Source organism: Artibeus jamaicensis, unplaced genomic scaffold (genome assembly GCF_021234435.1).
Source record: "Artibeus jamaicensis isolate MK-2021 breed Jamaican fruit bat unplaced genomic scaffold, CSHL_Jam_final scaffold_369, whole genome shotgun sequence".
Lineage (NCBI taxonomy): Eukaryota > Metazoa > Chordata > Mammalia > Chiroptera > Phyllostomidae > Artibeus > Artibeus jamaicensis.
Window position 1 is genome coordinate 32,512,412 of NW_026522042.1, and position 71,595 is coordinate 32,584,006.

The following is a 71,595-nucleotide window of genomic DNA, read 5'->3' on the forward strand; positions in this document are numbered from 1 at the left end:
CAGAAAGGCCTCCCCAGAGACGGTCTGGGTCTCAGATGGAAAGGGAAGCATCAAAGGCCTTTGAAAATATGTTGATACTGAGCCCAGTATTGCTCCAGAAACAACACAGTTACTATAAGCTGAGTGAATTTCAGCAGGTCCATACAAAGTCTGTCAGAGTGAGCATATCCTAGAGGCTCAGTATTTCAGGAACGAGAAGTCGTTCACATGCACTGGGAGCAAAGATGGTGTTGCCTGAGTCTGGGCCACAGTGAGGGTGAGGGTGAGTCATCATCATAATGGCATGTGGCCAGGCCAGGAGGCCCTGGGAGCCTGGGAGACCAAGAGGACGTGGATGGCAGCCACTCTGGGCCAATTCTAATTGAAAATGAAGACTACCTGACGGATCGTGCCAGAATCACAGGGGATGAAGGCTGGCCCCAGGACAGGAGGAATAGGAGGGTCCATTTGGGGCCGACGTTGAACCTGGTACAACGGGCCAAGTCCTGAACATGAAGTGGTGGCAGCCAGCTCTGATGAGACACCCAGTTCATGTCACTTCTCTCCCAGCCCTCTGCCTCTCTGATCAGTGTAGGTGTCTTCACCCTCCTACAGTCCTGTGGGATGGGCGAACACAGGGTCACATGCGTCCTTGTACAGGCTCCTGTGCTCACACTGGCCACCAGGGTCCACTGACTGCAGATCCTTTCTTCTCAACATCCCCAGACAGAGATTTGGGGGTCCTGAGAATGTTCACTTGCCCTGATGGGATTCACTCTTTGACCCTTAAATGAAGGCCTTTGTGCCTTAATGAGTCCATGAGTCTACAAATATGATACACAAAAAGTTTGGGATATGAAACTTTCCCCAGGTAAACAGAGCTGTACCCTGATAAATAGGAATTGGGGGGTCTCCGGCCTTAAACCATGGGGCTGGCAGCTATACTGACCACATTAGCAGTGCTGACCCCTCCCTCCTGATCTGTACCTCCCCCATGCCACCACAGGTACATACTCACACACACAAAAACACCACACACACATTGCATTCACTGAACTACAAGCACCGAAAACTGAAGTACCATTTAGAAAGTTCAGTGGATCTCTCACATAATAGAATAAAACTTACAGTCATGGAGGTGGATGACACCTTCTAGGATGGCCTGTGTCCATAGTCTGCACCTCACTGGCTCCCACAAAGCCTTGTAACCAGCCCGGAACCACTCAGGGATGCCCTGCTGCTGTGAGAGGAGCCACAGGAGGTTTGGGAGAGGCAAAGAAATAGGGAGGGGAGCATGCAGGACAGGATAATTGCCCTGGGTGGGAGGGAGACCTGGGGAACTGGGATGCTAGAAGGGACTACACAATTTCAGAACCATGGACACCCTGCTGCAAACGGCCATGTCCATGAAAAAGGAGTGACTTCTCCCCACAGGTAGAATATGGAAAATGACATGCTGGTCTGTCCTACTTAGGTGTAAAAATACATCATTAAGAAGAAAATAGCATTGCCTACTGATGCCAGTAAAATTACAACCAGGTTTTGAGAAGACACTGGCTTTGGGGACCAGCCCCATCCCCAGGGGTTAGTGGTGGATCTGAGGGTGATGAGGTTCACCACGGAACTGGGAGCTCTTCCACACAGAGGCATGCGTCAAGGGACAGCTTCCAAAGCAAAGGAGCCCTAACAGCTCAGACAGGCACACACAGTGCTCGGGAAGGACAGAACGAGCCAGAAGCTCTGCCTGTTCTAAGGGAAACGTTGTATTCAGGCAGCACAGAGGGTGGTGAGAAACCTGGGCTTCGAGGTGCTTCCTCACTCCAGTCTTCTCGCTCTTAAAATTCAATAACTAATAACACTGACCTCACTGCTTCATCAGAAGATTAAATCTTCTATTACATGTAAACTACAAGTTCTACCTGGCACCCCACCATTGCTCATTAAACGTCAGGAATTCTTGTTATCTTCACTCAGGTCCAAGGTAATAGTTTGTACTTGTGAGTTCTGATACCGAGTGCACTGCTGTCCCCTGTCTGCTTACGTCTGTGTACATGGCTGACGAGCACACACGGGAAGGCATCTGAAGTCATCTCCTCAAGGTTGCGCAATGGTAGCCTAGGTTTTCATTACCCATCGTCATATAAATCGCTTCTACCACAGCACTGATTTCTTGCCTACCAAAACGAGAATTATTACATCAATGAAATTCTAACCATCAGTGGAATTTCAGAGAGCATTTTCATCTATCTGAACGATGATGACCGCCGCCCTCAAACCGTAGGTCAGCAGATACTGCCATCTGCCCTGACCTCTTCCTCAAAGATTAACACGCTCCTAACACAAAAAGGGCATTTTTACAAGGTTGATGCTTCCTGAAATGCGAGAGTTAAAGACTAGCAATGTGTGACCTTAGGGTAAGGAGGCCCTGTGCCCCTGGGGAAACACGCCCTTCTGCTGCTGGTTGCTAGCCTGCTAGCAGGGACAGGGATGCAGAGAGAATTCCGAAGCCTCAGAGGCATTCCTGCACATCAAAAGCAACTCCAAATGAAGGGCTGACTCTGATAATTGTAAATAGATCAGAAACATGTGCATTGAGTCCATCCCCTTAAATTACGGCTGGGTGTGCCCAACTGCACAGCGTTTGAACACCTCAAACTTTCTAAAAATATTTGGGGTTCAAAGTAAGCCTTTTAAGGGAAATCAAAGCCACATGTCTCTGATTCATTTATACATAGCTTATCAAAATGGTGTTTGTTTTTTTAAACAGATATGTGGTGTCCAAAAAGATTTGGAGTCTTTCTTAAAGTTAAAAAACAAACAAAACAAAAACTTCTTTCTTAGAAATGGGAAGAAGTTTTTCCCCAGGGAAAATGAACTTCAGTCCCTAAATATTAGGCTAGTTTCAAAGTTTGCTAAAACATTTTTCTCTACCTTTATCTTTAAACAAGGGTGAGAGGGATTGAGGAGAGTGGGTGCAGGAAGTTAAGGAACTTTCCATTTTGGCTTCCCCCTGGGAAGGTCTTGTCCTTTGTCCTGAGTCCTTCGTTAGTCTAGCTTTGGTCAGCACTCTGCTCTCCTCCTGCACTCAGATGACATTGTGACGGTAAATTGTCACTCTTGTAACCTCAGGTGCCCTGCACAACCACTTTCGATCAGGTTGGTTGTGACTGGATAAGAAACTGTCACGCATGCATCCTTAGCTATGTCTGGGGCAACTGACATCTACGTTTTGAATTATCAACTGCATGAACAGTAAAAAGGAAAATGCTGTGCACAAGTAAAGGTTAAGTAAATGCACAAATAATCAGTGACCCTCAAATGAAGGGGAAATCCACGGGATGGACTGTCGGGGGACTGGAGGGCTCAGAGGGGCTGCTGAGTGACAAGTGTTGGACACCATGCACTTAGGCCCCCACTATTCACAGGGGCAGGTCCCACTGCATTATTTTTGAGTTTACAGTTTGGAACCAGGAAATGGCCCTACTGGCCATGAGTGCAGTGGGATGTCCAAAAAGATCTGCTGTCCTTGGGCAGCTCTGTGTAGCCACAGATGGGACACATTTGCAGTGACCAATGTGGCCCCAAAGGTCCTGCAGAGGCACAGCATTGCAGGGGGCACCCCAGAGGACTGCTTCCCTCTGACAGCATGAATAATTCTCATCCAAGATGGGTTTGTTTAGTTCTGCAACCCTTCAGAACCCTCCAGGAAATGTGACAGGCACTAGAGCCTTTTAACAGAAGCCGTTTACCACAGCTTGGGATCCACAAGGTGTTTCTCCCACTGAGGGCTCTATGCTCAGCTTCAGAATGATCACGATTTAAAATGCAGATTACTGGGCCCCATGTGCACCTGCTGAAATAAGGATTGGGGAGGGGCCTGTTGACAAATATGCATTTCTAAGAGACATCTCCCTGAGAGTCCTGCTGCACCATGCTCAGGGAGGAAAGGGGTTGAGAAGGATCTAGGAAAGCAGACAAAGGGCAGGCCACCCAGCAGAAGACATTCAGGTCTAGGCTGCTCTCTCTCCCTCTCTCCCTCTCTCCCTCACACCCAGCCCCCTGCCCAGGGCAGCATCCCAAGCTCAGCATTCAGATGCTTCTAAGTCTCCTCGAGCTTTCTGTCTGGACCTGGAGATGCAGTGCCAGTCAGGCCTCGAGGTGTATGTTCTTTGGAGAACAAGCAAGGGGTCCCACTGTGTCTCATATCTGTGTATGTGTTCCACGTGTGACTAAGCCAAATGGAAGATCTTTGTCCTGTGCTGTCCGGGCTGCTCCCAGACTCAGACAAATAAAGGAATGTGATGCCCTTCCTTCTCTCTGTCCTTTCATCAGAGCACTTGATTCCTAGATACTAGGAGCCCAGGCCTACCTGTAAGCTGAAGTAGGCCTGGCCATGAGACCACCATAACCTGCTATGCCATGGCACTGCCAGAGTCCACAAGCGTCCTCCCCTTCACAGGACATGGCAAATCCAACAGCGTCTGTTCTCACTGCTGCAGAAACACTTGATGCTTCTGTGGGTGCACATAAAGTCAGACAAGTGTGTTCTTCTGAAGACGAAACAGTTATTTTCCTAAATCAAAATGTTACCCTGTCAGCTTATTTTTCCCACACATAAGGTGTTGTCTGCTGAGTTTCCAGAGATAAAATTTATAAACTCCACCCCAACACAGAGCTAGCTGAGTGAGAAAATCAGACTGCTGACCTCCAAGGGCCTCAGAAAGGATTCAGAGAAAAAAACTCACAAAACTCCTCTAGGGAAAAATAAATATAAGGGACGTGGGGACCACACCTGAACCGTGCTGGCAGGGCTCCACATGGAGTAGCCAGCAATGACCCGCCCAGGGCCAGGAACAGAGCATGCAGTTGCAGGTGTTAATTCAGGGGCCGGTTAGTCTGAAAGTGTCCTCACCCTGTGCCCAGTTGTTGGGGCAATTCGCAACTGCATCAGAATTTGGGCATCCAGGGGCCTCATGAAAGAGCAGAGAGGAAGGACGGAGGACTCATTTACTTGTATCTGAGGTGGGAGCAGTGTGGACGGCCCAGGACAAAACCTGCCCACTCAGCTGAGTCACTCGTGGAACCCACACACACCATACACAGACATAAGAGTCCACACAAGACCTACCCACCCAAGGCCACCGGAGGCCCCACTGGCTGCATCCCAGATGAGCAGGTGGGTCTCTTTTTCTCGGTGTCCTCACATGGCTGAGAGCATCGAACCACTGACCTCAACCAGGGGACTTGATGTCAGGTGTCGGGCAGGGGGACCACCCCCTCCCCCTGGGGGCGTATTACTCTAAGTAGATCTTTCAGTCAGAAACCAACTGCAACTCCAGCCACATGTCTGCCAGGAAGTGGTTCCACTTGGAAGCAATAAATAAATAATTGCATGCACATATAAACAAATAAAAAAGAACTGTGTGAAACAGGACAGGAAGGAAAAGGTCTCACCAGAAACTTGGACTTTCCCTGCCCAGCCTCCTCAGAAACCCCATGTTTTCAATTATGCCAGACTGAATCTATATTGATGCTAATGTGTTTGCATTGCTGGCTTTCATTTTATTTTTTTTACAACTCACCACAGGATAGCAAAGTCAAAAATATACCATTCTGATCAACAGGACACATCTGTGGTGAATCCACACAGAAGCAATTAATTTCCTGGTGGCATTTTTACACTGGGGGCCTGATGCAGGTCCCCATTATACAAACAAAAACTCCAGACAGCTCCTGCGGCCTGATAAAAAGTCAATCAGATTGCGGAGGGCCGTTTGGCCTAGGACTGCTACAGGCTATGACTTGTAATGAGGCATCCCGACACTAATTATGAAGCTTATTAAAGAGAATTGTCCAACTTGTAGCCAAGTGCATGCTGTAATCATGTTAGAGGAGGCAGGCCTCCAGAGCCAGAGTGGACAGAGGGTGCGGATCGAATCCCAAGAACAGTGAGACTGTGTTCCGCAAATTGGACGGGATAAATCTGATGGAGGGGCAGGTGAGAATGACAACCTCTGGGCTGTGATCCGCATATCAGGCCTCTGGAACATCTGCCTGGGAGGGGCCAAGAGGCCTCCAAAGCAAACATCCACAGCACAGCGTTTTATTTACTATCACCCTTCTGAATTTTCTCTAAGGTTGCAAAAGCAATATTTCAACACAGTGTTTCAGGAGGGTGGGGGGAAGATTAATAAAGATGTTAAGAGGCTGAACTGCTGTGAGATTTGTTTAATTATTCCCCACAGGACTGCCCCAGCAATCTGCTGACATTTAGTCCCGACCTTGCAAATCCTCAGTAAATATTAATATATCAACTCAAACAGGGACGGTGATTCTGTTGGTGCTCGGAGCTCGGAGATCCGCCACGGCCGTGAGGAAGAACGCATGGGCTGCGGACGCGGGCGCTTTGATTCACCTTCTGCTGCGCACATGAGCCGGGAGGCCGACAAAACGGCAATGCTGCTCCTCCGCCACAGCTGCCGAGCGACACTTCAGATGCCTGCGCGTCCCTTTGTACAGCCTGCTGGAACCATCCCAAAACCGCAGTGGCAAGAGATTAGAGAGGAGGGAGAGCGAAGACCGGAGAGGAAGAATCGCACTTTATTATCTGGAAGACTGGAAATGTTAATAATGCCGAAGGTCCGCCCTCCAATATGAGTGGCTTTGCCAGAAGCTCGGCCCAGAAGGAGGACCCCGGAGGCCTCACTGCGGGGACCCTGGGGCTGTGCTTTGCCTTCCAGGTCACCTTCTGCTGCCCTCCGTGACCGGGTCCACACCATCCCACCGGCACTTCTGACCATGTAAATGGCCTGTTTTAATTGAGGGTTTGCTTTAAAAAATGACATTTAAAAAAATGTTGCTGTGTATGGGCTGTAGGTGTTTTTGGAGATTTTGTTTTCCTTGCCTCAGTTTAGCTATCTATTCCTGGTTGCCCCCTCATAAAGATTCCGAAGCTGCCAGTGGCTGGGTGTCTGCTGAGGGCCAAGGCTGCCTCCGAAGTCCGTGGGTGTAAGAAAGGGGCTGCCTTTCAAAGGTGCTGGCTGCAGTTAATGCGTGATTAATTTTATTCATAAAAATGTTAATCACTTTATTGTAGGATCTTTTTAACATTCTGTGCAGCAAGCACCTTTTTAATTTCTCTTGCCCACCGTCTCCTAGATGTATTTAATATTTTCAGTCATTGCTGGAGCTAACCCAGGACCTGGCAACTAAGCATACGTTTAAAATTCAGTAACAAGCAAAGCTCCAGCACGGACAGACAAGCAGACAGAAGAAGACAGGCCAGGACTGCAGGTTACCAGCTGGGCTGTGGCCACTGGGGTCCTTTGCCTGAGCAGCCCAGGAGCCCCTCCCCAGAGCACCTGAGCTCAAACCACAAACACACAGGGGAGAAATGCAGGGAGCTCTTTCCCTGGTCCACAGGGCAGCCTGAAGTAGAAGGAATAAATAAACGCCTTTCAGTGTCAAAGATTTAAACAGTAGGTGTGATTCCCACCCCCCTGGTCTGCCACTGAGCCAGAGCCTGGACCCCGGTGAGGCCAGTGGGGCCTGCGGGGCTGGTGGGGAAGGCGGGGATATTGGGGATGGGGGCAACTGGGGTAGAGAGACCTAGGCCAGGGCTTGATGGGTGCAGCACTTTCCTCTATGTGACCTGATGGGGCACAGGCCACTGCAGCCCCCACGTTCTCCTGGAAAGCTCAGGACGCTTGATAAAGGGATTAAGGGATCAGAGACACCCAAGGCATCTGCAGAAGCCAAACAGCAGAGGAGCAGAAAGGGCTGCCACTTGCGCCCCGCCCACCAGAGGGAGGTAGGGGGTTGCTGGGCCTCTCCTCTGGCTAGGCCACTGCCTTTTGCATGCCTCTCAGGCCAGGGAGTACTGGTCTTTCCTGCCCGGGGGGGACGACACAGGGGCCTGGGGCAGAGGGATATGTTGACTCCAGCCATGTGCTCCCCCAGAGCCTGTTCAGGCCAACAGTTTGGGAGGTCCCAAGACTTGGCTGTAGTGCCATGGGTCCCTGCAACCTGAATGTGAGATGGTGAGGTCATCCCGGCACTTGGGGCCCCTCTCAGGTTCAGGACCACCTGATTCTCTGACTTCCCATTGAAGGCAATTCCAGGACATTAAGGCCTTGAGGTCTCCTCTGGGTGGCAGGCCTCTTCCTCCATTGTAAAAAATAAATGTCACGACCGTGTTGGTATAAAAATGAATATATTGATATTATATATTAACAAATAGTCTTCCACCTAAAAGTTCTTTTTTTTCTGTTTCAAAAGAAATTAAAGCATTTTTGTGGGCCTCTAGCAGTTCTGTGGGCCTCAGGCCCAGTGCTCGCTGACCTGACAAGTCAGCTGGCCTCAGAGGGCCCATCTCAGACGTCCTTAGTGGGAGGAAGGGGACTCTCTATCCAGCTTCAGAAGGAGGGGCACAAAAGGCCACCAGCAGTCCCCACAGGATGACCTTCTGAGGCCTTTCAGCTCCAAAGCTATAATTAGAACCTTGGCCCCACAGGCTGGAGAAGACTTGTGAAGCTCTCCCTCCCCCGCTGAGCGGGCATCAGATCCCTGGGGAGTTTTCCCTTGGAGACCATTTATCAGATGTCCTGGGGTGGCTGCCAGAGCCCAGGAAACGTTGGGGGGTGACGTTACTCTCCATAAAGGCTCAGGGACCCCTCCAGGCAGCTAGGAACTGCTACCACTCCCAAAACACACAGGCCCCCATCTCCTAGCTTGGTTTCCTGGCCAACCACCTGGGACTGTAGACTCAGGGCCACACCTTCCCCTGTCTGCCCTCTATACCTGGAACCCAGCCCCAGACAGCTAGTCCTGGCAAGGCTTTCCCCCGGGACCCCCCCAGCCTGTTGAGTTGCTGGGCCGTAATGCCCAAGCGCAGTATAGGGTAGCCCTAGGGTCCCTTTGGGGGTCCCAGGAGCCTGAGTGCCCAGCAGACTCATATCACAATGCTGGGTCCTGCGACGTGGCTTATGCAGCATAGGGGGCGACAGGGGGTGGGCAGAGACTGCCAAATCCCCAAGACCCAGTACCTCAAACCTTTGAGGAGTCACCAACCCCTCCCCCACCACACCCAGCAACCCTCCTTGGGCTGGGCTTCCTTCCCTCCTTTCAGACCCCCCAACTTTTTGACCCTAGGGTCAAAACCATATTCTTGTTGGCAAACTGAGCCCCATCACTTTTCAGAGAGCATTCAGGGCTCCAATCTCCCCAAATCCATGTCCATAAATCCATGATCTCCCCCTGGCAGCCCCAGGCCCACCATGACCCTGCCTGGGGCAGTCAGGAAGCCACTAGTCCTTGTGGGACCATCTGGAGGGACAGGAAACACAGAGGTTGGAGAGGACCGGGATGGAAGTGCCCAGGTGAGGAGAAGGGTTCTTGCAAAGGGTCCAGGGTTCCCAAACCCCCATGTAGGGCCAAGGGCACCCTGTGAACCAGAGTCCAACCTGCCTTTTGTCTCTCCTTCCCTTTCCCCCTTCCTCCCTCTTCCCTCCCCCTTTACTCTCCCCCCTCCCCTCCCCCCCACCGCCCTGGCTTCCTAGTTCTCTGCTAGAGTCCCATCTACAAGGACGTCTGAAACTTTATAGGGCATGATTCATCGGGTGGCGCGCCCCTCGGAGCCACGGCGAGTATGACATTAATCAGTGTCAGAACACTAAAACCGAGATATGAATATGAATTCTCCATATTGCAGGCGAGATAAATGTGCTGGGGGATATAATTGATCAGAGGGGGAGAGAAGAGGATGGGATAGTGGGAGCAGAGGTTTCAGAGACTCCTGCAGGTCAGCATTTGGGGTAGGCCTGAGCCCACTCCAGAAGTCCCAAGGCCAGGAATTAGGGGAGACAGATGTAGAATGACTTTGCCCTGATGATCCTGTCACCTAGGCACCAGCCTGGGCTGGAGCAGAAAGAGGGGGGTCTCCAGACAGGATTTCTTACCTTCCCCCACCAGAAAAGACAGAAACCCTCTGTCCTGAACACAGGGTGTCCTCTCTTGGTGTGGAGGATGGTGCACCAAGGTGCAAACGTTAATCCTGTGGGTATTGCTCACCTCGACTCCTTTTGGGGCTCAGGCTTCTCCTTGCAGGTCACAGAACTACTGCAAAGCCCCGAAAGTGTCCCTGAGCAGAGATGGAGTGGGACAGCACTTTTGCATGTACAGAAAGCTGCAGAAAAACTTCTACTTTAGCTTTAGGGGAAAGAGAGAGAGAGAGAGGGCTTCTATGTCTACTCCCAGATATTTTAGGACCTGAAGCACTGCGCACAGGTACCCCTAGGTAGGTATGAGGTTGGGAAAGATGTAAACAAATAGCAAAGAACAAAAAATGCTCTTTAATACTTAATTTAAAAATTACCTCGAGCTTTTATTTCAAGAAAAATAATTCTGAGGCTGGCAACCTGACTTCTTTGCACGGAAAGCAACTCCAGTCCACAGGACAGGGCACAGAACTCCACACTTCTAGGCCATTGGACTCTGAGGCCTGGAGCTGGTGAGCACCTACTGGCCCGGCCACCACCGAAGCAACAGAACTGAGGGATCCCAAATGTATTGGATTTTTAAGAAATGGATTTATAGGGCAAGCAGCAGATGCCTGCATGGACAATCCTCCCTGATTCTGGAAAATACGAGAGTGGAAGCCAGCCAGGGAAGAGGACCCTACGGCCCACCTAAATCCCCCTCGCTGATTCCAACCGTCACCCAGAAGGAGGAGTCTCCGGGTACACTGGATGCCAGAGTAGCGTGTGCTGGGGCCGAGAACCCGATTCCTCCTCAGATGCGCAGGGCACAGCTGGTCAGAGATCTCAATATGCTCACTGTCACCAAAACCTCTGAAATAGGAAGTCCAGGGCTGTGACCCCCGCAGCCCCAGCACGCAGGCCAAACGAGGAATTCCTCTCTAAATTCGAAAGCCCCACCAGAGACAATGAAAACGACCTGCGCGGACCCTGGCTTCCACTCCCTCCCTCCAAATGTCAGCAGCCTACCCAGCAGGCTGGGAACCTCACCCCCAACATTCAAACAAGTGAGCGACGCCCGAGAATACATCCAAAAAAGCCGCAAATCGAGGCTAGCGCCCACGACATCCCCAAGGCCCAGCACCCCCAGATTCTGCGCCACGCCCCAGGAGCGAGATCCGAGCGGCGTCAGGGCCACATTCCGTTTCCTGCCCATAGAGGGCGCCTCGAGCACGTCCGTTTGGACTGGGAGCGCCGGCTCCGCCGCCCAGTCGGCGGTCCACTCGGCTCAGCGCGCGGTTCCTCCCCGGCTCCGCCCGCCGCGCACCCCCACCTGCCAGGCCCCCAAGCTGGCCCTCGCGGCGTCCTACGCGCCTCCTCCCTGGGGCAGGGAGGGGACCCTTCTTCCAAAAGGACGTGGCGAGGCAGGGGATGGCTGGAAAAAGACGCAAGCACCAGAGTGGAGTGCAGACCCCACGCCTTTAGAGCGAGCCTCCCCCTTTCCTTAGCCGTGGGAGCTGCAAAGAGCCGAGCCTCTCGCCGCCACTCGCAGCCCCAGGCAGCGAGTCCTGCAGGGGCTCGAGGGCAAACAGAAGATCGGGGAGCGGGTGTGGAAGGGGGCCGCCTCTTCAGCGCCGGGCAGGTTGCCCCGCAGCCCACCCGGTTCACTGCCCGTTTTGGCGGCGTCTGCCTTCTTGCTTTTCGCAAACTCAACACAAAGTCGTCTGTGTCCTGCTCGAAGTGCTGCTGGCTGCTTCGGCGCGTCCCTCTATCTCCTAGCCCGCCGAGGCCCCTGAGCCCCCGGGACCCCTGCCCTCCCGCGTGCAGGCGAAGCCGGAGCCGGCCGGCACAGTCGCGTCTCACTCCCCACGGCCCGCAGGCGCGGCTGGGACCCTCGGGGCGATTTGCTCCAGGGTTCGATCACTCGGGGCGCCCAGTCGGAGGAGCAGCGGTTTAATGGGGGCGTCCCTGGGAGACTAAAGCTTCCTCCCCTCTTTGTACCAACTCCCCCTACGGAGCCCTCGGCGCCTAAGCCCAGGGAGCACCCCCGCCCTCCATCCGGACAGTTGTTAAAAGCCTCCCAATTTCTCCACGTTTGAGTTCAACAAATAACTAAAAAAAAAAAAGCATTCAAAGCAAAATTTCATACTTCATTACATCCCCATTCTTCCCGCGAACAGCCTGACGCCACGATGCACTGTTGAGACAACTAGATAGAAATCGATTTAAAATTCGAAGTTCTCCTTGGGGGACACGATTGGAAATTTTTTCCCCTCCTCATTGTTGCCCACTTTAAGAAATCGTTTTATAAACTGCCTAAAATCGAACTAATTTATGTCCTGAGAAACGCATATCCCAAATATACGTATAAAAGTTGCTAAGAATGAAAATGCCAACAAGAAACTGTCCTGGTGTCAACATCGCAAATTCGACCACCAGACGGCTGCGAAACAGCCACCTCCCGGCGGGAACGGCGACGGGCCTCTCCGCCCCGAGCCGCAGGCCCCGGCGGCCAGAATTCCAGGGCCCGGGACTGCGGCGGCCACACACAGCAGCGGGAGCGGTGGCACCATTTCATTTAGTTTATTAGACAAAAATATATGATTTAGACAAGTTCGCTGACGCGCTATTTACAATCTGAAATCACTCTATATACAGAAAGGAAAATAAAGAGAGACACAAGCACGTGAGGGCATTTACCGAGCCGATAATCGCCCAGAGCACCGTGACAGCCACGGTGGCCGGGCCGGCCTCCGGGGAGGCCAGCTGCCGGGACGCCAGCTCGGTCGGGACGAACCCCTTTCTGCAGAAAGCGATGGATGGGAGTCGTTGACGTTGTTGCCATGTTTGTCCTTTGTACCAGTCTGAAATATTTGTCTTAATTCCTGCTTCATCCCCTCCCCTCCCGAACTCCTCCCCCCTCCCCCCGCAAAAGTAAAATAAGACCCTGAATCAAGCAGACGGGAGGGCTGCTAGGATCCGCGGCGTTCCCTCCTGCGGGGCCAGCGAGCTGCAGGGAAAACACAGCAAGACAGGAAGGCAAAGGGACTGTCAAAAGATGGACGCTGGGACCGCACCCGGAGTCGCCGGTTCAGCCAGCCGAGCACGGAAGCGGGGAGGGGTTGCCCGCCCCGCCCGCTCCCGGCTGGGGAGAAACGGGGGTAGACCCGGCTGGCCCTGCACGCAGGGCTGGCGGGCAGCATCCCACCTCCAACCGGCCCTGCTCCCTCCCCTGCCCGGTGGTAAAAGCAAACAGCACTCACTTGTCGCGCACTGGCTGGAAGGGCGACTTTAACTGCTGTGGCGGCGAGTCTGGCCTGGGGACAATGTCTCTCTCTGTGAGGGAGAGGAAGAGGGAAAGTTAGACTGGGAGACCTGTAGGGGGTAGGATGGGGGCAGAGGCGCGCAGGCCTTCTCCTTCTCCCCACTCCCTCCTACCACTGAAGCAGGGTCTCCCGAGAGGAACACCCTTCCTCCGCCTGGCAGACAAGCTGCGGAGCAAGCTCTCTCGGGAGAGTCCGGGGGCCTCAGTTTGGCTCCCCTAATCCAGTCAAAGGTTACAGCTGGCGGGGGGGCTCCTTGGCTAGTGCCTCTCACTCCCGGGCCGGTGTCCCCCAGACCCCATACTCCGCCCAGGCTCTGGATTCCTGGCCCAGGACAGTAAGGACGCTCCTGGTGCCATACCTGGGAGCGTGGGGCTGCTGCGGGCCGAGGCCTTGTCGCCGTGGACCATCCCGGGGGCAACGGCCACGGGTGGCTGCGGTGGAGGCGGCGGCGCGGGCAGGTGTGGGCCGTGGGGCGCGGCGTGGGGCGTGCCAACGCCCAGAAAGGAGCGCATGTTGAGCAGTGAGCCCTGTGCCAGGAAAGCGCCGTTGGTCCAGTTGGAGAACTTGCCGATGTGGCAGGTGTACAGTCCGTGGCTGGGCAGGAAAGCGGGGTGTTGCAGCGGCGCGCCCGCAGGGGGCCCATGCGCGCCAGGATGGCTGGCAGGCGGCGGCGAGGCCTTGGGCGCGCCGTCCGGGCTGGTGGCCGTCTCGGCCAGTGACCAGATCTTGGGCTTGCTGTGCGGCGCTCCCTGCAGGCCACCCGCTGCCGCGCCCGGACTCAGCAGGCGCGTGCCGCCGGGTTCTTGGGCCTCTTTAACCAAGCCTAGAGGAGAGTCTTGGGTTTTGAGAGCGTCAGCGGCCGCCAGTGGCGATCCTTGATCCCGGGCGAGGGCTGTGGGCACTGCGGGCGCTCGCGGCGCCTCAGCCTTGTCCTCGTCGTCCTCGTTGCTCTGGTCGCCGTCGTGCTCGTCGATCTTGTCGATGTCGATGCTTTCCAGATCGATCTCCTCGTCGTCCTCGGCCTTTTCCGGATCACCCTCCGTGTCACTTCCGAAGAGGGCGCCGTCCTCCTGGTCCTTGCTGCGTGCGCCCCACGTCACCTTGTTCTCCTTCTTGAGGCGCCGGCGCGCGTTGGCGAACCAGGTGGAGACCTGCGTGAGGGTCATCTTGGTGATGATGGCCAGCATGATCTTCTCCCCCTTGGTGGGGTAGGGGTTCTTGCGGTGCTCGTTCAGCCAGGCCTTGAGCGTGCTGGTGCTCTCGCGCGTGGCGTTCTTGGGCCGCCCGGGATCCCCGTACTGGAACTGGCCGTAGGGATAGTAGGCCGGGGCTGTGTGAGCAGCGAAGGTGGCGGGGTGCACCCCGGGGTTGTCCTTGAGTTCATACTGCGAGCCCTGCGGCCACAGGGCCCACGAAAGAGGAGATGGCAGGGGTGGAGAGAGAGAAAGAAAGAGAAAGATGAGTTCCCAGAACTCGAGGGAAAGTCAGGGGCAGCTGCTCCTGTCTGCTGGAAAGCAAAAGGCCCCAATTCACCGACCGAGGTCGAAGTGGGGAGAGGGGTTAGACAAAGAGCTGCCCCCAGGAACTGCACTTCCACCGATCTTGGCTTTTCTGTCACTCAAGAAACATTCTAGAATCCTTGCCTCGGTGGAAGGCCACAGCGGGAGCCGGGGCTGCTTCGATATCCCCAGGCCACTCTCTTGTCCCCCCCACCCCACCCCCACAACCACTCCAGAAGCCTGATATCTAAGTTTACCTCACACTAGCTGCAGGGGAAAACCTTTTAACTAGGCGAATAAAACAGCCTCTCCAAAAGGGAAGAACCCAGAACCCTTGCCCCCACCCTCAGACCCTGAGGGGGTCAAACAAAATAAGCCGGATTTTCTCCAGGCCCAAAACAGCCAGCAATTTAAAATGAAAGCACAGCTCCTCTTAGTTTCCAGATTAATCTGCATACAATGTCTCACCCACACTTAAAGGTATAGAGGGGTGACAGGTAATTTAAAATTTTAATCCTGGTCATCAGGGACAACAATAACAAAACCAACATTTGTTTTTTTAAAAAACACAAAAGGAGGGTTTATCCGGTAAAATATTAACGCCAGGGCCGAAGTGACTGAGAAGAGGTGCAGAACCGGTTTCCTGGGCTCTACTCCTACTTAGTCTCCGAAGTTTGTCTTTGATCTGCAGGAAGCAGCACAAACTGTGCGCAGGCTTTTAGGGGCTCTGATTTATTTGCAATCAATATTCTTTTTATCATCGGTAGTAAAACACAGCGAGTCAAATTATCCCATCAGGTTTTTTGGTAAATAACATTTTATCTTTCTAACAACCTCATTAGGCCTCATTATTACCATAAATTGCCCAGACAGATACTCACTTCACAATTTTATCTTTTGACTTCCAAACCCTCAGTCCTAACAACTTGGGAATCTGGGCCTAGCGTCGGAGTTTGGGATTAGACTTCCTTTCCGAGAACCCTTAGGAGACCACAGGAAACATATCCACACCTGCGTGTGTTGGGGGGGCGGATTTCTCTACAGCAGACCCTTATTAAAAAACCAAGCCTCTGCCTTCCCCCATGGCACTGCATTTGGAGCAGGTTCTCACCATAGAGCCCCCTTCCTTCCCCCAAAACACGAGGGGGTGTCAAATGGCACCCATCTGCATTAAAAATTCTGTAAAAAACCGTAATTGTTCACGTAGAATCATCCAGTTTCTACTGGCAGAAGAGGGTTCTGGACTATGAGAAAGTTGCGAAAAACAGAATATTTCTTTGAGTAAGTAGTTTGGTGGTCCACACCACAGAGAAAAGATGTCCTTGGCCAGATTTCGTTTTTGCCTAATCTTTACAAAATGTACTTTTAACTTTTTCTAATGATTTGGCTTGTGACTGAAAAGAAGACGCTGAGCCCTCCTCTCCGCGGGGAATTCTTTTTGAAAGGATACCTTGTAAATCTCTCACCGCTCGCTTGGCATCCCAGCCGCCAGAACAAAATGGGAGCCGATGATCTTTTCCGACAGCAAGCGACCTGAGAGGCAGCTGGGCTGCTGGCAAAGAAACGGGCTTTCTTTCCACACAAGAAAAAGTTACAGGAAAACCCACCGGCCGCTCTGCACGCCGAAGGTTGGCGGGTATTTATTTTCTGTCTCTTCTTTGAGAAGTGGGGAGAGGCTGGGGGAACCTGAAAACCGCGTTATCCCGCCGGCAGCAGCGCCAAGAGGAGAGGCTGCTTCGCGGGTCCCCGCGCCCTGCACCAGATCGTCAGCAGCCCAAGTTTCAGCCCAGACTTGCGCCAGATCAAGGAAAATATATCGTTCTGCATCGACAGCTTGGCCCGTGCCCGGAAGAGCCCCCACCCCACATCTGACACCCACTGGGACTTAAGACTTGAGAGGACACCATTTATTTCCAGCCCAGGGACACTGTTTTCTTTAATCCTCCATTATGTAACCAGGGAAGAAAAGTGCTTTCTTTCCGTGCAAATGAAATGAAAACTTTGGCAACTTACGAAAGTCAAAGCAAACAGCATTTTAGACGCCAAAAAATATTTCAACTTAATTTTCCCCGGCATCTCAATTTGACACACACACACACACTGTTAAGAGACCCCTACGGCCAGTCCGTTCGCCTTTGTTACCTTGATTTTGACAGCATGAACCAGGCTTTAAAGTCGGATATGACTGTGTGAGCTGTGCCAAAGATGGATAAACCTCGTCTCCCCCGCCCAGCCCACAGCCGCGGAGGTCGTGAGAGAGGGCCGGAGGGGACTCCCGGAAAATCGGGCCCAGATACCGGAGCCCCGCCTTCTCCAACCGGCCAGGGCACCGGACGAGCTGGGCCCTGGCCTCCAGCGTGGGCCGCGCGCCCCTGGCCTGCTCCTGCGGCCTCGTGACTCCCGCCGAGACCCCCCTTCTCAGCCGGGCCTCCTGCCTGCCCGGCGGAGATGGCGAGGCCGTTGCCCGCTGGCCCCTGCGAGCTTCCCAGACCCCCGCCGCCACGGACCCCTGCGCAGGGAAGCTCGCGCTCTCTGTCCCGGCCCGCTCTGCCCGCCCTCCGCTCTCCCTCCCGCGCGCCGAGCCGCCCGACACCCCGTGCCCGGAGCGCCGGGGCCGCAGGGGAGAGGCCAACCCCGCAAGAAAGGCGCGCAGCGGCGAGGCGCACTCACCATCTGGGAGAAGAGGCTGAGATCCGCGGCGTAGGGCAGGAAGGCGCTGTAGTTGGGCGCGCCCGCGTAAGGTCCGGCCGCCGCGTACATGCCCAACACCGAGGTGACCGCTGCCGCGCCCGCGCCCGCGCCCAGCTCCGCGGCCCCTGGCCGGCCCGAGGAGGCAGCGGCGGCAGCCGCAGCTGCGGCAGCCAACACCCCCGGGCGCTCTCCGCCGTAGGCGCCGGGCCCCGCGGCGCTCAGGTACTGCGGGTAGCCCAGCTGCGGGAAGGACATGTCCGCGGACTCGGCGGCAACGGCGGCGGGCAAGTGTTAAAGTGGCCAGGGAGGGAGGCGGGGGGCTGGGGGAAGGCGCGGCGGTGGAGAGCGGGCGGCGGGCCGGGCGCGCTCGGGCCGGCCCGGAGGCGGGGGCCCAGGGCTGCTCCTCGGCCCGTTGCTCGCTGGCGCCCGGCTCCCGGCTGCGCCCGGATCCGCGATCCCGAGCCGACTGTGCCGGCCGCCCTCCGCTCGGCGGCGGGGCTTTCAGACACAATTTGAAGTTGATGCTTTGATTGGCATCCCCTTGAGCGCTGGCCCCGCCCCCGGCTCCGCTCTCGTCCTCCTCCCAGACTCCAGCCCGCCCTCTCCGGCCTCTCCCGCCCCTCCCGGCGAGCACGTGGTGCCCCGCGCCGGCCGGGCCACCTCTGCCCGGGTTGCGCTCAGGAGCCTTGGGGCAGCTGGTGCGGGCCCGGCGGCCCCTGGCTTTTTCCCGACCGGCCCCCGCGGCTGTCTGACAACCTGTCGACACCGTTTTACAGCTGTCGGACACCGGGGTTTGCTGTTTTGCAGCCGAGGTGTGTCTACTGTTCCACGAAAACATATCGGCTCCTGCTTTTCCACCTTTGGAGCCGTCCGGGGCGCGGTAACAGGTCGGTGCTGCCTTTGCTTCCCTGGCTGTCTTTGGCACAAGTGCACCCAGGTGCCCTCCGTGCGCCACTAAAACCTGCGTGCGGTCGTGGCTTCCAAGGGGCCTCTACTTTGAATTAAGTCATCTGGCAATGACCGGCCTTGCTGCACTTGGAGAAGCGGGAAGTGGCCGAGTCCTGCAGGTTTTCCCTATTGTGGAAACTTTGAGAAAGGGAACCCTAGCTGAGAAGCCACTTGCTGGGGGAAGCAGATGCCGTCTGTGATAAAGGGTTTTGGAGGGGAGAGACCTTTTCTTCACAGAAAGCATGGAAGCAGCGGGAGGGAAATACTCCGATGCCCAGCCGGGCGATGGGAGAAGCCAGCATGTCCTGGGCACCTCTCGTTTGTCCCCTAGATACGCAGAGGCAGGAGATAAATGAGTGGAGCTCCGCGGCCTGAGGCGGCTCCAAGACCAGGACGGGGACAGGACGTCTCTCTTCTCTCTCCAGCCTCCGCCCCGCAGAAGGAGTGAGCCGCCGACGGTTCGGATATGGCATGGCGGGTTGGCTCCCGCTCGCAGGGGGTCTAGCCACTCTCGGGTCCTCCTCGTCTCCCTATGCCCGGACAGGTTGGCTAGGCAGCCCCCGAGCTTTGCTCTCTAGCTGGGTCCCTGTGGACCGGGTGGGGTGTGTGCCCGGGACTTTCGGGGCCACTTTGCAGCGCACCTCCCACGCGGCAGCCAGAGCACTGAGCGGACTGGACTCCCTGCTGTGGCGGGCAGGTGCTCTGGACTCTGTAGGAAATTCATCCACAGACTCCGATGCCGTACTCGGTTTGGGCCGGTTCCAAACCGCTGGATTGAGGCTGATTACTGAATCCTGTACCTAGCATGCTCTGCTGCTGGTGACCTGGGCCACCTATACCTGGACATAACTACCAGAATCACGGAAGCCCAGGGACTTCCGCAGCATCAGGAAGGGTCCTGTTTTCCCATTTGGGGGTCTGAGGGCAGACACAACCACCGACCATAAGAGTAAGGCATAAGACGTAAGAGTCATCAACATCTCTATAATGAGTTTGTTGTAACCTCTCTGCTCATAGTCAGGTTTTCTTCCTGTTCCTGGTGCTGTCCCTCCTTCCGCCCCCCTGCCCCCTCCCCCAGCCCCAGATCTCTCTAGAAACCTCCTAAAACCGTCTGGGCTCCCTTCCTGCCCTGGCAGAATCTGGGGGCAGAGGTAGGTACTTGGCACTCTTGCTCTGGGAAGTCCCTAACCACAGCTTCCTCCTGCTCCCCAGCCCACCCTCCAAGCACCCCAACTCCTTCTCTCTTACATCCAAAACAAATAAAGCTTTGGCTTCACCTCTGTCCCATTTAGCAACTTCAGTGTCACATTTCAGAGCAACAGGTAAACACAGGTGAGATGAGCCCTCTTATGTGACCCAGGGAGTGAGGCATAATGTAAGCCAGTGTCAGGGTCCAGCCACAAGGATTGACCATCTCCTTCCCACCCTGCCAGCAAACGCCCACCTGGACGTGGTCATACTGCAGCTACCAGAACCTGGTGGAGAGAAAAGTGATGGGGCAGCAGGCTTCGTCCTGACCCTCACCAACCCAGCCAGCCAGCCACCCCACCATGCCCTGCAAGTATCACCTCCATTCATGTAGGTTCCCGGAGGCATCTGGGAGGTCAGTGGGGAAAAACCCCTGGAAACCAGCCTGAGGATTAGCAAATTGTGGAGGAAATTAGAACTAGAAAGGTCTAGACTAACCCCAAAGGAGTCATGGAAAGGTGCCAGAGCCACCAATGTGGACATTCTCTGCCCAGGGCTAGAATCCTAGCAGACTCTGGGCAACTTACGTCACCTCTTTCCTTCTTTCTCCTTGTCCCTTTACCAGAAAACTTGCACATTAGAGACCCAGGAAGCATTAAGAAAACTGCCTTCAAAGTACCCTATTGGAGAGGGGGAGGGGCAAAGAAGGCTTGAGAACTCCGTGGCTAAACTTTGCCAAGGAGACTGTCCTTCTGCAAGCCCTCTACTCATTTTTAACCACCAAATGGTTAAGCACGGCAGAGAAAGGCCCAGGGTGCCTGAGCCAAGAGAGAAGCTCTTACCAGGTACCTTGGACCTGACTTGAATATCCTCTTCATGCAGGTCCAGCTCACCAGCTCAGCCCTCCAGAGTCCCGGCCCAGCCTTCTGCTGGCGGGAGAGGAGCGGGGCAACGAGGAGGGAGTATCCGGGTCCTGCGCGCCGGACGGACAGTAGGGCTGCAGCGTCCAGCCTTCGAAAACCGATGGCCTCCAGCACTGTGGCTCTGGATAAACACACCGGAAGAGACCCGCTTCCAAGACTGCCAGCCTCCGTCCCCGCCGGCACGGGAATGGCTGGGGCAGGCCCAGCCGCGCGAGTCTGGAGGGTGTTCCTAGCGGGAGCGGTTCCCTTCCCAGTCGCCACCCCGTCATCACTGAGACAGTGGCGGGGCCGCCCCGCGGTGCAAAGCCAGACCTAGGGGTCGCTGCGCGGCCTGATCGGAGCTTCGCCGGGCGTCCGGGCTCGGGTCTGGGAACCCCGGTCTTCCGTAAGGACCTCCATTCAGGGACCAGTGGCCGTAGGACCCCGTCGCCGGCGGCGCGGCCCCGCAGTTGACCGGGCACTTCTAGCAGGAAAGCCCTGACTCCGCGCGCTCCGGCTAGGACGTGGGCCTCTGGGGGCACCCGTGGGCGTGTGGGGTCCACCCAGAGTGCGGCCTCGGCTACGAGGGAGGGAGCGGCCGTGTTGGGAAGGAGAGAAAGCTCTGAGGCCGCGGCGAGTGCAGGCGGGGCGGGGCAGGGTTGGCGAACATTTCGAGTTTGAGCCACGTTGATTGTTACGTTGGTTTTCAAGCCTGGTGGACAGTTTACTTGTTATCACCATGGGGGGGGGGACAGTCTTCTCAATAAGAGGGAATTGCTACCCCAGTTCTGGAAAAGATCGCGTCCTTTTTTGTCCCCAGCCCCTCAGTTCAGTCAGTCGTCGATCCCCTCCCACCACCACCACCTATTTACATAAGAATGAAATTAAACCAAATAGCATCCTCATTTACGACTGCACTTACTATAAAATAATTTGTCACTGTTTTGAAGCTCCAGTGAAATAGGTCTGAAGAAGAGGAGAAGGCGCACCCAGGGACGGACCACTCCCTGGAGCCAACCCCAGACCTGCCTTCAACACCAAGGTTGGGGCAACCAGACCGGTCCGGTGGACACAAAGGACGGCGCTGTGGCCTCCTCACCTGCCTTTCAAAACGGCCATTCTTGGCTCTGCTGATGGGGGGTGGGGGGTGGCGGGCGGTGCTGGACACCCTGACCAAAACAAACCAGGCCCTCTGCCCGAACGAGCGCCCTGATTATAAGTCTCGTTAAATACTCATTAGGACTTTGCACCCTTTCCCAGCAGGACCAGGAAACCACCCAGCTGGGCAACAAGGAGGCGCGTTCCAGACAGTCCCTGGCAGCGGCGACCGCCTCGGGAGAGCTCAGCTGTAACCCGGTGCCCAAGGGCTCCAGGCAGGGGTGGGGTCGGACGAGCTATGACGATCTGGTGCCCGGCCACCGATCTCCTGTCACGCTGAGCCCGGGCCCACGTCCGGGGTGGGGTCCTGGAAAGGATATCAAAGACGCCTCTGGTGCCTTCTGACGGAGAGTACAGCCCAGTGGGAGCCTCGAACGTGCTGAATTACCAGGCCCCCAATGAGAGAAGGAGCGCCTGGGGGAAGGGCTAGAGCCAAGTGGGGCCTGAGAGAGGAGCTGCCTAGAGACTTCAGGAAAACACTGGAAGGAAAAGGCCCAGCAGCAAGAGACACGGATGGTCAGAATCTCAGAGCAGTGCTTGGACAGAGTGGGGGTTTGGCTCCCCGCAAGGCCGCGGGCGGGCGAAGTGCGCCTGGGAACCTGGAGCCTTCGGACCCAGGGAGCGTTCGCACCATCTCAGGGGAGAGAAATAGACCTCAGGGGACCCTGCAGGTCCAGTGTCGGAGGAAGTGAATTCTGTGCGTGTGCACACGTAAATATTTTTAAAACTTCCCCACAATTAACCAGGTCATTTCCATTATGCCTCCAATATGATCAGCAGCAACAGTGTGAGGGTTTTCGGTGTTTATAATTTGATGTCACCAGACTGTTGCTTGGGAGCAGAGGTACTATCGCCCACCGGCTGCACTCATGTTTATTTGTTTTATTTGTGTTCCTGTAGGGTTCCATTATTCAGTGTTTAATTAGTTTGTGTTTGCACTTCGCCCGTCCCAAATCAATGCCGACCCGGAGCGAGGAGTTGCAAGTGTCCGAGGTGCAGGTGTACTGCCTGTGTGTGACAAATGAAAGCCTGGCCGCGGCACAGCCCAGCCGACTGTCTGCTCTCTGCAGCCAGGAGGGGAAGATCAAAGCCAACCTGGACTTCTGCAGCCCCCACCCCCTTCCATGAGCAAAGTCGGGGCTGTGGCTCTGGGTGTCTTTGGAGGCAGCCGCTGGACCACCCGCAGGAGGGACAAATGACTTCATTTTATTCAAGTCCTGTGGCCTTTGGGCCAGCGCTGGCCTCCAGCACTTTGGGCTTGGGGCCTAGTGGGCTCCTGACAAAACCGTGCAGGGTTCCCCGCGTCTCCCATGCCGGTCCTGCTCTTGCAGATAACCTAGCAAGGAAGGTCACTGTGGGTGGCTTGCTGCCTGGTTCCACAAATCCTTTCAGTGGAACCCAGAGCACACAGCTCACACTTCTAGAATCTCCGGACGTGAGGACCCCCCCCCTGACATGTGCAGTGGCCTCTCTTTCTTCTTGAAATGACCTTTGCAGAGCATGTAAATCTATCCTTCTAGCCACCAGGGAATTCTTTTAAAGCATTCATTTTTTTTTGTCAGGAATAAGAGATTGTTCATCTATAACTAGACCACATAGAAATTATGATTCAACAGCAGTGTATATTTAATTAGAGTAATCTCACTTGAATTTAATTACCTAATGAATTATTTGTTTAAAAGGTAGAACGTCTTGTTTGCCAAGCACGGTGCAGACCTCAGATAAGAACTTGGGTTATAAGGACATTACAGTTTAAAAGTAGGCATGTATTAAGGCTTATACTTTAACTCTTTGAGTGTGTGACCGCGTTGTACTGCTGAGACAAAACCACGGTCTCCGAAGGGTGTGGGGGCAGCAGCACCAACCTGGCCACGCAGCTCGTCTGCTCCACTATGTGCACTGTCTCTTCTGGAAATTAATGACGTCTAACTTTTTGTCATTTAAGTCTAGTTTATTTTTAAACTTATTTCATTTTGCTTTCAGTAACACATTTTTTTGTAGTGCAAGATGACAGCTGTCTATTGGAAGACTTATTTTATGATTAGCGTTTGCCCTGAAGTAGGGCACCCTTCAGGAAAATTCTAATCCAGCTCATGTGGGTCCCTGAGCATCCAACTGGCAGCAGGAAGATGTTCCCGGTTATCAAACTCATGGGAATGGAAGCTACCGTGGCCCAGACTTTGACTTTCACCCTTAATTCCTAAACTGTGGAAAAATTTTTACTTCTTTTTGTTTTCTAAAAGCAAGAGCAAATAATTCCAAGCCATGCCATCCTTTCTGAGAGGTCTGAAGTTGACTGTGTCTAGGTAACCCTGACAATTGGTGCAGCTAAAGCAAAGTTCATAACCGGGCTTATTAATAGAGGAGTGCAACCTGCTGGAAATCTAAGAGGATTTCTGTATTTCCTGTGGTCAAGTTGCTGCAGAAGCAGACTGCTTCGTTTCCTCCTCTACCCCAGGTGATGGACAGAATTCTGTACCCCCACTGATGGAATTTCAGCAGAGAAATGCATGTCTGGGGGGGGGGGACAGAGGGGGTTTCACAGTCTCACTGGATGGAGAGTGGGGAGTAAGAACATCTTGGGTTCACTCGGTTAAATTCTACTATCATTTTCATTAATATTTTATTCATCAAATAATTTAATTGGAAGTTTGGTCACCCTCACACCATAAATACTAAACATTATTAATAAGGTGTTCAAGTAAGTAGGAATGGGATGAAATAAAAATTCAACACTGGTAAGAATTATTACTTTTTGTTTCTTCTTAGAATCCCTGATCTTTATCATAGCTGTGCATCTTGAAATTGATGCTCTAATAACCAGTAGTGGCTAAATTATAATGTAAACTTATTCACATTCAATTATGGTTACAGTAGCCTCCTTCTTCCAGAGAACAAGAGCTACATTCACATATATTTTAAACATATGCATTTACGTCACATATTCTTCCAAATCACAAGTGACAGTAAGAACCAGAAAGGACAAGAGATAATAGCTTAGGAACGATAACACATTTCTCAGATCTGAGCAAATGCAAGGACGATTTGCTGGTAAAAATCTCAAAGGAAATGATACGTGTGGGATGGAAGGAGGTAAAAATATTAAATGGTGTCTTTATGTTGGATACAAAACACAATAGTGTTGGATACACCATGGTGTATCTTCCAAAATTGCTTGAAATTTAGACCAAAGAGTATTCTATCTCCCATTACTTCCTATCAATCTTCAGTCACTTATATTATTAAAGATAAAGTTACCTACTAGGAACATTTTTTCTAAAATGAGTTGACAAATATTTGCCCACACAACATCATAGGTATTAAATTTTATGCCTCCAGGGTTTCTAACAGTGAGTGCACCAGAAGTCACTAAAGGGACATCAGGTCACCAAAAATGCCCTGCAGAGGACCTGTCTACAGGAGCTTCAGAAGGAAGTTCCTCAGAAGTTCTGAAGGCCCTTAGGGTCTTCCAGCATTCTAAAATACAATCCGGGGTATAAAGTGGGCCTATGGGGGGAAACTTAACACATCCCTAGGCTCAGAAGTACCCTAAACTGCTTTTTATTAAATGTCACCTTGAACTTGACTATCACCCAAGATTGTCTACAAAGCTGCTTCAGAGTTCAGGGCTCTCAACCAGGTTCTACCAGCTCCTTCTCTCCTATTCTCATGCAAGAAAAACTGCTTAGAGAGACTTGGGGCTCCTGGCCCCCAACTTCATACCAGCTTTGAGAACATGAGATGCTCATGACCAAAAAGAAGGTCATTCCAGGCAGCACCCAGGCCAGGCAACTCCTCATCTTCAGCCTCTAGGTGACCTTCCTTGCCCCCTAGTTTCAGTGCCCCTCCCAATGTCTCATGCTGACCAACGCTGCCAAGATGTGTTTTTTCAGGCCACTCATTCAATTTTCTGGGGCTCTTTCCACTCTCCGGTAGAAACCCACATGACCTGGGGTTTCCTCTGTTGGCTAAAAACTGACTGATCTCAACCCAATTCTACGTCATAATCATACCCATGATGATGGTTAATTGACAAGGATGTGTGAACGTAAAGTCTTGCACAAGGAATATTCATGTTGTAATAAGGGCCCATCAATGCATTGACCCAAATTTCCTAGAAGAGACCTACACTCTAAATGAAGGATGGTTTTGTCCCTTGACTAGATGCACCACTGCACTCCTGACATCATTCGTCACAGAAAAATGTGCAAGAGGCCAATAAGCTTCATTTCCCAAGTTTTACAAAAGAGAAAGGCTACAATAGTTAAGCCCTGTGAGTCTACCTGGATCCTTGGTCCAGGTGTAATGTATGTAACCTAGGCCTTGGCAAAGAAAGAATTGCCTTGAAAATAAAGAATTCATGTCCAACCCTGTCTTTCATCCATGGTTGCACCTCATTGCCGGCAAATGCATTATCGCCATGGCTGTGAGGTGGCAGAAAAGCATCAGTGATCCTTTTACAAGCTGCAGATTGTGTGACGTTATCTCTAGGGTTGAGTTAAGTGGTTTGTCTAAAGTCACTTAGCCAGAATGTAACAAATCCAGGATTAGAACCTAGCACCCAGTTCCACAATCTGCATTCAGGGCCAGGGGCACAGAGATCAGTTAATCTAATCCTCCTTCTCACACTCCTCCCAAACCCTTGGAGCCCTCTGCTCCCCAGGCCCCCAGGTTCCAGTGACTGGTGCAGCATTTGGTGCTGGTAGGCAGCTGCAGGAGCTCCTGATTCCTCCCTACCTCCTTTCCTTTTTTCTCTTTTTTCATTTGTGTATTCCCTTAACAAGCATTGTGGAGGGACACTACAAGAAATGGACAGTTTCTTGTTCTGAGGGAGAAGTTAAAATAAGTCAAACAGTTGTCTAAATAGCTGGAATAAGGGTCTAGGGTAAATCATGCAGTTGAGTGGAACGCATGCAAACACCTAACTGCTCTACGAGGCAGAAATAAAGCAAAGGGGGACATGCCAGTTAGCTAGCTTTTGTCTCTCAGCTTCAACTTCCTTTTCTACCTTCCACTGTGCAAGGTGGGCTCCAGCAAACATCATTTCTGCATTGCCACTCGTTAGTCTCCCTCAGTCTCTGCCAAAAAGTGGGTGCCAAAGGGAGGCTTCAGGGAGGAAGGAAGGAGGTGGCCTTGTCCTCTTGATTCCTGATCACTTCCTGTGACTCAGTATCCACCCAGTGGCATGCTTCACTCCACAGCAGCAGGTCGTCTATGGTAGTAGCTGAGTCTAGTTTGGGGGGTTTCTAGCACTCAGAGAGCTGGGGTATGGTGTGTCCTCAGAGCCTAGATCAGCCAGTAGCATCTCTGTCCAGCAATGGGGCTTCCTTCCATATCATCATTTCTATCCTCTTCGTTTTATTTCCTGGCCCTGGGGTGGCTACTCTTTTCTGTTCTTTTTTTTGCCAGGTCAATTAACCAGTTGAAAATTCTTTACACTGAATTCATTTGCTAGGGTAACTAGCAAATAACACCATACCCAGGCCAATGGCTTAAACAACAGAACTTTATCTTCTCTGTTTAGAGGCTTCAAGTCTAAGATGAAGGTGTCAGCGGGGCTGGTTCCTTCTGAAGCTGTGAGGAGAATGGGCTCCAGGCCCCTCTCCTAGCTTCCAGTAGTTTCTGGCAATCCTTGGCATTCCTTGGCTTGTAGATGCCTCACCCCAGAAGTCATTTTACATCTGGAATTTACAGATAAAAGTTTTAAGATAAATATGAACTGGAAGAATTATAACATACACAATTGTCAGGGCTTCGATTCTCTTGTCTTCAAGTGATGTGAGGATGCATAAGCGTCCATCACCTGGGAAATGTGGCATATTAACACACCTCCTTTCTCCATTCAGACTCAGTGGGCTTTGCATACATGCCCAAGATACATGGTTACAGCTCTCATGACAGCATTTTTCAGTATTTGGTTGATTCTTTATGATACATCAAATGTTAAACTAAATGGAAACCTGGAATGACAGAAATATAGGCGGAAATTCTATCAAATAAAGGCAATTGCATTATTGTTATTATTAATATAGATGAAAATAATTTATTTGCAAGCCTTTCCTTGTCATTGAGACATGGAGGTCATGACACAAAGACAGAGTTAATGGTTTCATCAGGAAGAAAGACTACTGTAGTGGTTAAAGTGAAGTAACAGTCCTCTGTGTTGAATAACAAAACTCCTGATTGACATGTGAAGGAGGAAGAGTCCAATATCTCAGGAAATAAATGATGCTTCCATCTAGTTTCCTTACTAATTCTGTAATTAAAAATATAGGTAAAACTTATCATTGATGATCATCTGTCATACAGCAAATTCAATGTCATTTAGTATGTTTTATCACCGCCCCTTGGCATCTTCCCTTGAGAATGAACTCTGTTGTGTTCCCAATGGTTAAGTTGGTTTTATTTGCACAGAGGACTGAAGGAAGCACATCACTATCACAGTTTTCTTACCAGTGGGTAGTATAAAGTGTCTTCAAGTCTGGGGTCAATTTCTAGGCAGCTCATACCTAACAGAATTATCACAGTATGTAACCAGGTTAGGTAAGATGTTAAATAAAAGAAGCTCCATCAAAACCCTGATGTGTTCCTCCAGGAAGCTTGAGAGTGTCATCAGAGGAGACATGACTCCACAGGGCACTTTGATGGTGTGGCTGTCTCTCTCTGCAGGAGGTCTCTGTCATCACACAGGGTGACAGCCTCTGCTTCTCTCCCCTCAGTTGGTGGTTAAGTTGAAACACTGAAAGTCCATAACATCTATTTATTTCAAGAATTTGCTTGCTGTTGACCTTCTGCAAGTTCCTCCTGCCCCTTGAATTACCTGTTCCTTCCAAGGAGAAATCACCTTCTTCAAGCCTTACTACCTTCTACCTGAAATGCACATCTAGGAAAGTTTTCCAAAGCCTTATCAAAATGAACATTGAATTTCATTCCTAGAAGACTCATTCTTTACTGCTGCCCTCCCCCGCCGACCCGTCTGCCCACCTCTGAGCACATTTTCTCCTTCTGTGCCTTCACTGTCTATTTTCATTCCTCTTCATGACTGCCTATGTCCATTCACTATGATCTATCAGTTTTACCTGAGAAAAGTCTTTCAGATCTAGCCTCGTCCCTCTCCAATTCAAGCCCTTGAAAGGCCTGTCTAGGTTGTTAAAGGGGCCTCCAGAGTCATCCTCCTGCCATTATTCCTTTGTTCTCTGGTGCATAAATCATTTTACCACCAGAGTTACATTCATTTTACTCCCCTGCTAAAATATCCTTGGTTCCCTCTTGACTACAAAGACTTCTATCTCTAGCATATCATATGTCAGCTTTGGTGGTTGAAACATAACCATTGAAGCTGGGAAGACTTGAGCAGCTGAGGGTCTATTCTCATCTCCCAGAAGGTATATTTTAATGCAATGCAGTGTTCTCTTTAGAGGAGAGAATGTTCTTGGTGAAATGTTGGATTTGGTATTTGTCTGGATTTATCATTTATTTCTCCTCATTGCTTCCACTTTCCAACCCACAGTTCACAGTCCAGAACTGTCTTCTCTTTTCCAAGCCCATCTTTCATTTCTTGGTTTTCAAAATCCAGTCTGAGTCCACATTATATTCTAGAATTCTAAAACTTCAGAACCCCTTGGGAAGCATGTCAAAAATTCATGGTTCTTGCCTAGAGATCTTCTGATGCATTACCTGGGGTTGGGTGCAACATTTGAATTTTAGATAAGCACAGAGGTGTTTAGACTTAGTTGAAAAAAATCGCTCCATGAACAAGACTCCTGGACACAGTTTGATCCTCAACCCTAACGAACTTCTCTGCATTCTACCTGCTCCTGTACATGGGACAAGTAGTTCCTGCCCATGTGCTGACCCACAGCCAATCTAGCTCAGGCAAGGCCTTTAGTTTCCTGTGTTGTCCTTACATGAGCTTCCAATACTTCTTCCTACTGGATGTCTTGTCTTCTGATTTTGCCTGAGAGTTATTTCCCCCTCCTTAGTCTGATAAGCTTGTCCCATTGTTCACCATTAGTCACCAGGACTTCTTTCAGTCCCCTCCCCTGACATTCTGCATGGAGATCATCATGCCCACTGCAGGTAGCCCAGAAAGACCTTACCTATTACTGTCATGTACCTACATGGGTTTTTAATTGTTAATGATAGAAGAAAGCCATAAGTATATTTTTGTCATTAAAATTTTCGTATAAAATAAAAATAACCCTCATTAAGCTCATTTCGTCCATTCTTCTGTCCAATCTCTATTCTATTCCCAGAGGTAACTGTTCTCCAGTTCATGTGATTATCCCCACTGTTGCTTATCCCTATATCACATATACTGCTATGTACACTCACAAGCAGATACATACATAAGGACATGTGTGTGTTTGCACAGTGGTAGCACCCACTTTGCAGTTGGTACACAGCTCAATTTTCCCCTCGATGACCCTTTGTGCATTTATTTTTTTGTTCACACTGGATCTTCAGCATGTTTTCAAAACTGCTGCTCAGGATCCCAGAACTATAGTTTATTTAATTAGTTCCCAATTAGAGGGCATTTGAATGGTTCCTAATTAGTTATTAGTCCTCCTGGGGCTACAGGAGCAATCTTGCCCTGGCATCTTTGTGCTTTGTTGAGAATGTCTCCAGGGTAGATGTATTAACTCCTATGTCTGTTAAGGCTTCTGTTGCAGACAGTGTCCCTGTCACCACCATGAGAGCTGGTGGGTGAGTCCCCAGGACTGACCCATTGTGTGAGAGCCACTGTCCCTGCTCAGTTTGGAACCTCAGCTGCATTCTTTGCTGGGGTTTGTTCACTCTTGATGGTGTCTGTTGCACTTAGGAAGTAGGCCTTGCAGAAGTGTGAAGGGTCCCAGGGACAGGGGACACCTCTGAATAGTCTCTTGTGCCAAAGCAAGAAGGGAACAGGCAGAGCAGGCTTGCAGGTGGGGGACAATTCTGGTGATGGCAGGATGCCTGTTGTGGCATTGGTCTCTCGGACTGGCCCACTGGGGTTGCAGCTGAACACAGAGGAGCACAGGATGCAATACATAAAGTAGGAAAATCTGAGATGCCATGAATGTGCCAGCCCGCAGGCCCATTTATACCTCTGGGGAAGGTTCAGGAGCCAATGGGAAGAATGGGTGCCAATGTGGAGAGTGACTGATCTGTCCTCAGGGCCACCAGAGGACTGGCAAATAGCAGGGCTAAGTCTATTTCATCCAGAAGAATGGATGTTGGAAGGTGGCTCTGCCCAGAAAAAAAGGGCAGCGGTCAGGTGACCAGTGCCCACCACAGGTACTCTTCCAGTATTACAGAACAAACACAGCCCCCCACCCCAAGAACAATATACTAATATTGTCTGGACCCCCTACTGGGCCCAACTGTCTGCTGCTAATTGGAAAGACGTCTCTAGATGCCAGAGATTTGTGAAAAAGAAAGGAAATGTTTATTTAATGGTATACAGACTTAAAGTAGTGACCTAACGTCTTCATTAAAATATCAAACCTACCTATGCACACAGGGCTCCCTTCTCCCCCTGCCCTACTTTAAAGTGCTGTAACTCAGGAAATGAAGCAAAAGTCCTGGATCCAGGCTCCTGCCACTGTCCACTGTGTCACTGTCCAGGCAGAATCTCTAGTTAATCCAAAGCCATGCATCACCTTCTCATGCTCTACTGGCAAGATTTCTTTGTACCCATTTTCTAAGCAAAGTCTCCCCTGCTTCCCAGGCCACATGGCCAAAGGGAGCATTTCAAAGCTGCGTGGGCCTCCTCTACCAAAGCTGCAGGGGTCTGCACTCCAGCCAAAACTGCATGGTTCTTTCCTTTCTTCACCAAAGCTGCGAAAGGGTCTGCACTCTGCCAAAAGTGTGTGGCTCTTTTCCTGGCCAAGCCAAGAGGGGGTCCTTACTCTGGCAAAGCCCTGTGGTTCTCTCTTTTTCCTCTTACATGGCTATGGAAGTCCCCAATCTGGCTAAGCTTCATGGTTCTCCCTCTTTTGGGCAAAGACAAGAGGGGGTCTGCATTCTGCTAAAAGCACATGGCTCTCTATCAATGGCTACCATGTCTGGGTTTAAATCCCCATGCCAATCTTCCTCTGTACCCCCATTTCTGACTCCTCCCACAGTTATACCTGCCAATATTCCTGTATTATTCCAAGTTTACTAGGCTTCCATCGTGAGTCTGGGCAGCTATGGCCCCTTGTCATGGAGCCAATCTTCTCCAAGATCCCACACAGGCACTGTAACTTGGGGGTTCTGCCCCCCACCCTGTTACAGCTTGCTGGGGAGTGACTTCCATCCCCCTGGTCCAAGCATGGCCACAGCTATTTCACATATCCAAGTGACCCACCAAAGGCTATAGATATATTAAATGACCAAGCCATGGATTAGCTGGAAGTCTGTGGCTGTACAAAAGAGCCCTGCATGTTCCTGCTCCATGTGTCTCTTCTTCCAACTCACAACTGTGGGGGGAAGGGGTGAGGACATCTTTTATGTCTCTCCAATATTTCCTAGACACCTTGAGTTCTGGACCCCGCTGCAAATCCCTTTTTGGGGCCCCCCTCTCGGCTGAACCCTGTATCACCTGGAGGATCCAGAGCAGGGGCAGCACCCAGGACCCTGAGAGCAGAGAGTGGCAGGGAGATCCAGCTTCCCGGGGCCTGCATCCCCGCACTAGCTCTGCATCTGCCACACCCTGAGCGTTCCGTGCGCCCCTGTGAATGAAAAGACCAAGTAAGTCCCTTTTTAGAGTAGCTCAGTCACAACCACATTATTTTTTTTAAGTCTCTTTATTATTATTACTGATTTTCAAAGAGGGCAATGCATTTCTAAAGTCTAACTCAGACTTCACAATTCTTCACAGACCTTTGTTGAGTTCTTATCTAAAATACAAGTGGCATAATCTGCATGGAGCTTCTGTCCCATCATTTTCCATTCAGTTTCTCAGAGATGTTAGACTTCCTTTGGCTTCCGTGTTTTATTCTCAAATGAGCTCATCAGCTTTTCTCTCATACATTGACTTGGGTAACTATTGGTGAAGAGTTCATTTTGGTGATGAATTCACCAAGCCACTCAGTGAGAATTCTGCTTGTGTGTTCTGGACAGACGTTTTCAACCACACATCTCTACACTGGCAGAGGGACCAGTGTATGTGAGGAGGATGGGGAAGAATTAATTGTCGTAATGAGCCATGACCACACCCTTAAAGGGCCAGTTTTGGGGCAAGACAATATCGCATCAATACAACTTTAGAAAATGTAGTTATGACTAAATAACATATAGATATTGTGGGAAATGTACCTTAATGCTAAAACCTTGAAGAAGTGAGAAATTTATTATTTTATTGCAAGTGGTTTTTTTTGACTAGCATATTGTCCTCTTAAATCTTATTTGGGAATTCGTGGAATATTCTGGAATTCTTCTCTCAGAACAGGTAGTTAGTTATTTTTTTTTCTCTGTTCACTGAATGTCAGCAGTCACTAACAAAGCACAGAAGTGAAGTGGTTTCTGTGTAGAGTTCAGTGTTTGCAATAAGGTGATCATGGAGTAAGTGGATCTGCTGAACACGTCCAATGGGGCAGCATCCCCCAACCTTGAATTTGGTGTATGAGATGGCAGGACCCAAGTGGAGGATATCCTGACCATGTTGGAAATGCAAATGGAAACCTTGTATTCTGCTGGTCATCAAAAAAAAACTAACCTGAGGCTTTAGAAAATACTTAATATGATATGAAGAATGATTTTTTAAATTACCTTTACATGTGCTGAAAACTTAAAACCTCAGTGACTTACCACTTGGATTTTTGGCCCCAATTTTATGCTTAAGGTGCCAGAGACCCACATAACTTTTTTCTTGAGTAGAGTTACATAACAGATTAAAAGCCTGCAGTTGCACAAATATTTGTTGAGCAATGATCTCACGACAAGCGTTAGTCTGGGCCATAGATTCAGTGTTCAGGAGAGTCACAGACATAAACGTTAGGTTGGAACCAGCTGTTTGAAAACACGGAGGCCCCGTGAATGCTCTGCGCTAAGATTCGGTATGCCTGGTTGCTTGCACACAGCGGTTACTCAGCCAGGGTTCTCCAAGGCCTGGCTGGTCCTGTGAGTATAGGTGGGGCCACAGCTTTCCAGAGCATTCCTGGGCAGCCTCGGTGTGGATGGTCTGTGCCTGGTCCAAACTCTGTCTCTGCCTGAGGCCCAGGAAGATGGGGTGTCTGGAGCTGAGGCCCTGGTGGGGAGCCCTGTCCTCCCCACACTCCATCCTCACCATCAAAAAAGGAGGGACCCAGAGAACAACCCAGAAGGTGCTTCTGCTCAGCCAGCCTCCCAGAGGCCCTGGATGCTGAGGGGCTCCTGTCAGCATCCTGGGGCAGCAAAAAAAAAAACACCACAAACTGTGATGTACGGCTTCTGAAATGTATTCTCCCACAGCTCTGGAGACCAAAAGTCTGAAATCAAGGTGTTGGCAGGGATGCACCATCGGAAGCTTTGGGGGAGGACATTTGGTATTTCTTCTAGCTCCTGGGAACTCTAGGTGTCCCTGGGCTTGTGGCCCCATCACTCCCACACTTTCACCTTTGTCTTCATGTGGTCTTCTTTTCTGTGTTTGTTTCTCTCCTTCTGATTTTTATAAAGACATCCATGATTGGATTTAGAGACCATCTGGATAATTCAGAATGATTTATTCATATAGCTATCCTTAAATTAATTACCTCTTCATAGACCATTTTTCAAGATGGGGTCACATTTACAGGTTCTGGGGTTAAGATATGTGTGAATGTATTTGGGGGGCTGCCATTCAACACGCTACAGAACGTGTCATCTGGTTTTTGGTGGAGGCAGTCTGGGACATACTCAGTGAATGGGCCCATGTGGACAAAAGGTTCTGATACAATCGGTGGAGACCATGGGCTGGGAGCACCGTGGGCATGGGGTGAGGAGAGGACACTTGCAGCTCTGAGTCTCTGCATGATGACATGGGGTCAGTCTGAGAGTGGCCTTACCAAAACGACAGTGGCCCCAGTCACACCTGTGCAAGGGCAGAGGAACAGGCCCACCAGCACCGCAAGCTCCGAGTGTCTGGGAGTTTGCCCCCTCTGTCACTTTCAGGTATATTCTGTCATTTCACTGCCTGGGTCACGAGTCAGCACTTCCTCTTGTAGCTCCAAATATGCTAGTCACACTGAGGATCTGCAGGAAGTCCTTTCTTAACTCTTCACTGACCTGTCATGATCTTATGCAGTTTAACAGCATCTCCTCTTTTCCTTCCTGAACTCAGAATCAACTTGTTTTTAGCTTTGCATCTCATTCTAGGCTTCGGCGCTCAGTCTGCTGAGCTAAAAAGATCAATTTTGAGAACTGACACTAGGGTTGTCTGAACTGATCAGTGAAAGAGGGTGAAACTGCCAGATTTTAATATGGTTTAATTAAACTACCCTCATTAAGGACATAAGAGGAAGTGAAGCCTTTTTAAATCTACTTCAGTTGCTGTTGCCAAGTATGGACTTCCCAACTTTTCCACAGTTAATTATGCTCCTAGTTTCTGGATCTGCTTTATCCAGGAGCTCTGAAGAGCATCTGAGGCACTTACAGCTCCGTTAAGTCAGATGCTGTTGGCTGTTCTAGACCAAAATGGCCACTGGGGGACAGAAATCTCAAGTAAGGGTGGACACGGAGCTGGACCCAGGCACATGGAACCAAGTCTGAACATGAGGTGTTCTGCCACCTTCTACCACACAGGCTTTGTTGGGTCCAGGGGTCATGCCGGGCACCTCTCTCCTCTCATCCCCCTTCTTTGCTTTCCCTTGTGTAGTTCTGTTGTCAGGAACTTATGGCCCAAACACCCAGCAGTGCCCAACTAAATAAATGAGAGCATCTTCTAAAGCCTTGGCAACAAATAACCTACCTTAACCCGCTGCTTCTCCACCCCCAGGATGTAGCTCAGGCTGGCACAGACTTAGCCGATTATCAAATGAAAGGTGAAATGAAGTGGTGTTGTCCCCTTGCAGGGATGCTGCAGCGATCATCTCATGCCAGACCCCTACTAGTTTGTCAGCATCCCTTCTCGTCAAGAGAGCGTCTCCAACAGCTCTGGTGGAATTAATTTCCCTCCATCCTCCCTTCACTGAATATTAGATCTCCTTTGCAATGCTGCTAATAGTCTACTTTGTCACTAGTCCTTTGCAGAAGTGTGATTGTATCAGTTTAGATTCATTCAGCTACATGCCACACAATACCTTCTTAGTCCTGGTTTAAGCAGAAAAGTCACTTCATTGTCTCACAGGAGAAGCCCAGTATGCCTTTCAGGGTCTGGGGTGGTGGTGGCTGCATGGTCTCATCAATGCTCAGGCTTTTAGTTTTTCCTCCTTCATCACCTGCAGCGTGTTGGTGTTGCTGCATCATTTCAATACCACTGCTGCAATCCTAGAATCACGTTCTCATACAAACATATTCAAACACATTCAAACCGGGGGAAAGAAAGTCAGAAGAAAAGGATTCAGGCCTCAGCTGGTGTAGCTCGGTGGATTGAGCATTGGGCTATGAACCAAAGAGTTATGGTTCAATTCCCTGTCAGTGCACATTCCTGGGTTTCCAGCCAGGTTCCTCATTTGGGGACTTATAAGAGGCAACCACACATTAATGTTCCTCTTCCTCTCTTTCTCCCTCCATTCCCCTCTCTCTATTTTTTAAAGAAATGGATTCACTAATATATGTAAGAATGATCATTTTCAGAAGTCCCTCAGCACAGCTTTTCATATGTCCCAAAGCCCAACCTGCATCAATGGACACCCAGACATTGAGCATTCAGCAGAGGGAATGGGTTGTTTTGAGCAGCTCAATGTCCCTGTCCTTGGACATTGAATAGCTCAGTATCCCTGGTGAATGTCCCAACATTGGACACATTCTTATGCTGGTCCTTAGGTCTGCTCACTTTCTTAGTGTCTTTCCTGGGCAAATGGTGGGTCCTTCTTCTTCATTCACTAGAGGCTGAATGTGGCTGTATCACTTCTGAAGCAGTGAAGTGTCAACAGAGGAACACATGCCATGCCTTAGAGCAGCTTAAAGGGCTGGGACATGATTCACTGAAGAAGACTTCATCAGCTTAGGGCCATGGTTAGAAGTTCAGGAAGCTCAGAGAGTCCTAAAGAAGGTGGACCCAAGGAGGAACACACCAAGGCACATCATAATTACATTACCCAAAATTAAAATGAAGGAGAGAATTCTAGAAGCAGCAAGAGATAAGGGGACAGTCACCTATAAAGGAGTTCCCACAAGACTGTCAGCTGATTTCTCAAAAGAGACCTTACAGGCAAGAAGGGGCTAGAAAGAAGTATTCCAAGTCATGAAATGCAAGGACCTACATCCAACATTGCTCTACCCAGCAAAGCTCTCATTTAGAATGAAAGGGCAGATAAAGTGCTTCTCAGATAAGGTCAAGTTCAAGGAGTTCATCATCACCACGCCCTTATTATATGAAATGTTAAAGGGACTTACCTAAGAAAAAGAAGATAAAAAATATGAACAGTGAAAGGACAACAAACTCAGTTACTAACAATCACACCTGAAACAAAGGCAAACTAAGTGGATAGCTAGATCAGGAGCAGAACCATAGAAATGGAGATCACATGGAGGGTTAGCAACAGGGGAGTGGGAGGTGGAGAAGGGGGTAGAAGATACAGAGAATAAGTAGCATAGACGGTAGGTAGAAAATAGAGAGGGGGAGAAGGCAAGAATAGTATGGGAAATGTAGAAGCCAAAGAACTTATAAGTATGACACATGAACATGGACTAAAGGGGGGGAATGGGGGAGGCATGTGCAGGGGAGAGGGAAGTGAAGGGGGGAGATGTGACAACTGTAATGGCATAATCAATAAAATATATTAAAAAAAAAGTTGTGAGCAGAGGCCCGTGTCCTCCTTGATGCACACATAGACAGAGAAAGATGCCTTTGCCTCATGAAGTTCCTGTGAGTCTTGGCTGTGGTTTACCTCGTGATTCTCCAGCATCCTTGACCTGCTACACCAGTGTGCCTTTGGTGGGGGGGGGGGGTTGCAGGCTGTGTGTGGGCATCTCAGGAGCAGCCAGGTCCCTCCATCCTGCCATCTTCTTTGTCAGAACATATCAATAGCTGCGCCTGACATTGTTTTGCATTTAATTAAGAATCACATTTTTAAAAAACTTATTTATCACTTTATCTTAAGAGGATAAAGGGAAGGTATGAAAATAGAGATGAGAAAATAGTAGAAAGGGAATTCGTAGTGACTGATGCAGCCTCTAGAACAGTTAAGCATATGGGCATGTGTTACATTCTCCAAATACGACCAAGAGTTTTCTTCTAAACGCCCCCTTACCCATTGAGTCTGTCCAGATGAGAACCTGTCGTGGGTGTGTCTGCCTCTGTAACCTAGATGTTACAATTTGAAAACAAAGGGTGTCGGTGAGTGCGTAATATAAACAAATTAATTTAAACACATTTGGAAGCTTAATATTTACATTGATATAATCAAGAATAGAGTTGAGAAAAATAAGCTATAACTTCTCAAAACATTAATACATGTGCCTAAGTAGGTTGTGCCTGTCGTCAGAATCAGAGCCAGCGACAGACGCCACTGGTCCCCAAACCACCTGCTTTCCAAACCTGGACTTTCATCTGAGATCACTTTGCCTGCAGAAAATACGTCAAAACATAAAATCTCATTCTCTGCTATGATTTTTTGTCCCTTTGTTTTCTTCTGGAGGTATCCTCTTGATGTTAAGAAATGTATTTTCTATTAGAATTTTAAAAAAAGAGGAAAATTTCAAGGAAATGTTCTTCAGGCCAACTTCACCGCTCTCCACATATGTGGGATTTAATGGATTTTTTCCAGCTTAAGATTCAGACTGCACAATGGAACCCAGTTACCATTTTTACAGAGCCTTAAATTTGGGGGCACAATGAACTTGGGTGTTGGGCTTGGCGAGCCCAACTTTGCAATAGTGCAGTTTTATGAATTCTGACATGAAATGTGTCTCCAGATATGAAGGAGCCGGCTGGGCTTGTTGCATGAGTGTGGATGGGTGACGGCAGCGATGGCTCCTAGGCTGGGGGAGCCAGGGGCTCATTTCTGATTGACAGCAAGAGATCTCGTCCATCTGTGGAATGTACCAGATGAGTCATCGTTGATTTATTTACCCTAAAAAGTAGCACCTTCATCCAGAAGTTGTTAAATAGAAGGAAAATGGAGTCTGTAATTTAAAACTTATTTCGCTAATAATTTAGACTTTGGTGGCTTTCTAAAAATAACAAGTAATGGTTGTGTCAAAACAGGAAACTCTGTGAAATTTGAGGGTCACCACTTCTTTTCAAAGTTTGTTTTCATCAATTATGGATGTGGAGGGATGTTTACTTTCTATGGGAAGGAGAGGCTGAGGGAGCAGGGAGGGAGAGTGCGACGTGACAGTGGGAGAATGCTGGGGGGGTGACAGGGGACTGGGGCACCACCTCAGCGCAGAGCCACCCTCCTTGACACCTGTCTTGGGTGGCGAGGCTCTGGCAAGACAGGCTGATGCCTGGGGCGGGATGTCAGTTGGGCATCTCCTCCCCTTCAATTATCCAGCAGCTGATAAAAAATAAAATAAAGTTTACAATTTGACATGATTCACTGAGGTAGTTAGTCATCACAAGTTTGCATAAAATTCAGTTTTGGAGCCAGTGCCTGCCCAGCCCTCCCAGAGGGAAGAAATTGGATTGTGTGCTCTCAGAAGCGCATCGATTCCCCCAGACATGGGGACTCATTTCAAGCTATGGATGACATCAGATAAGAAGGGCTGGAAGGACCCAGGTCCACATAGAATGAGCCTTTTTCTGCATTTCCCAGAGCTTCCAAATGCATGCCTTGCTGCAAGGTGTAAGTGATTATTCCTCAAAGTCCATCAACTCTCGTCATTGGGTTGTTTCGAAACTATTATAATTTGAAGTAAATGAGTGCTCCACCATGTCAAAATCTGTGCCATTTATCTCTTGGAACCAAAGAGTTTCCATGGGACACAGTGCACACCAAGGAAAGGAACAGAATATCCACCAGGGATCCACACATTAAGCCAACAGTCAATTAATTTATTCAGCTAAGAATGCACCTAAGTGGTATCCTAATGGCTTGAAACAGTATGTGCCCAGAGCTGTCTACTGAACTCCCTGGGTACCACTTACCATTTTAAGTGTGCATCTTCTGAATGACACATTGGTGGACTAAGTGAGTTAATGCCATTGATTTCTTTTTCTTTTGGTAAAGCTAATTTAGGCACATTTAGGAAAATATAGAAAATTGTAAAACAGAAATAATCTTTTCACTCAAATATGGCCCTAGGCAATATTTTTGTTCACTTTCTTTCTGTCTTTTTCATGTACACAAAACATAAATAAAATAAGGATAATATTCTATATACTGTTTTGTATCCAGATTTTTCAATTAAAATGATATCATGTACATTTCTCAATGCCATTTTAATTTTTAGAAATATGCTGTCTTATTGGATAAACTTAATTCTTTTAATCATTTCTCTATTCATGGTCCTTGAGTTGGTTTTGAAGTTTTAAAATAACTCAAAATAAAATTTTTATCTTTGTCTGAAACCTCAGATAGCTCTTCAGGATGGATTTAGAAATAAAATTCCTGGGACAAAGAATATACATGCTTCAAAATACTTTTGATAAATATTGCCAATTATATTTCCCAAACTTGTATTAAACATGTACATGTTCTCCTGGCTTATGAGACTTCCCTCTCTCATAAAATACCAACATTGAGTATTTTAATGGGGAAAAAAGCAGAACAAATACTGCAAATATATCTTAAATAAGTCTATGAAGAGTTACTGGTTTCATCAGCATTTCTTTGACTACAAAGGGTCGTTTTTCTTACTTTCAGTGCAACTGCTTATTGAAAGTTGGAAGCTGTGCTATCCAATATAGCAGCCACCTGCCACCCATGCTGTCAAATCTAAACATAAACACAATACATGCAATGTGAAAAGTAGTTCCCCAATTTCCCCAAATTTCCAGTACTTAGAAGCCACATAAGACTAATGGCCAGTGTGCTTAGCTGGGCAGGGTAGATACAGGCCAGCTCTATCCTCACAGAAGGTCCTATTAGGCAGTGTTTGAGAGTCATATCCGGAAGTGGGCTGGGAGGGGCCATCTGGATTAAATAGGCATCGGGACCGAGTCTTTTATAGGACACTGGCAACTCTTTAGCTGGCTTCTCCATGGCTGAAATATTCACCGTGAGATGTCCCTTTCCTCCAGAAGGATCTCAAATGTTTCACTTCTTTGGGGTCAGAGCTGTACAGCACCGATAAGCTAGGGAAGCTGACCTCACTCAGTAGGCTCAGCTACAGTTATATGTTTGTCTCACCTCTTGATAACTTCAGGAAATATTCTCATCTCTATTTTAAATTAAAGCACAGGCCATGGCTTTGACCAGTATGGCTCAGTTGGTTGGGCATCTTCCTGCAAAGCAAAAGGTCACTAGTTCAATTCCCAGTCAGAGCACATGCCTGGCTTGTGGGTTCTGTCCCCCACTGAGGAGATTACAAGAGGAAACTGACTGAGGTTTCTTTGCCACATTGCTGTTTCTAACCCTCTCTTTATTCACCCCTCCCCATCGCTCTAAAAATAAATAAATAAAAAACATCTTATAAAAACAGGCCATGCTAACATGATATTTAACATAGCATACCATTTTTTGAAGGGTCCTAGTACTCAGTTTCACTGAAAACAGCTTCGTTAATTGTCCTCCAGGTATTGAGACATGCCAAAATGACAATTGCTATGTATTATTATGATACGATTGTTATCAGTGCTTTACTCTTTTCCAGATTTTTTGCCTCAATTAATTAGCCATGACCACAGTGGGAGGGACATGGAATGGTGCTAGCTTAGCATGTGAGGACAGTGATGTCCCTTCTGGTCTGGGAAGTTGCTCTGCAGACATGCAGTGGGTCAAGTTGAGGTTCATGGGTCAAGCAACTGCCATGGCTGGTGTGGCTCAGTGGATTGAGCACGGGCCTGTGAAAGCAGAAGGTCACTAGTTTGGTTCCCAGTCAAGGCACATGCCTGGGTTGCGGGCCGGGTCTCTGGTAGGGGACACATGACAGGCAACCACACATTGATGTTTCTCTCCCACTCTTTCTCCTTCCCATCCCCTCTCTCTACAAATAAATAAAATATTTTTTAAAAAGAATGTTGATAAACTTTGATGTGAAGGATATTTCCTAAACAGAAACCATCAGATTTGGCTTCCAATGAGAAAATATTTTATTGAAGCTTTTGGAGATCTGATGACTTCATCTTCCAATCAGCCATTATAAAAAATATCAAGTAGATATTTATGATCTCACTCTAACTTTATAGTGCATGTTCTCAGCCCTTGCTAAGGGCTCACACCTGTGCAGCCCCAACAGAACCTGCTGTGAATGTTCCTCCCTGTCCTGAAGCCAGTGGGTCAGGAAGAGCGGCAGTCTTCCATGTTGCTCCCCGAGGAGCAGGAGGGCAGGTGCCTCTCAGAGATGCACGGCCATGAGACTCAGAGACAGCAATAAAAATCGCAGTAATTGGCATCCTGGGCTGGAGGGAAAGCAGGGCTCGGCCTGAACCTGGGGCAGCACCTCGTGCATCCTGACCTTGCACTACAACAGGACAGCACTGCCTTGAAACACACTCATCCACTTGGGCCCTTCTTCCTGCCACATCAGAAGACTAAAAAACTGCAGAAAAGGATACTTGTGAAGATAACTTTCCCCTTAGCAGTGCAGGCTCACCCGATAGAATGACTTCCTTCCTATTGCCAGGTGGAAAACTGTCTGATGCTTCTTCGGTGATACTTGATAGTGGAGTTGATGATGTGGTTAACAGGAAGGCAAGTACTGTTAATTTATTCATAAAGTTCTGTGTGGAGCAGGCACGTGTACATGAGGACCCCTTTCCCGCACACAGCCTTGTTTGTAAGTGGGTTGGAACATGAGTGTTCCAAACTTGCCCTTGCCTGCAAAAGATGTCAGGCCAGGGCTTGACAGTAAGTGCCCTTAGGTACAGGAGTTATGGTCTGAGATGCACATGGCCTCTTGGGTCCCTGTCATACATGGTCACATGGGACAAATGAACCCCAACATGTGTGAGGGTGACCAGTCCATCTAATATTCCTGAGACTTTCTGGCTTTTCCCACCAAAGGTCTCAATTCCAAAGAGCATCCTCCACCCTGAGAAAGTCGGGATTGTATATTGGTAAGTGTGATTCAAGTTCTTAAAATTTCCCTTAAAAAGTGTCTTTTTTTTCCTCTGATTATTTGCGATCTAATATTCATGAGACAATAACCTAACTTCCTGCAAATTATGGTTACTTACACAAAACTCTGGCTTTCTGTCTGAGGAGGTTTTGCAGGGTCCACTGCAAACCCTTTCCAGACAAGAGCTGAGATTCGGGTTCACTGTTGGGGAGGTGGGTAGGAGCAAGAAGAAAGGTCTTTATGAGCCGAGCCCAGGGAAATATCGTCATGTCCATCCTGGGCTCTCTGCCTGACACCGGGGACGTCTGCAAGGCTGACTTGCTAATGGGAGGTTTAAGTGCAGATTCAGCAGTAGGCCGTGGGAGGACCAGGAGGAAGGTGAGAAACTGCACAGTGTGCCCCAGAGTGAAACTCAGTAATCCTGGCCCCGGGTACATGAGTCATGCGCCAGAGCAGAGAACAGGCAGGGGGGAACCTCCTCAGTGTATTTACAAAGGGCCTGAGAACATTCTGTCTTCAAGGAAGTGCTCTCCAGATTCTTTATAGTTCATTAAAGAGTGTGGAGTATTAAATAATTTCATCTGAATTTTGAAGTGCCCAATGAGTAGGATGAAGTTTTGGCTTTATTTTTGCAGTGTTGAGAGATGTCTTTGATTTCTAGTGCTTGCTAATCTTCTCATTTTCCCGAGTACAGGTATTCTATTATAAATTAACAAGGGAAAGTAAATGAACAGTGGGGTTTTAATTGCATATAATTACTTGGTATGCCAAAGTATTTTACAATTGAGATAATTTGCCTGAAAGTGTTGGTATTTAGTGAATAGAATTTATGGTAATTCCTTGATTTTCCCCCAACTGCTTAGTAATCTTTACAACAAGAAAGTAGAAGCACAATGAGAATTCTGAACTGAAACAAAGCTACACATGAAAGTGCTTAAAATGTATCTGTTTGCCTTTGTTTCAATAGGAATCCAAAACAAAGTTAATCTGATCAACAAGGATCAATAGAAAAGTGAGTGAAGATTCGCATTTCTTTGAAGCTGGTAGAGGCAAGGAAATAATCCTTGCAAACAATGGAGGCCTTTAATTCACAGGCTCCAGCGCTGAAAGCCATTGTGAAGTGGGATTTGCTGCGTTCCAGGTTTTAATGTGAACTGTACAAGCAGGTGCAGTGGCCGAGGCAGAGCTGCACTTACGCTGTTGCCACTCCCGGCAAAGGAAATGCACCAGGAATCCGGCTTCTGTTCTGATAATGGAGCTTCTGCTGAAGCTGTCCTCCTGGTCACATGGGTTTTCTCCTTAGGAACTTCTCTCGCTTTGGGACATGGTGTCCTAAGGGAAGATCCAAGCAAGCAGAGGCAAGTTCAGCTCCAAATCTGGAAGGCAAAACCACACCTACAAAAATCTCATCTCACTGTAAAATGATGGACGGGAACATTGCAGGGCAGCTGTGGTACACCAGGCCTGTTTCCAAAGCAAAGGGCACTGACTCCATCACTAGTCACCACTCAGGGGACGCAAACTTTCGGAGCAGTGCCCCTGCCTGCTATGTCGTGAACACTGTCCCTCCTAGTCTCAGACACACTGCCCCATCTCATTCTAGACCTCTGAGTGACAGATAACTAGGTGCAGAACTTGGAGGTTCTATTAGTACCTGTGAAAATGGGTGAGACTCTCCCTCCTGCAATGTCCCCTGACAGTGGCTTGGTCAGGGACGTGTGGTAAGGTATGGGCATTCTGCACTATCACCTGCAGGAGTAGAAGAGTAGGAGAAATTGCTGTATGTAGGCTTCCTGAGTTCTGGTAATGATCTCTTCCATCAGCCTCAATTGACATTTGCTGACGCCCACCAACTATCAGACACCATGGAATCTGGGGATGCCCCAAGGGGCAGGACTTTGCTCTTCAAGTTCAGAGAACAGAACACACCACGGAACACCCATGAGGTGGGGGCGGAGGGGTGCCTCTGCTGTGGGCAGCCCTGGCTCAGCCGACTACCTCATCTGGGGCCTATCAGGAGCTGGGCTGATGAGCTAGTCAGGCTGGACTGGGAACATCAGTCATGGCAGTGACCGTGAAAAACTTTCTGGTTGGAAGGCCATGTGCAGAGGTTCGGGGGACCCAAGAAGTGAAGACAGTGTGAGGATTAACCAGGGATTCGGTCCTGGGGGGTGAACACGATACTGTGGCAATGAAGGTTCCAGATGGTGCAGGACACATGTGCCAGGCCAAGGAGTCCATCCCACAGCCACCGCAACTAGCTCAACCTGGGAGTGAAGATGACGTTGCCAGCAATCACTGAGACTGTGCCATGGATGCTGGTTCAGGACTACAGAGGGCTAGGGACAAAAGCTGTTCTGATGTGAGATGATGTAGACAACCGGACTGGAATTCTTCCTTGTCACTTTGTACCTCTGGGAGCTTGGACAGTTTACTTACATATCTGTTGAGCCATGGCGCTCTGTTGAACCCCAAGAAAAAAAACGTATACTCAGAAGGGCTCCCAGTAACTCGCTGGGCTCAAATTAAAAACAAAAACAAAAGACTATCAAATGAAAGAAGCCTAGCAGCCATTTTTACACATGCAAATTATACTTCAGAGAGAAGCCTGCATTAAACTGTCTGCCTGCACTGTGCTTCACCACCTGAGCCAGCCTTTATAAAGGAGTTCTTAGAGTCCTATTTCAACTAATAGGACTGAAGGTTTCCTCACCCAATCAGAGCTAAACAGTTATATCCCTCACCAACATCTTCACTGACCCATCAGAACAGCTCATTTCTGACCTTTAAGGACAATGCCTTTTAGACCAACCAAACTGTGAAGATTTGAAGTCCTCATTTGCATTAGGATGGGCCAATCAGGGACAAGAGGCAGGAACTTCTGTCTATATAAACTAGTTCCTTCCCTTCTGTATCACACAGGCCAGACCAGACTGGCCCGGAATGGGGCAGAGTAGAGTAGATCACAGCAGCTCAAAGAGGATTGGCTGTATCAAATTGAGCTGCTTTGCACTGAGTAGATTCCTTCCTCACCATACCCCAATCCGAAGATTCTTATTTATGTTAAATTGGCATCAGTAATTCACAGTTATGACTTTTATTTTTAAAATTAAAAAAAATAAAAATAACCTTTTCCAGTTCTGAGAAGTGAGTGAGATGTCATATGTAAACGGATTAACATACATAAATTAGGATACTCATTTAACAAAGCAGTGTCTCTTTTCTTCTATTGCTTGCTCTGACAGGTGCAAGGACCAGCACTAAGAAACATTAGCAGAAACATGAAGCTGGGTGAGTCTGAATTAACAAGGATCAACAAAATTGGATACTATCAACCACCAAAGTTCTTTTCTGTTTATTTTTTCTCAGTATAACCTAGAGGAGTGCTTTATTTTTTCCCCCTAAGTATGTTCTAGCCATTGAGCTGTGCATCCATTTGGAGGATGACCAGGGTAACACCTGAACATACCTGAGAAGAACAGTTGTTAAGAACATGACTGCAGGACACAGCTGCTTGAATGACTTTGCTGCCCACAACCACAGCTTTTCTCTGCTGTGGTGGCCACTGTGTTTGCTCTCTAGCTCCTTCCACATTAGGGGTCAATCCTTAAAGCAACCCTGGCTCCCACTTACCATTTTTCTTCCTCAAAGTCTCTGTGTGTGCCCTTCTCAGCATCAAAAGGCCTGTTCCTCCTGAGGGGCACAACCGTGTGATGTGGGAGCCACCTCTTCTGCTGGGGAGGCAGAGATGGTCACAGAGAGTGTATCTTGATAGTAGATGTACAACCTGCTCCTAAAATGATGCTAAAACAATGTCTTTACTCAACTCTCCACCCCCTCCCTGCACAGAAACAGTGCAAATCACTCCTCACAGTTTTTTCTTTTCTTGCCCACAGAACCTCGTCATATTTATCTTATCCCCCTTTAATAAGAATTTATCTTATTAAAGTCCAGGGATCTCATAGGTCATAAATAGAAAAACCAAGATTTAAAACCAAGTGGATCAATTCCAGATTCTTTGTGCTTAAACATCATATTGGCAGGGAATTCGGATCATTCAGTGAACAGTTCTGAATGGTCACTATCCCTGAAAATGGCCAGAAGGTCTCTATGTCAAAATAGAAAGAAAGTCTCATTACAGGGAGTCTGTTAAGTCAGCATTTTATCTAAAGCCTGGTATTTATTGCCAGATCTTTTTCTCGGTGTGCATTTGCTCTGGGTTACGGCATTTTTGGTCCTTTATAACTTCCTTCTTAGAGGAGCTTCACTGAGTACGTGGCCAGGACGGAAGATCTCTGTGTTCTTGTCTCTGTGGTATGGAGGCTCCTGTCTCCCAGGCTTAGCTTCTGAACTTGGGGATCCTGAACACGTAACTGTCTTGTGGTGTTGTTTGCATCTGGCTTTGCCCATGTGATTTTAAACTGTGGCCATTTGCAACTAGCAGTTTATAAATGACAAAGCAAGTTTTGGTTACACTATCACTTTTTATGAGTTTTCTCATTAATTACACCAAGATTTTAGTGAAGTGTGCCAGCTCATCAATCTTAGTATTTCCTCTGGTTTTCTGCACCTCCCATTAGCAGCTTCAACAGTTTTACATTTCCAGGTATTAAAAAAAACCCTGCAGGCCCCAAATGGCATCATTTGTGCTTTTAAAAGGCCATGATGTCAAAATTAGATTTAATACCTGGTGTAATTGCAGTTTCAGCTTCTCCCAGAAACTTAATCTCAACCAACCAGTCTAGAATGTTCTTGTCAAGCACCAGCAAGGTGATCTGTCACTTACTTGGGTCCTCCCCATCCCCCATAGAAAGAAGAGGCAATATGTATAATAAAACCTTTTCCTTTTCTCTTCCCCTTAAAAAGAGTGGTGTCTAGGCTCAAGTACAGTCCCTTCTGGTTTTTTGTTAATAGCTCCCATGCCCCACACTTCTTCCCACAAAAACCTTCCATCCTGTGCCACCCCTGGGAGAGCCCTTCTGATTGCTAGATGGGGTGTGCCCAGTTATGGATCACTTAATAAAGTCAATTAGATCTTCAATTTTACTTGGTGGAATTCATATTTTGTTTATTATTTTTTGTTTGTTTATTTTTTAATCCTCACCCAAGGATATGTTTATGAATTTTAAAGATAGAGAAAGGGAGAAAGAGAGAGGGAGAGAGAGAGAGAGAAACATCTATCAGTTGCCTCCCACATGTGCCCTGACCAGGTATCAAACCTTCAACCTAGGTATGTGTCCTGACTGAGGTTTGAACCTGCAGCCTTTGGTTATATGGGATGATGCTCCAACTAACTGAGCTACCTGGCCAGGGCTAATTTTGTTTTTAAACAAAGGTCTCACATGTTGAGAATTGAAGTAGGTGCTATTTTACTCTACTCTTGTACACCTTCAGAATGTCACCTGTTCTGGCTCACCTTGCCACCCATTCGTTTGTCGAATGACCCTAAAAATCTCTTCCACAGAGGCTCTTATCCTTGTAGTCACAACGGTCTCTTTCCCCGAGCTTGCCTCTGGAGTGAGTGACCATCACTTTATCGGAGTTCTTACCAGTTTATACCTGGTCTTTCCTTCCACAACTGCCTTTTGTGTCTGTGCCTTCTTGAGTGATTTAGAGGTCCTTAGAGTCAGTCACAAGCCATCCTTCCTGTTACACATGGAATTATCAGAATTTTTCCTTAACCGTCCCATCTCCCACTTTACAATTATCTTGGTTACTTTACATTCTCATCTGAGGCTAATGAGACACAGCGCTGTGATCTTCCTTTAAATAGGAGTCGCTTTGTGGGGCTGCACCACGGCCTGTCCTGCTCACACAGGCGGCCTTTCTTCCCTGCCCTTTAGGTTTGCCTTTCAACCTCTCTGGGCATCTCATGCAATGTTCCAGTTGCTTCTTTAGTGCCTCCAAGTGGGCTCTATATTTTCTTCAGTGTTTTTTAAAAACAACTTTCCTCCCTTACTCTGCTATTAAACATCTTGCTATTTTTAAATCTGTCTTTCTGAAATTCGTTGTTTCCATATTGTTCCCAGGGGTCCCCAAGTGCTTAAAATATCAAACTTGATTTTGCATTCGCCACTGATCTTAGTGGGACGCCAACATCCTCTCAAGCCATTTCCTGGATGGAGGGTCTGAATACCATTTGAATAGTAAGTGATGCATTAGATTCTCCTACAAGTCAGAATAATGGGTTGTTTTCTTAGTAGTCTTGTGAACACAGTGGTGGATTCTTTCCAGATTGGCTGATGATCAGCCAGGGAAATGCATGAAAAGGCTGCAGTGTGCCCTTTGCTTTCTCTCCAGAGGCACATTACCCAGCTAAATGAGCTGGAGGCCATCAGGAGAGCTGGGCTCTGTGTGGGGACCCTGGACATAGCTACCAATCCTCTGAGCTCACGCATGTAAGAAGCCAGCCTCAACAGTTGGGGGAGGGACTGTCCAACTCGGCAGGCAGCTTCGATCTGTGGTGCAGGTGTCATCCCCACAAGGGGCTGCGTGAGAGCCAGAGGCTGGAGATCACATCCGAGTCTTACCCTGGCTTCTGACCCTCATATCGGGGCTGTGGAAGTGGCCAGAAAGAGGGAGCACCTGTGTAGATTCTGAGTCACAGTTCTCTGCTGACAGTCCAGACTTTCTGTCTATTATGAATGACTTTAATCATTTCTCCCAAAACACTCCACTTTTGCAGATAAAGTCTGAACCCTTTGGAGAATATATGACTGAAGATAATTGAAATGACTAAGAAGTCCGTGCTGTTTGTCTGTGGCTGCCTGAACTGACTGAGACAGTGGACAGAGCAAGGCTTGGGTGGCTTGCAGAGTCCAGGGATTGTTTCTAGAAGAATAAAGCCAGAAGAATCTTCATATCTAATAGAAAAGCGAAGTACCTGAGATTCAGAACTGAGGACTGAGCATGCAGAGGAGAGAGGCAAAGAGAAGTCCCACAGGAAGACGCTAGATCTTGTTCCCACCCCCTTGTTTCTGTCTTTGAAGCTCAGTTTCTCCCCAGATCATGCAAATCCAAACACATCTGGGAGTAGGGGTTGGGCATCAGAGAAGGGGTGTCAGGGGTGGTCAGAGAGGAACAAGGAGCCACTGGCAGGTCCCGGCTGTGATGAAGGATGCCATCCCAGTATGGCTGCCCCTGCCACGTGCTTCCTCCCTGGACTCCTGCGCCATATCAGGAAGGACTTGCCTTCCCCTGGCAAAGCCAACCAGCCCAGAGGAGCTGCAGAATAAGCCAAACATCCTTGAACTTGTCGACACTCCACTCAAGATGGAAACCCGGATGCCCTGCCCTCCCACCTTGGTCGCTCCCTGGCACTGAAGGAGGAGCATTGCCCAGTGAGTGGTGAGTGGGTGGCCCCTGGAGTCAGGACACACTGGCTCCACTCCACGCTACCGGCTGTCTCTGCAAAACTCTCACACTCTCCCTGCTGCAGGCACCTCACCTGTGAAAGGGACTTCACACTGACTCCTGCTTGGCTGGGTTGACATGAGATGTAAGGGAGCTAACACTGCAAACAACTCAGAATGATGCCTACCCCATGGTAGTGGGGGCTCCAGAGGAGAATGGTTAGCTCTTGTTATTATACCCAATGGATATAGGCGGGTTCGGATGACTGGGGGGCAGGAGTGGTGTCTGTAAGTGTTGGCATGAATGAAAGTGCAAGATTTTCTCTGGGAAACATTAAATCAATCAGATCTATTCAAATCCAATGCGTGAGCAGAAGGGCTTTTTTGTAATGTAAGTGACAGGAGGAAATGCAAATTCAACAACATCATCAAGATGAAAACTTTGAGAGAAATGAAAGGACCCCAGGCATTAGACCCTAGGAACCCTCAGCATGGGCATTGCCCACCTGCTGTGGCTCAGTGAGGACAAGCTGGCCTTGTTCTGGGCCTGGAGTTCTGTTCTGCAGGTTTTCTCCCCAAACTACACATGCTCCTATCCTTTGCCCATTGAAGACTTGGGCAGATAAGACAAGAGAGTCCCTCAGAAAGCATTTTTCTAACACCGTCTCATGGGCTGGGTCCTTTTGTTTGTTTTCAGAAATGCAATGCCACTCTGGCAACCAGATAAATAAAAAGGATGGAGTTTTATAGGCGGACTTTGTACAATTCACTCATTCATTTTTGGCTGTACAAGTTTAATAAGCTGTTTTCTGACTGTGCTGTCAGGCTCAAAGCTTAGTAAATCATTTCTGTGTCTTTCTGTTGCTCTTTTAACTCAGCTTTGACCAACTGTTGGTTTTCAGTCTTGGACTACTAATAATTAAGTAAGTGAGAAGAGATGCAGCAATCCAGGATTTCAGATCATCCCACTGAGGAGAAAGGAGGGACTGGGAGCAGCTCTGAGGCAGGGGCTTCGGGGGCTTCCGTGACGGGAGTGTTTGGGGTGCTGTCTGTGACTGTGAAGAGCAGTAGCCCCTGCACTGCCGACTTCCTGAAGACAGACTCCGGCTGTCCGTCTCCCCAGCAGGCCCAGAGTCCCCAGCCGGCTCTTCAGGGAGACAGTCTATCAGCAGTCAGGCGGGAGGAAAGAGATAATAATGACATGGCAAAATAAAAAATGTTATTTATCACAGCTCTGGTGTCACCAACCTGTTATTTTTATTGTTCTTTAGAATAATGGGATTTATTAAGGCCATTTGTCCTCCAGTCACATGGAAATGCTACGTATGAATGATGGAGCACATGCCTGAATATCCAAAAAGCACAAGAACTAAAAATGAGTTACAGAACTCCTTTTCAAGTAGAGCCGTCTTTCAAAACTTTAAAATGCTGCCCTTTTAAGAGGGCCCAGACCATTCCTGTGATGTAGCAGTAACGGAGAAGCAGAAAATAAAACGGCTCAATTTGGGAAAATGTGAAAATTACATGACATTGGTGAAATCGCAGACACAACATAAAATGAAAACAGCTGTGGACACAAAACTCTGTAGACAGTGGAAGGCCATTTATCTTGGAAAGTCATGGACAGAATTACCTGCCATGCTGACCGGTCCTCTACTGGGGAAGGTACAGACCCAGGCACCATGCACCAGCCCTGAGTAGCTGGTCCCTTGAAATGCTGCTGATGACTGAAGCGTGAGGTGGTACCAAACCCAGAAAGCCTTTGGGGATGTTGATGAGAAGTCTGCTGCAGTGTAAGAAATAGGGGCACAAATAGCAGGTTTTACAAGTGTCTCCCGTGGGCCTCTGGCTACGGTGCCTGTGGGGCAGGATGAGCAACAATGGCTGGCATCCCAGGTAACTCGCAACGTCAGGTACCCTCACAACATGGTTAGGCTGCTGAAGTCATCAGTGACAGCTTCTTCTGCCTCTCAACCCTACCGAGGTCAGGCAGGAATTCCAAAACGCAGATCTCAACAGTGTCGAAAGGATGCAAGGACCCCTCATGTAGGTAGGTGCATCTCTATCATCCCATCCTGTTTTGAGTTCCCACTGACAAGTGGGAAGAAATTGGTGGGGACAGGGGATGCCAGGTGACCAGTGATATGACCCTGGTGGGCTGTTGCAAAACTGTGCCCACGTAGATGCCTTCCCCCTGGGGCTGCAGCACTAGGGCTGTGGGAGAACATCAGGGTCCTGCTGATAAACCTCTGGCCAAAAATGATCTCCACGGCGGGGATGGGGATTAGAGGAGACCCTCTGGATGAACCCGCAGGAGGGCCTGCATCTCCTCTTGGGAGAGCCAGCACCTGTCAGCTTGAGTGGCACCTGAGTGGCCATTCTCTGTAGCCCAAGGCATCTTGGCTGGGGGACACTCTCAAGTCCCAATTAGAAGAAAAACACTGCCTGAGAGAAAATGCAAGATAAATATAAGTTTAATTGGAAGTTGTTCTGCATCCAGGAAGCAAGAGCCAGTTTTCAGTGTGGTTCACACAGAAGCCAACCTGCCTCGGCTCAGAAGTGCCCAGACTCCTGTGCGTCCTCTCTTCCGTCTCCTTGCCAGGAGGTGCTCCAGGGAATGATCTCGGTCTCCAGGGCAGCCGTCCAGGCTGTGCAGGGGAGATCTGCCTGCAGGTCTTACCCTGCCTCCTCCCACCTGTCACCTATGAGCTAGAAGGGTGGTTCCAGGGAAGGCTGGAGTGGAGACTGTGGGTCAGGGGAGGGAGTGACAGTGATGGCCTTGAAGGTGACAAGCTGATAGAATTTATTGCTGTGTAAGACAGCAGCCTTAGAGAAAATGATTTGTTTATTTAAATTAATAAATTTATATGCATATATACCCACATACTACATTTTTTTTTGCCTGGATTGGAGGGAATGGTCATAGTTTCTTAAAATCTCAGTGGACAGCCCTGGCTGGCATAGCTCAGTGGATTGAGTGCGGGCCTGCAAACCAGAGTATCGAGGTTCGATTCCCAGTCAGGGCACATGCCTGGGTTGCAGGCCAGTTCCCAGCAGGGGATGCATGAGAGGCAACCACACATTGATATTTCTCTCCCACTCTTTCTCCTTCCCTTCCCCTCTCTCAAAAAATAAATAAATAAAATATTTTTAAAAAATCTCAGTGAACATTAAAGGTTTTCCATAGAACATTCACACAGTTGCACTGTAACCAACTCTAGAGGGTACCAGAGTATCCCAAATTCACATGGTTGGGGCAAAACACCTGTGCCATGAGACAGAGCAAGTAAGCATCCAGGGTCAGCTGGGCTAGCTGGGGGTCCATGCTGGGAGCTTCCTTGGCCACCCTTTTCATTTTCCATCCCTGGGATTGGTCCTGAACTCAGGAGAGGAGAGGTCATCCAGGCAAAGGGGTGCAGCTGGGGCCAGGCAGGGGAGCACATGAGTGTCATGGTGTGGGACCGGGGTTGTTAGGGGCTGCCTCAGGGAGGGGGCAGAGAAGGCAGAGTGGGCTGAGGTCTTGCCTCCTTGCACATGTTGCACATGCATCTCGGGTGGTCTGCTCCTTCCCTTTCCCACCACCTCCAACCACGCTTTCCAAGTGTCCCACTGTTTTGCCTGGCTGATACTGGTCCCATCGGAGCTCTCCCTGTGGTGTGGCTCTGGCACCCCATGGCCACACTCCCCTCCTCTTGTCCTCCTCAACCTTGTCACATGGCAGGTCCTCTAGGCTACTTTCTCGAGCCACACCTGATTCAGTAAAGCCAACCAAGGGCGTAGGGTCCATGGTCTACCCAGTATGTCCACAGTCTCGGAGACATATAAAACTGTAGCTTCATTTTTTTCCTTTGAAACACGGATGAACAGCTTAGCAGGCTCTTTCTCAACTGGTGTCCTAATGGGACACTTTCAAACCCACAAGGAGGCTTTGACTCTACTTTCTCTTTTTGACACATGACATTTCTAAGACAGCATTTAATAAAAAAAAAAACTGTACAATCTTTATTTAGGAATTACCCTCTTCTATGTGTGGCAGGCGGAATATTCCCTCGGCCTCCAAGAATTCCCACCACACTTCTATGGGTCCCCAGGACTCAGAATCTGATGGATTTCCCCCCATGGTTGCATTGTTACATGGACTGCAGACTTTCTAGGAGAGAGATTGTCAAGCTGGGCCTGACTTCACTTCATGAGTACTTTATAAGCCCGAGAGTTTTCTTCAGCTGCTCACAGACCAGGAAGTCAGAGATTCTGTGCTAGGGAAGGATTTGGTCGCAGGAAGTCTGCTGCTGAAGTGGAGGGGCCGAGTGGACAGGAGCTGGGAGTGGCCCCTGGGACAGTCAGCAAGGAAGTGGTGACTTCAGTTCTGCAGCCCCAGGAACTGAATTCTGCCTGAGAGAAGACTTAGCTTGGAGGTGGATTTTCCTCCAGATCCTCAGACGAGGACCCCTCTCCCTGACACCACGATTTCAGCAGAGAACCCACCCATGCTGGCTGGCGGTAAGCTACAGGGCTGTGAGCTGGTGAAGGTGATGGTAGATGCCACTTTGTTTCTGGTGATTGGTTATGCAGCCACGAAAAAGTAGCTTAGGCTGGACCCAACACAGCTGTGCTGTCCCTGGTTTCATCTGCATGGCAGCTGTGGTTTGCAAATTGGACACACCAGAGGCAACTCTCACCTCCATCTCACTGTGGCCGAGGAGCTGGGACTGGCCTGGGTATTGCGTGCCTGAGGCCCTCATGGCAAGGAGAGTGTGGTGATTGTCCTGGTCACACACACTAAATCTAGGAGTGGACCAACCTAGCAACCTGTCCTCTGTGCCTCTGTGTCCTCAGCCACAAAATGGGACAATGACAGCGTCCGTTTCCTTGTGATCCTCACAGGACTTACAGTCTGTGGAAAAGGATGTATATGCCTGATGTATAATAATCACTGTGGGACATTCTTGAGTACTCTCTGCTTTCATTCTTCTAGAAATTTAAAATCAATTTTAAAAGTATATGTAGGCATATGTGTGGGGCAGGAGGCTAAAATCTAATTTATATAAATTCATTTAAGCATCTTTCTCATGTGGAGTCTCTCATTCAGAAAAATAGATACCTCCCTAATTCCTTAGATATTCTTTATCACTTTTCATATTTCTTAACATTTTTCTGTATTTTATAATTTTATCACTATTGTAGCTAGGATCTTTAATACATTGTATTTTAAAACTGACTATTTCTGGCCTTCAGGAAAATATATATTTTAACACATACTGTATTTTTAGGACCATAAGACACACCTAGGTTTTAGAGAATGAAAATAGGAAAAAAATTGAAACAAAAAATGTGGTAAAATATTTAATAACCTGTGACTCCGCTCCATCACTGCCCCCCCACAGCAAGCCAGGTTAGGTACATTCAGACTATAAGATGCACCCCCTTTCCTCCCAAGTTTTGGGGGTGCATCTTATAGTCCAAAAGACATGGTATATTTAGGCACTGAACTTTATTTTCTTTTTTTTCAAATTCTAATCCATTTTAAAAATTGAGTTCCTTGACTTTTCTTGATAAGCTACCATAAAACCAGAAATAAATATGTTTGGCATATTTATTTCCAATATTCTACATTTGTCTCATTGCATGTCTTACATAGGGTGAGAGTATGATTTGCTATTTACATGAGGACACTTGAGAATGAAAGGGTGTGACTTACACAGGAGCAACAGCTGCCAACAGGACAGCCCCAGTGGAGTGCTTGCCTGGGTGCTCCTGCCTGGGGTGGGGGCAGTCGTGGGGGGTAGTGTTGCTGGACACATATCTGCATGACTGTGTTTGATTCATACGCAAAAGAATGCACCTATGCTGAAGCATGCTGATCATGCACACAGGTACACACACATGGATATCAAAGTAAGTACACAGATGTCGAAAGTTAAATAACTTTCTCCTAACTCACGGAGGCTTTTTAAAAAAGATTTTGGAATTTAAGAATGGATGTAGAGTCTTGTTATTGTTTTTATATGTTTTTCACCCTTAGCTCTAGTGTTTTACACTTTGCATGCCTTCAATAATCCTAACCTGGTCACAAAATATCCATCATTCTTAGGTCACTGCTAGGTTAAGTTGCTAATACTCTATGTAGAGTGTGTGTGTTGTGTTCATAAGTAAGAGTGATCTGGAGGTCAGTGTTTTTGCATGTGTGTGTGATGAGTTGTTTCCACCTAAAGCTGTTTTTCCTCCTATTTGTTGCAACAGCAGGATGCACTGAGGAGAAAGCACAGCGAGGGTTGGGGGTCAGGTCTTGAGCTGTCCACCCTGGGGCTTTGACTTTCAGTCCAGGGCATCCTCTGGAATAAACTGTGCTGAGTCTATACAGGACTTTTCTGGAATGAAGTTCAGAACAGCACCTGTTCCATGATTCCTGAAGGAGCCACATACAGAGAGGTATGCCCAACAAACGAGTGGCTTTTGCCAACACTGCCACCTGCTTGAGAATCCTTCCTACAGATTTCCTCAAGGTATACACAGTGAGGCTCCTGTTGGTTTTAGTGAAGGTAACATGAAATGTCTGCAAAGGAGAAGAGGCCGATGCTTTAACCCATCTCTCCGTGAGACTCCTCTCCACATCTGTGCCAGGTGGGCTCCAGGTGGGCCTCGAAGCATACATAGACTTAGCTTCTTCCCACCCCACTGCATGACCACACATAGATGTAACCTGCATCCGTGCTGAGTGGGTGAGTCCCCTGAGTATTTCTTGTTCTTATAACTCCAGGAGATTATTTGCTGTCTAGCCAATGCCTTGGCCTTGACTGCTGGTGACCTCTCAGCCTCCTTTGTGAGCCCATCACCCTGCTTGGGGGTTTTGCTCTGCCCTGGGAGCCGAGCACTCTCCACCATGCACTGTTGATCTTTCCAGTGGGCTGGTGTGCAGGCTGGTCTCACTCTATTGGACTCAGTCCTCTCTGAGCATAAGTGGGTCTTGAGTGATTTGATATTCCTAACTCCTAACACAGTGCCCAGAACTGGGGAGGTATAATGCCGGATGCACATTTAATGAGTGAGCAAGAGAAGGCCCACAGCTCTGCCCAAAGCTGTCCTGGGAATTCAGGGAAGAGAGGCACATGGAGGGACAATGCTAGTGTTGGTGCCACTTGCTTGGCTCCCAGTGGTGTGGGCACAACCAAATTATAGCCCAACACTTGGATCACCAAAACATCTCTGAGCTTGGAAGTATACCAAATTCCCAATACTGCTCTAAGTATTATTTTTATTAACTATGAAATGGTTATGTAAACTCATTTACATCAGCAATTTATAAATTCCAAAGATACAGCAATGCTTTAGGGATGTTGGAAAAAATGTTATTTACAAGTCATACTCCACTATAATTTATAGAGATTTACCCCCTGGGTTACTGGAATTGAATTGGAAAGTAAGAAGAGCATTTCTGGATTCATCATTTGCATATTTATTGGCATTTATCAACAGACGTGATGCTTGTCACATCTTTCATGTGTCACCTCCCTGCCCATGCTCCTTGCCGCACTCCACGGTTGTGTGATGGACACTTCCCAAACCCCTTCTATGTGCCAGGCATCAGCTAGGCCCAGATGCAGAGCTGAGGGGCCCCTATACCTGCTTTCCAGGCTTCTGAATCGTAGCGCGGGAGGCGGGCAGAGAAAGAACACTGGAGTCACCTGTGGCGAGTGTCCGTGGTTCTTCACCCGCCACCTCCATCCTCATCCTTGCTCCACGGAACACCAAAGGGAGACAGGTAACAGGCTGCCTTCAGGGCTGGGCAGAACAGTGTACCCGCAGGGGCCAGGACTGGCTGGATTTGCCTGGGTACCCTAAAAGCACCAGAAGCTTTGTTGCTAGCCATCCCACTGCTGACACCCCCTTTATTCCCATGTGGCAGGTCAGATGCCCAGGGAGCAGCTGGGTGCCTTTGCTCCTGCCTGTGCCCCAGCCTTGGAGAGCATCTTCTCCCTGCAAAGAAACGCAGTTTTCTCTTGAAGCCTGACAAGGCTTGGGACAACTCCAGTGGTCTGGGTGGCCAGTCAGTGCAGAAACCTGGGGCAAGACTTGTTTGCTCATGTCCATGAGCCCCTCATCCTGATTCCTGAGTGGAGCTCAGATCAGGTTCCTAGCACAGGAGGGGCTGCCAGCAGATGTGTGCAGAGGAGGGTAAGGAGATGAGTCAGGCCCCTTGTGCCTTCGTGCAAGCGGGGTTCCATGGCTGATGCTGCGGTCTGGTTGACTTGCCACCTTCATGGTGAGGCGGCCAGTGGGCAAAGCTCCTCTGAAGTTCTCCAGGACTCTGTCCTTAGAGACAATGTTGCATTGGCACCTAAAGCTGCTACGTGGCACCTATAAGCAGAGGGACTGTACCCAGATCAAAGAGCACAGGTGCTTAAAATCAGGGGACTGCATGGTGAAAAGTTGGGGTGAAGGAACTGAGCCTTGAGAGCCAGTGCCAGCACAGGTTCTGAGCCAAGTTGGAGGCCGGGCCCTCCCCACTGTGGCTGTGGGTGGATGCAGGACACAGGGCAGGCTGGGCCTCAGAGCGGCAGCTTCCTGTTTTATTATACAGCTAAGGGCTTTGGTAGGGACTGTAAGGAATTGCACAACTAGGCCAAAATATGTGCAGTGGGCCAAAGGGGAATTGTCTTATCCTTCTAACCTCTATCAAATAATGAGTCTTATATGATAAGAAAGATGATACAATTAAGCTGGATTCCTATGAAATGCTCCCTCCGTTCCTCAAATGCCCCTTGAACGGTGCATGAGCTTCTTCAGCACCCAATGTCTTGTATGAAGTTAACTGTGAGACTTGACTGGGAGCTCTGTCCCAACACTAATAGCCAAGCACTTTGATTCATTAGTAAGTTCAAGGGACGTCATCTGCTCTCCCTCAGGACAGGCATAGTGATGTGTAGGGGAGAAAACCCACAGGGCCACAGGCCAGCAAGTCCCTTTGAGCTGAGATCCAGGATTGGCCTTTATTTTTTTTCTGAGAAGCTGGGCAAGTCACTTGAAATGTCTCAATTTACTCACTGGTGAGAAGAGAGGTTGGGGTTCCATTAATATGAAGGTTTGTGCTCCATGAATGTGACCCTAACATTGTAGGATTCTTAGTAACACACTCTGCCTGGGTCACTGGGCAGCTCTGAGCTGTCACTGGGCCTGGGGCCATTAGGGCAGGATGGGGAGGGGGGCTTCCATGAGAAACATGGGCCATGCTGTGAGTCAGCCATTCCAGGGTGGGATCTTGAATGGAAAGATCCAGAGACCAAGGATAAAGATGGAAAGGGCTCGGTGAGTTGAGGATTTTTCTTTGCACATCACAATGCTATACACAGTCAAATACCTCAAGAGATCAGAGTTAAAATGTATTTTATATCTGATTGAGGTTTCTACTTTACTTAGAGAGAGAGAGGGAATATATGGTCACCCCAACAAGCAGCTGGTCTGCTGAAGAGGCCCCCAGCCAGACCTCCAGTTCACCCCCCAGGACACACCCCGCCCCTGCCCAGATGTTACTTATCTGCCATCTTTACCTTCTTTTAAACTCCCCAGTGCGGGCAGAGCAGGTGTTTGGGTCTCGCAAGGGAAGGGTGAGGCCAGGAGGGAAGAAAGTAATTTATCCTGACTTGGAGACCTTCCTTGTCATATATGACATTTTGTTTTGAGAGTGCTCTCAGATTACTAATGATTAAATCACTAATTTAGCCAGTTTTCTTTTTTTTCTCTGCTATAATAACAATGAATCTCTGGCTCAGTAGTCAAACCCAGCCCATGGAGAAGTATAAATTGTAGCATTGTACCCTGGGAAAAATTTCCATTGATCTTTAAAGCAGAACCAACAGCTGCGTACATTATGCTTAAACTTTCCACAAACGTTCACCCCTTGGTCAAGGTGAGCACGTGGACCCCTTGAGGCTAGTTCTTGGAAGAGATGTAAGCAAGGCAACCAGAGGAGAGCCAGGAGCACCTTGGTGGTTGGTGGTGACACTGAGTACACCAGCACCAACATTGTGGTAATAAGTTCAGCTCTTTCTGTGCTGGAGGTCTGTAAATCCTGGTGCCGGCAGCCATGGTGTCTCAGGAGAACCATGTGCAAGTAAGTTCTCAGAGTAGTACAGGCGGAGGCTGCTTCTCAACTGAAGCCTCCTTCCCTTCCAACCCCGGAGGATCCTGATGCCGGGGCTCTCATGCTGCTGACCTGCTGACTCGGGACCTCAGAGCAGAAGCCCAGGTCTAAGGCCACGCTGCTTCCAATCTGTCTTCTCCTGCTAGACATGGGCTATTTGTGTGTGGTCAGCTGCAGAGAGGGGCAGCTAGAGACTTCTTTTCTGAATTCTTCATGCCATCTTGTGAATTAGTGTACTTAGTAGAAAGTGTGGTGGACTTATTAAGATAATGGTCCTGTAATAGGAACTCAATGAGCCAAGTTGAATGTGTGAGCAGAGGCCCAGTACACCAGTCAGCCTGCAGAGCACTTGCTTGTTAGAGAATATTTCTCTCTGGAGCCCACAGTGAGAAACAGGCAGGTTTCTCGTGTTTCTCAAACAGGCAGGAGGAAGCCTGAGAAGTAAGTGGCTGGGTCGTGCAGGACCCGCGTCCAGTTTGGGCTTCTCATGGGCGGAGCACACACCCCTCTCTGGAGCCCTGACCCTGTTCCAGCCCCAGGTGGAGATGCCTTGTGAGTTGCGTGGGATGTTTTAACTACTAGCTCAGACACAGTGAGATCTCTGCATATGGATTAGAAGAAATATACATACATACATGTGTTTATTACAAATTTTAAAAACGTCATTATTTTCTGTACTCCTGTATTTTGTGTTAAGTGTCACAAAATGCACTAAGGTATGCATCTTCTTCCCTCTCACTTCCAGTTCAGAACTGGTTGGCCCATCAGTTCCTCATTTGATCTTTGCAAATTGGGTGCCCGGGCTCAGCTGTGCCTGTTTTCCCAGGATCCTGTTAGAGCAAGAGAGGGCTCTGGGTCTTTTCATCCAGATTCTTTCTCAGCTCATGAGTGTCCTCGAACCTTCAGAGAAGCCACTAGGAAAGGCCACAGTCACAGGACAGAAATCCGTGATGCTCATGGAAGCATGCATGCTCCTTCACCAAGTGGACGTGCCCCGCTGACCAGCAGGACGCACTGAAGGTGCTGAGCCCCAACCAGGAACCGAGCTCCGTCATCACACAATCACACAACCAGAAGGTAAGGCTTCGATATGACGGCTCAATTTCACTCCATCTCTGCGGTGTTGGGAAACTTGTGTTTTGAAAAACTTTGCCACTGTTTTCTTTTTGACGGAACTTCCTTTAGTTAATTTCTATCACATGCAGAATTCCACTCAGAAGGGCTGGAGCCAAGGCAGTTCAGTTTTCTTTGGAATGGAGCTCAGCCACTCTGCGCTGTGGCGCTTTGATCAAGCTGGAGATAACGCAGACCCGCCAGGGGAGGGGCTGTCACTGATTTCAAGCTCCGGAGCACTCGCTTCACAACAGAAAAACACTGGTGAGGGCTGAGACCAAAGAACTGAAACCATTTTCGCAGAAATTTGGAATAGTCTAATGAGATAATGAGATGAGGATTCATCCAATGCCCTGCTTCCCACCAGTTTTATGAAGTGTTTTTGGCTACATTTGGAGAGACTGGTCAGCGTTTTGTCTTACTGATCATGGAAACAAATAGATCCTCTCTTAGGCATCCATACTGCATCAGTTATGAGATAAATATTGTCAAATAAAATACAGATTTGCTGTAAAATAGATATAATTCTCATCCTGATCCAAGAGGGGTGTTATAGCTGTTCTTACTAAAAATAACATCGAAGGCCCGAGTGGGGAGATGGAGTGGGGATTTAAGTATGTGGTTCTTCTCCTTGGTGTGGTGGTCATCATGTTTGTAATTTAGAATTTCAAGTTCATCCATTTGGGGCTCAGCCTTGTCACTTGTAAAGTAAGAAAGTTCGGGCAGGTGATCCATCCAGCTTCTAGAAACATCGACACTATTTGGTTCCAAAGTTAGTTAGTTACCACCCTCCCCATGCCCAGCCATCCCTGGAGTTGAGGATGCCAACACGCACATCACACACTCCACCCACTGAGCAGCTGCACTGAGGGGCAGGTGCTCCTGCTCAGCGGATGGAGCTGTGAGCCCCTGGGAGTGACCAGCCACGTTGGAACGTTTGGTTGAGAATTTGTGGAACATGTGTGGATTGGAGCAGACCTCCAGGCCAGGTTTCATGGGGCAGGGAGTTTAACCCAAGCCTGGGATGAGATAGCAAATGCTCAGGGAGGGGACGGTGTTAGTATGGCAGAGCCCCTCCTGGGATCTCAGGTCTGTGCTTTGAGATTCCTCTCGTCTGTGCTTTGGGTGGGTTCCAGCTGACATCTTCCCCCAGGATTCTGCACTGAGCCGAGATGCTCTGGGAGCCTCTCTCATTTGCCTGCTGAAGAAAAAAAGCAAGCTCTCCCTAGTTCACTGGCTGCTTCAATATCTTCTTTTTCATTTCTTGCCAGTTGGAATATTTTTTGTAAGTGAACGGCAGTTGCAGACAACTGTCTTTCTATAAAACTGAGTGAGGTTATTCAGTACAAATGGAATGAACCTGCTTTTTTTCCTGATCAAAGCAAAACTCTTTTGAAGTTTAGCTATTTGATAGAAAGTGGCTTTTATAACAAGCTGATATATGAGTTAATAGGACATAAAGATATTTTATTAAATTGCAAACCATTATTAATATTGCAGTTCTGACTTGAAAGAAATATGTGGAATGACACCGGAAATTAATTAGATTATTTCATCATTCTTTTACATTACAAACTTTGATACACTTGCACAGATATATAGGTACATTGATGAAAAGACACAAAGACAAACAGAATTTTAATGAGTGGGGAGCTTTTATCTACTAACACTTTGTGACTTAATTTTTTCTGTTTATTCTGCCTATTGATTCCAGTTGAAACCTGCTGTTTTAATGTTGTTATTGATATTCTCTCTGGGTTTTCTTCTAATTCTGGCATTGATATTACCTTGATCGGATTTAGTTTATTTGAATTGCCTGTAGGTTTTGGTCTCTGGGGTTTTTCACTGCTTATAGACATGCAAAGATAAAACCTCTCTTTTTATCTAAAAATCCTTGAGAGACTCTGAAAGATACAGTCGTTTTCTGAGAACATTAAAAAGCAAGAGACAACAATCAAAAGGAATGTACTTCTCACCCAGTTTACTGGAGACTTCATTTTTCTACTCCCTCCATCTCCTGACACCCACTGACTTCTAATCTTTGCACTTCCATTGCCTTTGCAGACTCCGTGTAAAAAATGGTCTTGTCACAACCTCATGCGTGGCTCCTGCTCTGGGCCACTGACTGCCTTGGAAGTGGCTAATTCTTGCAAAAGCAGATTATGCCTCAGGGGTGGGTAATCCTTGAAAGGGTGTTTGTTCTGTTACTGGAAAAGGCATCCAAATACGTACTAATTTGAACCATGGGAAGTTGCCATGTTTTAGGGTCAGCAAGGCCAAATATAGGCTGTTTAATGTGGCTCAGCCTAATGTTAATAATTGCCTTTTCAAATGGGATATAAATAAATGCTCCATCACTTAAAAACGGGAGGCAGCATGTATTAATTGATTACAAAGAGAAGGAGTTTGGGGGAGGGTGGGGGTTAAATATAGGTGGTATGATTGAACTGTTTCCTAATTTAATTATTTTATAAATCCCTTAGGAAAAAAGGCACGGTTAACGGTGACTTTAGTGACTTTCTGGATGCTACCAGACTGACCAATGGCTCCTTGATCTTAGTGTATCGGCTGCTTCTCCTGGCTCTTCATGGGCTTTCCCTGGGCTGTGTCCGGCTCCCTCACAATTCTACATGTCTGCTTTATTTCAGAATACTCCGTCTTTTTCTATTCCCCCTACGTCTATCTTACTTATATTATTGTGGTCTTTGCCTTAAATACTATTGAAAACTGAAACACTAATTAAAACTCTCAACACTGTAAACAACAGTTATGCTGACAGAGTAGGGGTCCTTAATGATCTTCCTACACCTCCAATATCATCAATCAATTGGGTCCTCTTTTCTACAACTATCAGTGCTTTCAAATCCACTGCTCTGCCTGCCTAGAATGCACTGAAGGGGAGGGGAGAAGTAGGGGACTGCTTTGCCTGCAGGGAAGGAGTCTGGCCCAGGCACCAGAGGGAGGGGGGGACAGTGGTGAGCAGGTTATCAACATCCTCCTCTTGCCTGCACAGGTTTGTTTTCTGAGTCACCCCTGGGGACTCATCCGATCCACTGCCGCCACCTTAACTTGATGAGCCATCCCATAAACCAGTAGCTCTCATTCCAGGGACAGTCTTGCCTGGCATGGCTTTAGGTACATTAACTTCTCATTCTCCCCATCAGGGGAGGAGGAGTCCACAGATATTGTATTTTCCAGGCAAACTGTACCTTCATCTCAGTGTGAGAACATGAACAAAAAAATAAAATTCTTCCCACATTCATTAAATATTTTTATGTTTCCTTAACAACAGCAAGATTAACCTAACTTCAAATGTCTTCTGAGTCATGTGTGGTCATATGTCACTATTACTGTATCCTGCTGTGGCGAGGTGATGCTCTAAGAGCCAAGACATGCAATCTTCTTATAGGACCCTGGTAGAGGACAATATACTTACAGTATAAGTATGGAGTAGTATACTTATGGGTCAATAGTGCATTTAACATTGGTTTGTACAGTCTCTTCTCTGCCTTGTTGTCTCCAGCCAAAGAACAGTTAAGGTCAAAACCATTTCCAGTTATGCTATTATCAGCAGAGAACCCTAACATGGGTGGTACCTAATGTGAACTATACCAGGAACATGAGGCTTTCACATTAGACTCCTGGCATATTCAGATACTTGGGTAATTATGAATAATTGAATACTTAAATGTTCATGCACTTGTGACCCACATTTAATTCTCTTTTTATGCATCCCGGCCATCATTTGCATGCTGCCTTTACTTATGTTCTTATTGTATCCCCTGAACTCAGCGCCCTTGTAAAGTCTGCTTTGCTTGTGAGAAAATGTACACACAGCATCTAGGCCCTTGTTTGTGTGCTGTAACTTGGCACTGGTCATGACACTCTGAACCTGCGGTCACTACACAGTTTGCAGAACCACAGAACAGTGCTGACTTGTTCTGCAGAAAGAACATTCTTGATACAGTAGCAGGAGATGACCCCTCATACAGAGAAATTCAGAAACTTTGATGTCTGAATATGAAGTTCAATTCCTACAGCTGGGTGGAGAGGAGGTCAGTAACTGGAAGGTGATCGTAGTGACCATGAAGGTGGTACAGCAGACAGCCATCCACGTGGGTTCTACTTCCCTGTGCTGCAGAGACCTGGCCCAAACACAGCAGGCCTGTCCCTCCAGTGATCCCCCATGTGCTCCCGCACTGATGAAAAGAACACTTCTCTGTTTGTGGAAAGGACACAGTGCAGAACCAGGGTGATTTGGCATGCTTTGAGAAAAATGACTCTGCTCTAGTCTGTCAACACTCAATACAGAAGGAGTTGGACTCAAATAACTAAAAAGACCCCGACTTTGTGTCAGCTTCTTCAATTATAGAACCACTGCTACACCCTGCTCTGGGTAGTGATAAAGTGTGGATAATGTATACATTATCTTTTTAAGTCATCAGGCATCTTTTCTTAAACCAAGCAGACTATAAATATAGGCAAGTGGACTAATTATGCAATAACAGTGAAAATGGGATCTCTTTCCCCCATCCTGGAGTTGGCTGCAGGGTTTTGAGCAGACAGGATCAGTGAGATGGGTGTCCTCTTCTGAAGCCCTGAGCACTTACGGGGTCCTTGACTTGTCATTTTGGTGGTGGAGCAGGTTCACGGATGACTTTTCTATTTGTGGGGAAACTGTATTCCCCATTTCTCCCTATTATAGAACAAATATTTCATCACCATGTAAACTATATTTTAAAAAGATATGTGCTTCTTATAAAAATGTTTATTGTATGCTATCTGTTAAAATCAACACCACATGTTCAAAATGCAACAAAATCAATTATACTTACAGACTTGTGTTCTTTATTACAAATTACTGCTTCAAATACTGTTTGCTGTTTGCTGTAACCGTTCTGAAAGTGTCACTCAAAACCAGCCTTATACAAATGTACACTGCAAATGCAGGACTTAAAAAGACAAGATAAACACGAGAACCCCCATAATTGAGGCTGCAGCATCATGGACTCATGATTGCATAGGATTCCAAGGAGCTGAACACTGGCCCATCTTTTCACACATTTTACATTTCTGCATCACCTATCATTTTATATAAGTTGTATGTACCATCCTAGGTAGTAAGTGCCCTGCACCATCTATTTGTTGGCACTTATATGTGCCACCTGGTGTGTGATTGACTGATGCTGACAGGGAAGCTGTGTTCTACTTATATGGTGCCCTGAAAAAGTTGTACATACACTGCTTAACCTCATGGAATGATGTATGTGTACCTGTTTGTGTAGGATGTTCATTTTGGATATAGACTCCTATGAGATAAAAGGGCTGGCCTTAGGAACCAGCGAGGAATTTTCCAGATACTCAGGTCATGACAAACAGCCAGGTGGCAACTTGGGACCCTGTGTATAAGTGAGACTTGGCACCAGGCGAGGATCAGGGAGGACCTCAAGGGTCCTCTAAGGCGGGGGTCTGCCTTGTGGCAAATTGCACAGGCACTGTGAGCATTGGGCCAGAAAGCAGCAACTTTGGTTTGTGTCTGGGCAGATAACTCAGCTGTGCTTTAAAGAATGAATTAAGGACACTATGTGAGGTAGTGAGCCAGGATTCCAAGTGGGGTTATGGAGGAGCTGAGAGATCGTGGAGGAGTCATAGGGTTTATTCTTCTGCGTCTACACAGAGAACTCTGGGATTCTGAACATCAGGTCACAGCTATAGTTTGTGGGAAGAGTTTTAGAGAAGGAGCCATTAGCATTATTTAAAGAACTGAAAAGGAAGGAGAAGAAAGGCTTAACAAAATTTTGATGTGTGCTTGCATCCCAGAAACCTCCGCAGTACTCAACAATTTATAACTCTGTGAGGCCTAAACCACATGCTGTCTGGGGCTTCATCGGAATCACATGAGGGGATTCAGGGCAGATGATGATGTTCTAGAGTTCGTACTATGAGGAAAGGGCCCCAGACTAAATTCCTCTCAAGAATCATATTTTACCACTGAAAGATATGTCATTTTTGGTTAAAAAAGTAAATAAAGCTTTAGCTTCCAAAATTCTTATTTCAGTCTCCCATGCTTCCATATTTCCAAACATAGCTACAATGAAGAGATGGACACAATATTATCAAGTGATTTTATTATGAAGTAAAAATTATGAAACAGTGTCCAAATTTACTTGGGCAAAAAACTTGAAAATACAAACTGATATCAATGATAATGACACAACTTATTTACCTGTCACAGAAGATGGAAATCATGCAGCAGTTGGTGGCATTTGTGAAGCCCAGCCCGGTGCCTACGCTTTATCAGACAGCACTGGAGGCTGCCGTTTGGGCATGGTCCTGTGAGGTGTGGCTGTGCTCTGGGATCAGGGAAAGGCACTGACTCTCCTGCTGTTAATAGTCAGATGAGAAATCTAAGACATTAAATAGCCCCATGTAGTCAATGACATTTTACAATGGGGCAAATTAATGAGTAAAGCTTCGAGGGAGTTAATCTACCTCACATGAGTAAGTGCTTACAGCCTGGAATCGCTTGTCACCTGTGGGATCAGGTCTTTATGTTTTGCTTAATAAGATCAAGGTGAAGGTATGAGAAAGTCTCAGAGACCAGGCACATCATCTTCCATAGGCTCATGGGCCTCGCACCTGACCAAGGTCATTCTGGGCTTCTGCTAGGGGTGGAACGTGAGGAAAAAGGCGGCTGGGGATATTCAGCGGTGTACTTCCTCAGCCCATGTTCTTTTTTCTTTCACTCCAGTGGCGCTTGGTGCCCACTAATGTGACATCCGTCATGACCTACCTGGCTTAGCTGTACTGACAGTTGCTTTTGCACCACATAAGAAGATACTTTAGGATAAAAATATTGCCAGGAATGTTTCCCTGGCTGAGGGACAGATGTTCCTGGTACAGCAGCCTGGTAGTTAATGCTAAGTGTCAACTTGACTGGATCACAAGGCACCTGGATACTTGGTGAAACACCACCTCTGTGTGTTTCCAGGTGAGACGAACATTTGAACCCGTAGATTAAAGCAGATGGCCCTCTCAAATGTGGGAGAGCACCATCCAATCCACTGAGGGCCTAGACAGAACAGAAAAGCAGAGGAAGGGCAAATTTGCTCTCTTTGCCTGACTGTTGAGCCGGGATATCCATCTTCTACCCTTGGACTGGGCTTTCATTATTTGCTTCCAGTTCTCTGATCTCCATGTCAGCTCTCCTCAGTCTTTGCAAATGGAAGATCTTGGGGTTTCTCAGCTTTTATAATCATGTGAGCCAATTCTTTATAATGAATCTCCAGTAATTTGGTGAATCTCCATAACTCTCAATAATTTGGTAAATTAATATATACTAGTAATTGCCAGCGTGTATGTGTATATATATATATATATATACACATATATATATCATACAAACAATTGTGTATCTATATATAGATATGATTTATTATGAGAAATTTGTTCATGTGATTTTTAAATGGATATATATTCATACATATATAGTGTCCAGCACAAATAATACCCATTTTTTCATGAGCTGGTAATCTATACCAAATCTTTTATTATAAAATAATAAGCATGCAATGCTGTAACATAACAACATGATACTCAAGCACACCATATGACCTTTTAGGTGAAATATTCAAATTGCTGTCCATCTTGTGCAAGACATTCATGTATCCTACCAACCACACTCAGTTGTGTTACTTCTGCTGAACCCTGTATATATAATACACACACACACACACACACACACACACACACACACACACACACACATCTGTTAGCTCCACTTCTCTGGAGATCCCTGACTAAGGCAAGTATAAAGAATCCTTGAGCCAGAGTTCCCACCCAACTCTGATGCTCACACTCTTACTTCTTATTCCATCCCATGTTTCTTGTCAAAAGGGATTGGCTAAAATTTGTAGCTCATAGCAAAGGCTATGAGGCCTCCAAAAAAGAATACATAAATTATGCATAAAGTTTTATAGAAATATAAAGTTTGATTAGAAGCTGGTTTTCCAAAAATGTCAACATGGATTTGATACACACCCTTTTGTTTCTAAATGCAACTATGTCAATTATCCAATGAATGCAGAACTTGTATTTGAAATGCTTAAATACCAATAATTTATTACTAAGAATAGTGAGTGTTGATAACTTCAAGTGGGCTGCATCAGATGCTACGAACTTCCCATGTGCCCATATGTTGTCACATTGTCACAAGAATACTGTGTGGTAGGTGCTGTAGTCATTGCCATTTACAGTTGAGAACGCTGGGTTTATAAAGTGTGGGAACCCAACTGAGGCCTCACAGTGAGTAAGTGCCCAGAGTCACATTCCCAAACCCTGGCACACTCCTTCCTAAAGTGAGAGCTGATGTGTTTCAAATTAGCTGCTCAGACTTTTATAAACTTGGGCTGGCTTTTCCCCAAGTATTTGATGCTATCTTATTGTGTCCTGCTGAAGTGGCTGAAAAACAAAGACAACCCCCAAACTGGAGGGATTTTGAGACAGCTGTGAAAACTCACAGTGAAATCTATTTTCTGGTAAAGCTACTTTGAATCCAACTTTCTCCTGAGGATGAAGCAGTAGCTGGACCAAGCCCACAACCTTTTCCAGAGTTGTTTTACATAAACAACTGCATAGGAGCAGGTGAAGGCTCAAGGGTGTCAACATTTCTACCATCCCATGTTTATCATTCTTCTACCATGTCATTAAAAACAAGGACAAATCTCCCACTGTGGGGCAGCTTTTATCTAAATCATAAGGGTGCATGTTCAATACTACACTTTAAAAATTAATGTATTTGTCACCCCGTGCATGTTCACAAAGTTCCATCGGGAGGGACACTGATGATGTGTCATGAGATGTACAGGAGCTCTCTCAGGGTGAGTGGAGGCTCCTTCACCTTCAGGAGTCACCCATAGTCAGGGCACCATTGCCTTGAGTTCCTCTGGGCCTCTGTGCATGTTTAGTTCCTCCGTGCATGGCCCTCCACACCCATTATGTCCATTCCTTACCCACTATGTCCACAGTCCAGCCAGGAGGCAGGACTGCGCTACCAGGCAGGAAGAGGAAAACAGAGAGAAGAACCTATCTTTTTTACTCCCAAAAAGCAAAGCAGAGATTATATTTCTTAGGCAGGGGGGATTTCAATTTGATAGTAATAGGATTTTTTCTCTCTCTTTCTCTCTCTCTCTTGCTCTCTCAGTATTTCGCTTTCTTTCTCTCTCTCTGGTGGACATCTTGAAGGTGAGGTGTCTGGAGGAGAAGGCAGGAGTAATCTACACAAATAAACACATGCCCAGCACACAGATGGAGATAGAGTCTTTGTAATGTAAGCAAATGGGGGAAATAAACCTACAGGTGTCCCTGGGCACCTGCACTCATCCAATATTACCACACCAGGCTCTATAAATGTAAACATAGCCTTCAAAGTTGGGCAAACAATGTTAAATCACCAGGAAATAATTAGAGCTAGATACATGATTGGATAGAATTACATACAAAATGTGATGTTCACTCTCGAGACTGAAAAAGTTTAGAGGTGAAAGAGGGCAGCAAGGTAGGCTGGGCATTTGGGACATGAGTTCTGAAGGAGGTAGAGCATGGTCTGGGCTGTGAAGTCTGAACAGTAGAGGAGATAGGCACAGCCTGGGTCAAGGGGAAGATGAAGGCCTTGCATCATGGACTCGGAGGTCCCAGGGGAACATCGCATCCTTGCTGAGCCCCCACTAAGGGTAATGATCATGTCTTTGGGCATCAATTTCCTGATAATTTTATATGAATATGATAGCAAGCACCTTGCTGGGCTGGGGTAGGAATTAGCAGTAATAAATGCTAAATGGACTAAGAACTCAGTAAACAACACCATGCACACTAGAAGAGGGTATGGGCATGGTGCAGTGGGTGACAGTCATCATTGCCATGAGTCTGCACTGCCCAGGGTAGGCATGTGTGCTCTGGAGTGACAAGCAATGGATGTGGGGGAGGACAGAGGTTTACTCAGATGCTCATAGTCTGTCCAGCCAAGAGTCGGAAGAACCAGGTTGTGTCCATGGATGTGAAGAAGAGGAACTTCCTGGAGAAC

General features: G+C 48.1%; 1 protein-coding gene across 2 annotated transcripts; it reads right to left on the reverse strand.

Moving 5' to 3' along the window:
- Positions 1 to 12,344: 12,344 nt before the first annotated feature.
- IRX1 (iroquois homeobox 1) lies at positions 12,345 to 20,553 on the reverse strand. Of its 2 annotated transcripts, none has more exons than XM_053657426.1 (4): positions 20,448 to 20,553; positions 13,638 to 14,673; positions 13,217 to 13,289; positions 12,345 to 12,963 (listed from the first exon to the last, which is right to left on the reverse strand). In XM_053657426.1, the coding sequence occupies exons 1-4, from the start codon at positions 20,481 to 20,483 to the stop codon at positions 12,906 to 12,908; spliced, it is 1,203 nt and encodes a 400-aa protein (XP_053513401.1). In that variant the 5' UTR covers positions 20,484 to 20,553; the 3' UTR covers positions 12,345 to 12,905. The 2 variants fall into 2 exon arrangements, with proteins under 2 accessions (XP_053513401.1, XP_036993306.2); XM_037137411.2 differs by lacking the exon at positions 20,448 to 20,553 and adding an exon at positions 17,449 to 17,961.
- Between the last annotated feature and the right edge of the window lie 51,042 nt (positions 20,554 to 71,595).

Coding starts and splice junctions, on each gene's coding strand:
- IRX1 (XM_037137411.2), bottom strand. CDS start 17,724: ATGTCCTTCCCGCAGCTGGGCTACCCGCAGTACCTGAGCGCCGCGGGG. Junction 13,290..13,637: donor CAGCAGCCCCACGCTCCCAG/GTATGGCACCAG, acceptor TCTCCCTCACAG/AGAGAGACATTGTCCCCAGG. Junction 12,964..13,216: donor TTCCAGCCAGTGCGCGACAA/GTGAGTGCTGTT, acceptor TTTTCCCTGCAG/CTCGCTGGCCCCGCAGGAGG.